We start from the raw sequence: 61,595 nt of genomic DNA, 5'->3' as shown, positions 1-61,595 counted from the left end.
GCCGGTGTAAACTGTCCGTTTACTGCGAATGGCGGCGGGCTGGAACGATCTTCAGTACGCTCCACTAACATTCACTGAACTTATACCTCCTATGTGAAAGCGGAGGAACAATCAGCGCTGGACCAACTGGCAAGTGCTTAAGCGCCTCTTAATAGTCTCATGTAAAAGGACCCTTGGAACTGAGTGGAGATCTTGGAATCAGGAGGGGGCAACAAGAGGCATAATAATAAGCCTGTTTTTCTTAGAGCAAAAAGAATATGAAAACTGTTCTCCATCTTACGTTACGGTGGGAATGTGATTTTTACCAAATCTTGTTTCTTGTCCTTATCATTGAAGGACACAGCTGAAGACCGTGGATATAGCTGCTGCCACTAGGAGCTGGAGAATTCCAATTCAGTTGTGTCCAACTCTTGGATACTCTGTAGGCCGGTCCTCTTCATACTCCTCTATTCTCTTTGACTGCTTTCAGTTGCTTCATGTCCATTCTCGTGTCCTTCTTGATGGTGTCCAGCCAACCTGTCTTTTGTCTTCCCCGTTTCCTTTTACCACTGACCATTGCAAGTAGCATCTCTTTTTCCAGTGCATTCATCCTCATCACGTGTCCAAAGTACGTCAGTCTCTCATGATCCTGCCTTCCAAGGACTCCTCCAGGGTGATACAGTCCATAACAACATTGTTAGTGACCCTTGCTGTCAAGGGGATGCGTAAACGTTTTCTCCAACACCGCAGCTTGAAAGTGTCAATTCTTCTGTCTGCTATCTTCAATGATGTTTATGTGGAGGCAGACACTCAGCAGAAAAGTTAGCTCCTCCTACCAGCTATATCCCTCCTGCAGGCACCATTATAATTAGTTTTAGCTAAGTATCCGTAGGTGGCAGACCTGGTTCTTGCCGGTCTTCAACTACCTCTTGTATTCAGGGAATAACGGGCTGGCATGACTTTCGGTTACCCCATCGAGGACGACGACCAGAATGGAGTTAACTGTGCTGTTATCTGTCATAATCTCATAAGAAAAGGCGGCATGTTCAAGCTTTAACCCAACAGTTATAATTAACCCCCTTTGTACTGGAGCACTCCTGAATTAAAAAGGCAAGCGACACAGGGGTGTACACTGGTGGAGCTAAGGAATCGTGTCCTTCCTTCTCCTAGGAGATAACTATCCTGTATAGAGGTATTTTCTCCCCTTTCCCTTACTTTCCTAGTTCCTGCAACTCACAGCAGTCCGTTACCAGATTCTCGCAGTCAGCAGAGATTTCCTTCGGGGGTTCAATTTTTACCGTGCATCGCCATGGGCCACTTCTTCCGTTGCTGGCACTTCGTGACCAGTTTTAAAAATTTAGATCTAGTCTTCGTGCCGAGGCAGGACACTCCTGGGTGCTGTCGCAGGGTGGAAACCATGGAGGCTTGGCTTCCTCCGTTCTTCACCAATGCCTGCACAGTGGTCCTCCCTTTCTGGGCATACAAGTTCAGCCCTCATAGCCTGTCTCTGGGACCTTCAACTCTGGTCTCTCGCTGCGAACTGTAGGACAGAGGGATTCTCTTTGTATAAGCTACAACTCTCACAGTAAGGATTCCTGGGATCATTATCCCACAATTCTGCTCCGGCCCAGGTAAGCTCCGCCTGGCTGCTAGCTCCCCTGCGCCACTTCCTCTCCTACAGTACATCTTGCAGTAGCCTGTAGTGCCATAATTTGTACAAGTGCTATTTTAGGGGCATGTCTGACTCCGGATCAGAAGACTCCAATCTTAGTAGTTGCTCTGTGCGAACCAAGTGTGGCGAGCAGGCTGATACCAGCAACACATAGTATCTAAGCGCGAGTCGCGCTTTAACTCTTCTTATGAATGAATGCAGAAGCTGGAACGCATGTTGCGTTCCAAGATGCGAATCACGTGACTTACATTCACGTGCAGTAACTGCCCATCCCACAGCATAATGTCACCTCCGCCAGACCGGTGTCGGCAGCAAACAGTGTAAATGCTTTTAATTTGTACACGTCATAATTATATTTGATTATTTTATGCTTGAGAAAGGCGTTGTGCAACGATGAAACATGGCGCATGAATAAAAATAGTTTAATCACCATATAGACCTCAGGCCTATGATATTTTGTCAATCCCGGAGCGTGGGGAAACTTTTTTTCTATCACTGCTGAACGGACTTTCCAGAAGCCCCAAGATATGCAGTGGGCTGTATTCCCCAGGACGCCTCTCAAGACAGTCTGGATTAGGGATCTGAAAGAGGATGCTGGGCAATTCCGGATACTAGGTGGCGGTGGATTCCCTGTCCACCCACGGGAATTCCACGAGTACCGGGTGAGTGTTATCCAGCCCATATTCATTTGTATCTCCTATGCTATGCGAGGCACTGATATATGTCTATTTATTTATCTAGAATTTTAAAGTAGTCTTCAAAAGCTTTTCTTCAGACAATAAGCAACCTGTCCGCTCAAAGTGCCATCGTTCCTGTGCCTCATGCTCAGCATTTTACAGTTTTCTATTCAAGTCTTTTCATGGTACCCACGGATTGCTCTGTCAGACCAGTTCTGGATCCGAAGAAGCTGAATCACTGCATAAAGCGTCTGACATTTTCACGGAGTCACTAAGATCTATAATTACCTCCACGGAACCGCAGGAGTTGGTCATCCATCAACATCAAGGATCCTTGCCTTCATCTACCCAGCGATTTCCCCGCTTTGCCATCCGGTCAAATCACTATCAGTTCAGGGCACGTCTCTGAAGAATCTTTTGGTGCAAGAAACTTGGGCCAAACAGGAGACCAAGCTATTGCTAAATGTGTTCAATCTTATAGCAATTCTCCTGTTCCTTCAATCACTTGGCACTTCAGCTGACAGGGCTACCAGTGTGGGCACAGATGGACAAAACACCATGGCAGTCGTATACATAAATGATCAAGGAGGGGGGATGTGCAGCACCAAGGTCAAGGAGGAAGCAATGAAGAGCTTGACAGGGGCTAAAGATCATCTTTCAGCACTCTCGGCAGTCCATATATTCGGAGTAGACAACTAGATAGTTGACTTCTGCAGAGATTCGAACCGGGAGAATGGGAATTAGATCATGAAGTTTTTCTGGAACTTTATTAATGTAGGGGTTGTCTGGAGGTCAACCCTAATGGTGTCCAGAATCAATCGCAGGCTCCCACACTTTGTGGCCAGGTCTGAGGACCCCAAGCTCTAACAGTGGATGTTATAGTAGTTCCATGCACAGAATTCTACTTCCCATGTCTGTCCCTCATTCCCACAACTTCTCAAGAAGATCAAGATAGAAGGTGATGCCCCAGATTGGTTCTGCAGGGTGTGCCTTCCTCTTCGAGAAGATATTCTCTTACAGGGACCCCTCTTCTACCCGAATTTCTATGCTTCGTTTAACGGCATCATGGTTGAAGCCGCAGTCTTGAGAGCCTGTGAATTTGTGGAACCTGGCATTCAAACCACAATGAAGGCTACAAAACCCTTCTCTTCTCGGGTTCATCATCACCTTTGGAAACCTTCATTTAGCTGGTGTGGACAATGCAGTTTTCATCCGATCTCCTGGACGGTCTCAATAGGAGTTTGAGTCTTCATTCTTCAAAGGGTCAGGTATCCGTACTATCCATACTTTTTCAACATCCAATGACCTCAAAGTTATCTATCGATACTTTTTTTTTTTTTTTTTACAGTGGGTTGCTCATGCTGCTCCTCCATACTATTCACCTGTCCCTCCTTGGGACCTTAATCTCATACTTGATGTGTTGCAGTCTCATCCATTCGAACCGTTAAAAAGACGTTCCGGCTCGTTCACCAAACTGGAAGGTGGCCGCCTTAGTAGCAGCCACATCGATCTGACAGGTCTCAGAGTTCACAGCTTTGTTGGCAAGGCCTCCGTTCACCATCTTTCATTAGTCCTGCATCCTGTGCCTTCCTTCCACAGCATTCCACATCAATGAAGACTTTGTCCTCCACAGTCATCTGGGAGAATGCGCTCTTCACAAACTGGAACTCATGCGAGCTTTACAGATTGACCTTTCACAAATGACATCTTTCAGACGCTCCAACCCTCTAAGTTGAAGAGTTTTACAAATGACTGTAAAACCAACTGCATCAGTTGTCCTATATTTTCCCCACCCCTGAAAGAACTTGAACATCCCGAGGTCTTCTGCTGTTTTTTTTACTAATGTTGTCAAAATGACTGACAATTAACTAGAGATTAGTGAGCACCCAAATGCTCGGGTCCGCGTTATTCGAGTCGAGCTTTTCGGAAAATTCGAGAGCTCTACTCGAGTAACGAACCTCATTGACTACAATGGGAGACTTAAGCATTTTGTATGTGGGACGCCGGGTCCCGAGCTTTTTTTTTTTTTCTTTCTTGGTTTGTGTTCTCTCGCTCTCTCCCCTGCCTGCCAGCCAAAAATTTGCCATTGACGCGTGTGCTGCGTTGCGGCAGGGAGGGGCCAAAACAGGCACATCACAGCAGGGAGGAGCCAAAAACTGGGGCGGGGTTGAACACGGCGTGATGCTCGTTCGAGTAACGAGCACCATCGAGTATGCTAATACTCGAACGAGCATCAAGCTTGGCAGAGTACGTTCGCGCAACTCTACTATTAACCCTTTCCAATCCAGTTTTCCTGCCCCTCACACTCCTATTTATTTTGGGTGGGAAAGCGCATTGTGGATTCCTTGGAATTACTCAACAGACCGAAATGAGCCGTCATGATGATTTTATTAGCAGTTTTTAAAAAATTAAACATGAGTTATGAGCGCTTCACCTCAGGAAGATCATTTATCGTAATCCTCTCTATATATATTGATATAACCTCCATTTATAGAATAAGACTTCATTTCTTTTTGAAATTAGATATTTTTATTGAGTTTTAGCATATATAAACGAACATGAGCCCCCCCAAACTGCCCTCCCCCCATGGTCTCTCTCGCATTAACCATCATAAAGTCCGGGAAGGACAGTGCAATCTGCAAAACCTGAGTTAAATTGTCTTTCGCCTTGAAGATCAAAAAGCCTGTGGAAACGGCCTCACCGATAAATGTTCTTTGCTTTCTGCGTGCACCTTCTTTTTTTTCCCGGCCTCTCACTTTTCGTGATATCTTATAGTGCACAAGGGGACAGAGAAGTAATAACGTCTCATAGGGGAAGGGCTTTCCATTTATTTGGTCTCTCTCCCCTCTCCTTGTGTCAATGTTGATATTATCTCATTATTAAACAGGATGCACATCAATTAAAGGGTTGGTCTCTTTATTACTCTTCTCCTTTTCCTCCCCCGAGTTGATTTCTTAGCATACAGCCTTCCAACCATTCAGTATGTTATAATTTATTCTACATATGCGCCTGTATCCATTTGAGCCACATGACCTAGTATTGTTGGCCCGGTCTTACATTTTGAATATATATTCCTCTCCCACGGGAGGATTTGATTAACTTTGCTTTGGAATTCGCAGTGTAGGAGGAGCCTCGTCCAACCAGTGTTGGGCTATCGTTTTCCTAGCTAGATACAATAGTCTAGCTATTGCAAGTTTTTCGTGCTCGTCCAGTCGTGCACATAGCCCAAGATACACACGAACGGCGTGTGGTCTATAGCTACACCAAACACTGTGCCAACCAAATCACATACCTCTGTCCAGTATCGATGCAATTTTGGACACCTCCACAGCATAAGTCCCCTCTATGAGTCTTACAATGTGCACATATGGGTGAGTTTCTCACGCCGATTCAGTGTAAAAGGCCGGCGTGTGGTACACCCTGTGTATCAGGTATAACTGCGATAATCTATGCGATTCGCACAGGGATAGTCTGGGTGTCATCTGTAGGATCTCCTCCCAGTGCGACTCCCCTATGCGCCCGAGATCTACCACTTTACTTAAGATCAAGTTGCGTGCATTCCCCACGTCTTGGATGTAGGAGTATAGCTGCGAGATTTTTTCTGCAGTGGTGACTGCTGTACCTACCATATCCGCTACTCTGTATATTGACACTGTTACCCCTGATTAGTGCGTTTCTGCTTGGAGAGCATGTCTAAGCTGCATGTTTTTATTAAAGTCACTATTTGGGACATTAAATTCTTGTCTCGGCTGCTCAAAGGTTTTTACTCTTCCCCCTTCCAACAATTGAGAGATTCTCCTGATACTTTTGTTCCTCCACTCTTGAAAACCTTGTAATTTATTGATTTCCAGTAAGCAAGGGTTATACCATATAGGAGTAAACTGTGTACAACGATCTATTCCCGCCATACTCCTGGCTTTCCACTACACTTCATGCATGAGCCGTAATGTTGGAAGGGTCTGGCTATTTTTCTTAAAGGCGTGTCTCTCTAAGGCTTCAAAAAGGTGTGATCCGGCAAAGCGCTCCCTTAGTATCCAAAAACTAGCCTCCCGCGTCTCCTCCGTCTCCCACCCCCTAAAGTGTTGGAGTAGTGAGACAATAAAATATGAGATGGGATTAGGTAGGGCCAAACCACCTTTATCCTTAGGGTTACATAATGTCTAGTTTAATACGGGCTCCTTTTCCACACCATATAAGTTCCCTGAACAGAACACTAACTTTGTGGAAGAATCGTTGCGTTATCCAGTGGGGGGAGTTGTGCATCAGGTAGAGAAGCTGCGGCTTCCGCACCATTTTAATTAGATTTACTCTCTCTCTAACAGATAAGGGAAGCTTGCGCCAGATTTGGAGTTTTTGCTTCCATTTAGCAAGCAGTGGTTCCAGGTTTATTCTCCCATAGTCTGCTACGTTTCTGGTAACATTAACCCCTGCATAGGTATCTCTTCATTAGTTATATGTAGTTCCGGCATATCTAATGACCACACCATTGATTTAGACCAATTTATGACTAGTCCTGAATATAGTCCGAATTCCCTGATAATATGCATGGCTGTCCACAAAGATGCTTCTGCATCTCATAAAAGCAGCAGAATATCATCTGCATATAGGGCAATTTTTTCTTCCACCCCACTATGTTTAAATCCCACTATTCCAGGGTGCGAACGTATTTTACAGGCTAGCGGCTCCACTGCCAGTGCAAAGAGAAGCGGTGACAGTGGGCATCCCTGCCATGTGCCTCTATACAGTGGGAACGCCTCCGAAGATTCCCCATTAATTAACACATCCGCCCGCACATCCGTGTATAGAAGTTTGACCAGCCGAACAAATGTGGGTCCACAGCCCGTTTTCTCCAAAACTTCCCATAAGAATGGCCACTCTACACTATCAAACGCCTTGGTGGCATCTAGTGCGCATATTATTCTGCCGCCTGAATTATCCACTGGTAGCTGTAAATTGAGGAATAACCTACGGATGTTTATCGCTGTGGATCGGGCTGGTATGAACCCACTTTGGTCTGGGTGCACCAATGTAGATATCACCCTGGACAACCGGTTTGCTAGTACTTTTGCTATTATTTTAACGTCTGCGTTGAGTAAGGATATCGGTCTGTATGAGTGTAACAACAGGGGGTCCTTCTCTGGGTTTAATATAATTATCGCTTTTTTCATAGACTGTGGTAATTCTCCGCCTCGGTGATGGTGTCAAGGAGACGCGGTAAAAGAACATACGAAAATTGTTTGTAGTATTCCATGGGAAGCCCGTCCTCTCCCGGTGCTTTATTATTCTGCATATTCACCACTTCCTGCAACTCCTTCAATTCTATCGGCGCATCGAGAAAATCTTGTTGCTCCTCCGACAATGCGGGGGGGGGGGGGGTCTCAATTCCCGCCAATTAATTTTCAATCTGTTTGGCTGATTTGTTTAATTTGGACGAGTACAATGAGGCGTAGAATGCTCGGGCCGTTTCTTTGATGGATGGTCTATCTCTCACGGCCTCCCCCTGCGCATTTTTTAGTTGTATAATATATGTGGGATCGTTCTGTGGGCGGGCTATAACCGCCAGCATGTGTCCCGTGCCCCCCGCGCCTCTTTAGAATAAACTTGCTTACGAAACCCGCTTTTGGTGGCTGCCGTATCTATAGAATAGGTATTAAGCGCTTCCTGAGCCTTCTTCCATGCACTTCGTGCCATCATGGTGCCGCCTTCTACAAATTTGGCCTCCGTATTGATCAGTTGTTCCTGTAGGGTTCGTCCCGTATCTCGGTGTCTGTTTTTGGCCTGACTGATTTGTTGCATGAACATCCCTCTGATATACACTTCCATGGCCTCCCAGCACATAAAGGTATTTGCTGTCCCCCTATTTAGCTCGAAATACTCCATTAATGATTCCTTCATACTATTTTTGTCTAATATAGTTAGCCAATGTGAGTTTAGTTTCCATCTTCTATGGGGGTGACCGCCGTCACTGCAGTGCTGTAAGTATCTGTAGTGGGGAGCGATCAGATATCACTCTTGGTAAACATTCAATTGAGGCTATATTACTGTACAGCTTAGTATTCCCCACCGCCAGGTCAATTCTCGATAGAGATTGGTATGTGGTAGACTGGCAGGAATAGTGTTTGTCCGTAGGATGCCGTAGCCGCCATAAGTCTAGTAATAACACTTCCCGTAATAAGCGGCCCAACGGAGTCAGACCGCTCTCTGCGGGGGTAGCTTCTGCACGCATCCTATCTTGTGAGGGGTCAATAACTGAATTAAAGTCTCCAACAATGAGAACCGGGATGTTTGGTATTCCTGCCGCACACTCCAGCACCTGTCGCACCACCGTACTATTGTATGGGGCTGGTATATACACGGATATGAGGACACAAACCGTTATATATTTTGCAGTGTAGACAAACCGTCCTTCCGTATCGATTTTTTGGGCATAACATTTCAGCGGGTTATTTCTGTGTACGAGTATACTAACCCCTCTGGAGTAGGTAGTGTGCGTGGCATGAAAACAATGTCGCATCCCTCCCACCCTGAAGGTCTTTCTGGATTCCCTGGAAAGATGTGTTTCCTGTACCCACAGAATAACCAGTCCTTGCTCTCTGACTGTTCGGAGCAGCGCTGAACGCTTTATCGGATCACCCAGCCTCCTCACGTTCCATGATAGAATTTTAACCCTTCCACTCATTTTCATTGCTCATTGCAAGGCTCAGGATATATCGGTGTAGCCTAATGTTCCTTGACCACGCCGAGGAGTCACACCAGGAGGTTCCACCCCCCTTTTTAATATCAGGGAGCCCCGCATGCTATAGCCCTATGGACAGCAATCCTCTTTAGTTGTGCATTGTAACTCGCCCCGAGACAGAGGCGACCCCCCTAAAGAGTCGATTAATCACCTCAGTCTTCATCTGTACGGTGGGAGTTGTATATATTATCTGTGCCATAATCAACGGTCTCGGCACACGCAAACAGTTATACAATTTCAGGTTTCGCGTAAAATACAACATCCTGTACATTCCTTTCAGATAGTATTCCCCTATTAACCCTATATTAACTATTACTACTATACATGGGAGAGACCAACCAACCAACACCCCCAACAAATAACTCACAGATCCATCGTATCACGGACAGACCGCTTCTCCATAAACCAGAGTGTGTGGCGCGAACTTTAAGCTCAGACGATCTTCCCTTCCTCTGTTCGCTGATCCTCATAGTGACCTGCGTAATAGAAACTGGATTTCAGCAGATTTCTTCCGCTTCAACTGTTGTCATTTCTGTTTCGGGATCCACATGATCTTTCTCTCCTGATTTGATCTTCGCCTCCTTCCAGCCAGGAGTTAACTTTAGGAGTTTCGAAGAAGTGCGTGGTTCCTAATGCGGCGACTCAACTTCGCAGGGTATATCATCGCATAGGGGACCTGCAGGTTTCGTCGTCTCCTCTTGATTTCAATAAATGTCGCTCGTTTTTTTGCAATTCAGTAGAAAAGTCCGAAAAGAATGAGACTCTGGCTCCATCGAATCGAACTTCGCCTTTTTCAAGGGCTTTTTGCAGAATAGTGTTGCGGTCTTTGAAGTGCAGCATTTTAACCAGTATAGGTCCTGCAGGAGCTCCGGTGGGGGTCTTGTAGGCACATGATGGGCTCTTTCTATAGCAAATAGGGCTGTAAGTGAGTTTTTGCCAAGGATTTCAGGAAGCCACTTTTCAAATAATTCTGACGGGTTATTATTCCCTTCTGCTTTTTCTGGAAAACCTTCTATTCTCACATTATTCCGCCCTGAGCGGTTTTCCAGTTTTATTTTGGAGTGCTCGTACATTGCGCGCGGTGTTTTCATTCTCACGTTGAAGTGGCTGCACCACATCCTCCATATCGCTCACCTGTAACTCCATTTGTCATATATTGACATTTTTTGCATATCATGGCGCAGCAGTCCCATGTTAGTTTGCACAGTTCCCACTTGCGCATTAAGGGTATTTAGGGTTGCACTACATTTTGTAATTTCACCAAAAATGTCTTTCAGGGTGGGTTCAGCTATATCATTGCTGTTCTCTTGCATATTATGTTCCACACCCTGCCCTGCTGGATAGTTTCCTTCACATATTATGTCCTCCCCCCTTGCTGTGTCTGGAGACTGTGGCACGGCAGGAGGCTTGTGCTGCTCCTCTGTTTTATAGGGTCTTGTGGCGTCTCCTCTTTACCCTGCTCTCTGGCATATCTGGCTAACTTTTTTGCTGCCTTACCGCTGCTGCTGTGGGGCTGCGGGATCAGCGTCCCTGTCTTCCGCCGACTGGTGCTGGCGCCATCTTAAATTGTGTGGCTGCCAGCCTCCCCGCTCTTCCCTTTTTCTTTCCCCCTCGTCATGGCCCCGTTGATCGTCAGGACCATTCCCGCTGCTCTCTGCGGTATGTGGGTCTTGTAAGTAGCACTTTCCGGCGCCTCTATTACCCAGTTACAGGGTACCTACAGGATGGTGTGAGGAGCTGTGATGAAGTGTGGCCCCTCACATCCCGGGTCAGGCTCCGCCCCGAGACTTTGCATTTCTAGTTTCTCGTATGATTGATGATAAATAGAATTAGGGAAACTAAGTGAAGAGAGTATGCAGGACAGCTCTCCGATGTCAGAGGTTGTTCTGCATGTGTGTATTACACTATGCAGGGCAGCGCTCATTACCAGCATGTATCCACTGACCGACCTCCAGACGATTGTGTCCAGTACGTGGAGGCGAACTACAACCCCTATAAACCACTAAGACAACACTGGTGAAGTTTGGAGTTTATTTATCGGTATATCACATCCATATGTTGTCACATGTAAAACAATTAAAATCACACCGTCTGCGGCGTCACAATTAAAAAGATCTAGTAGATCCAAATATGAATCTTGCAATCAGCGCTCGTCATCTGTAGTAAAATTGAGCCACAACTTGTTTCCTTATTGAGGGAATCGCTTCCATGTAGTGCGGCTCTCGTTTTAGATTTTCTTTCTATACTCAGGGGTATTCCCATCTTGGGTCCTCACTGCAAACTGTTGCAAATTGGGAAGTAAAGCAGCTATGCCATGTCCGTTGCAAAAATACTGTTTTCTTGAAAAGCATTAAAGCTTAAACCCCAGGCAGGCTTCAGCCTATAATGCCCGCATTATCCACCAAAATAGGACATGCCACGCAGCAAAAGTGCCAGGGCAAGCGAGACTTTACTGCTCATTGCTTGGGGAACGGACTACCTCCACCATGGGGCATAAACAATCAGCACTTCTTTAAAGTTCTTTACTGTTCGCTGCTAGGGACATGGAGTGCAGACGGCCGGCGCTTGCACACTGCTAACTCCGTGTGTGACGATCTGCTGGGTGGTTGGGATCTCTGGAGCGCATGCGCAGTAGCTCCCGGCTATCACTGCTCTCTGCAGGGAAGTTCTTCTGAGCAGACGAGGACTCGTTCACGCTGCTCAGAAGTCCTTCTCTGCAAAGATACAGCAGAGCGCAGTTAGCTTCTGGCCGGGCAGGGAGCTACTGCACTCCAGAGATCCCAAGTGCCCAGCAGATCATCACACAGAGTTAGCAGTGTGCAAGCGCCGGCCGTCTGCACTCCATCATGTCCCTGGCAGCGAACAGTAAAGAACCTTAAAGAAGCTTTTCAAGAGAGCCAGGCATGTTTGCAGCAGACAAGGCATTGGCGAGTGCTTTACTCCATGTGCAGCACATCGGGGGTCCTGGGATCGGTACACGGATTTTTAAAAAGGTACTGGAAATACCTTGACTTTCCCCATTAAAACAGCGTTTGCTAAAATCTTAGGTTTATAAAATACTTTAAGTGTTAAAACAAAGTACCGCCCATCTTCCAGCGCAGGCGAGGGATAAGCATCACTGCCCGCAGCTCTTCACCTCCCCTGCCCACCATGAGCGCACACAGTGCCGGCATTCTCCGAGCGAAAGACTGCGCTTTTCTGTACGTTTCTGTCCCAACAGTCGGCGCGGTCCTACAGATAGGAGGCGGCTCCATCCATCGACTCGCGGAGCGCTCAACACTTCCAGCTGTATTTGTAGTCGTCAAGTTCTACGTGACGCAGCGAGGATTTCCCGAGGGCAGAAGGCTGCGTGAACTGCTGCAGTGTAAGCGGATGAAGGCCGCTGTTGGCCAGTTCTGTAGAGTCCGTCTCCTAGAGAAGAGGGAGATTTTAGGACCACGAAGTGCTAAACGATTTACAGTAACGCAGACTGATGATGTGACGGTCGCACCGACAGTCGGCTCCGCCATTGGATCTTTGCTGCATTTCTGCCACCTGAATGCAGACGGTCCGCTACGGACCAGAAGTGCCAGCAGAGACCTCAGAGCCTCCATTCTCTGGGCGGTGGGGTCAGAGGTCAAACACTTATTTACACCATTACAGTACAAGAGAATAAACCATTGTCAGCGGCGGTTGGTACGTTAACGCTCTCTGTGGAGGGGCTGTATACCAGATCACTGAGCGCAGACTCCGCAGGAGGGTTTGCTTTGGGGGGCCAAGTTGTACTTTACATTAATTCCATTTATCACCCCATATAATGGATTGGAGAACTTTAACAACACTTCTAAATGGAGCAAAAATTGCAAGTTACTGTTCCACCATTTTTGGGTGGCTTTATTGTACAAGGAACGCTGTAAAAACTAAATGTTATATTAATTCTGTTGGTAGAAATAGAGGTGGAGCCGGCAGCGCTGAGCCGTAATACAATGCAGTCAGCAGAATCCCGGGAGCCAATCGTAGAACAATATAGAGAAGACGGCCGATCGGGTGCAAAAAGAGAAAGTCTTCATTCCTCCAAAAGCTGAATGACAGCAACATGTCGACCAAATGGTCTTCATCAGCACACAAACATGTTAAAGTGACATCTATAAATAGTAATGCCAACTAATTATGCAAATGAGCGAAACCCAAGTAAGCCCCTCCTACAGAGCAATGAGCCAATAGACTTAAATCACAATGAAAAACACCTTCTAAAGAGATGGTGTTTTTTCATAGTGATTTAAAGGCCCTTTTACACACAACGATTATCGCTCAAATTTTGTTCAAAAGCCATGCTTTTAGTGATAATTGTTGCGTGTAAATGTGTCCATCTTTCACTTTTCTGCTGAACAATGATTTTATGTTCGGCATAAAATCCATCATTCAGCAGAGGAGCTGATAGCAGGGACTTCACGCTGTGTTCTCCGCAGGGAGCACTGATCACCTTTGTTCTGACAGCTGAGCAAATGTTATGAATTCAGAGAACAGACCACCTGCTGCTCTCTGAATACAGCTCCCAGCAGCTCACAAGCATTAATAAGCTATTGATTGGCATTAGTGCCAATTAGTAGTTTATGTAAATGATCGCTCAAAAGCCATCTTTTGAACAATCATCTTTATGTGTAAATGGGCCCTTACTTGGGTTTCCCTCATTTGCACAATTAGTCAGCACTACTATTTATATGCGACATTTTAACAGGTTTGTGTGCCGATAAAGATTGTTTGGTCCACATGTTGCTGTCATTCAGCTTGTGGAGGAATAAAGACTTTCTATTTTTGCACCAAATATACTGTCACGTCTTCTACATTTATTCTGCTGGTCAATACAATTTTCTCTACAGATCCAGAAGTGTCAGACTATTATTAGGCATAGGAGGTCAGTGTGCAGGGAGGGGAGGAGGCGAGCTGTGACATTACATATTGTGAATGGTGGGTCCTGTATTGATTTATAAAAACACACCACTATCTGTCGCCATCTTTTCATCGCCTTGACTTTATTATTACGGTGGCGCTGTGCGAGTGTTATTTTTGGTGATGTAACCTGTAGTTTTTATTGGTCCCGTTTTGAGTACATTTATTTCTTTTTATCCAATATTTTCTTGGAAATGGGGCGACCAAACAAAACCTAAAAACTGCAATTCTGGCATTTTATGGCGTTTACTGTGCGGGTTTAATAATCTGATCTTTTATGGATGCAGCGGTACAACTTTACATTTTTTTTCCCTTTGGATGAAACAACTGGGAAAAGTTTTTTTGTTTTTTTTTTTAAACCTGTATTTTCTGTTTGGTAACTTAAAACAAAAATCTCTTACCCCTTTTTTTATTTTTGTAGCCCCCCACAGAGGACTTGAACTTGTGATGGTTTATACAGTATACCGCTATACTTTAGTACTGCATTATATTGTATTCTGACCAGCATCCTATTAAGAAATGCCACAGGCATGGCTTAATAGGCAAAAATTCATGGCAGCCCTGCAACCTCCACAAAGCCGCAGGCTGCCACGACACCTGAATGGCGCACAGTGATCTGGACATCCGAATGCTGCTGACAGCAACATTTAAAATGATTAATGGCTGCAATCTCAGACCGCAGCAGTTGCATGTAGGTGGCAGCTGGCAACGACCAAAAACTGTATGAAGCGAGCTTGGCTCCCGAGCCCACGCCATGCAGCCACACCCAACCTGTGCCATACCTGCACTTGTTGTAGACGGCTCACCTTGCTGTTGGGGCACTGGATGGCGGTGTTGAAGACTGTAGTCGGTTCGTGGGTGTACAAGGATGATGAAAAACTTCCCGCCTGAGCAGCTTTAAGCAGCATGGTCAGAGAATGCACCGCATGCGGCATCACCGGGCCGGTGACCTCCAGGCTGCACTGATCCTTATATCCGGAGCGCACCTGAGTTCTCACATTCACAGTCCTCGTCTGCAGAGACACAATGCAGGCGGATGACATTCGCTTCTCAAACCACTAAGAGGATTGGTCACCCCACGTTCATACGGACGCTGAGGGAGCATGCAGCGGCTGCGGCCACACAGGACAGACACCATGGAACGTCCGCAGCGGAAAATCCACATTAACCGCTTAAGGACAACACCCTTCCCCCTCCCCCACCTTTTGGCTTTTCCTCCCCAGTTTAAAAAGATCGGGAATAAAAACACGAAATTCTGCCATCTTTTGGTGCATCTTGTTTCTACAGCGCACAAACTGCAACAAAAACGACCTAACTTTATTCTTTGGGTCGGTACGATTACTACGATACTAAAAACTTAAATCATTTATTTACTTTATTAATCTTGCTTTTACTTTTAGTCCCCAGAGGGGACAACATGCGATGCTTTGATCGCTCCTTCAGTATGATATAATGCTTCAGCATTACAGCATACTCTGAACGGGCAGGTATTCTACCAAGCCACCACTCGGGCATGACTTGATAGGGATTCTACTAGGGCAGCCCTTGGGCATTCTGCCATGACACCTGCATGGCTCCCTGCGATCTCATTGCGGGTCTAGCCGATGTAATAGAAAATGTGCTTTAGAATGCGCCTCACTAGCAATTTCAGGTGCTTTTATAGCTTAAAAAAGAAAAAAAGAGAAAGAGTGGACTTACCCGGTGCCAGAAGGGTTAATCCGATGGAAAGGAAATAACCCCTCTGCACCTGTTGTCCACGTTTGCCTTCAACAGGTTTCTTGCTTCTCCGTCTGTTCTTTTGGAGCGGCGTCCAGGGAAATCCTTTCACCGTGTTTGCAATCACGGTCTGGTTTGGATGATAAAGTTTAAAAAAACGAAAAATATCCCGCGCCTTAAAAGAAACCAATCTTTTTTTATTTTGTTTAAAACAACGCGTTTCAACACATAATTGTGTCTTTATCAAGTTTATACATACATCATGGTGTGTGCTGCCTTATATAATAAGGGCTAACATACGTCTGAGGCTCACTTTCCAATTAACTAGGGGCGTGATTTTTCAATTTAGGTGATTTATTTGTCACCTGTCTGACCACGGAGCTCTCAATGGAATGATATGCATTCCATAGTTTTTTTCTTTTTTTTTTTTTCCTCCTTTGAACTTTTGTTGTTACAGTTTGTTTCTTTTCATACATCAGGTTTAATTCTAAAACTGTCTCATTGAGACTGTTATGTAGGATTATTATCTGTTTATTGTACCTGTAATTTTTATTTTTTGAAATATGTTTTTGTTTGGTTTATTAAAAAATTTTTTTATTTATTTAAAATGAAGGCTTAAACAGATAATAATCCTACATAACAGTCTCAATGAGACAGTTTTAGAATTAAACCTGATGTATGAAAAGAAACAAACTGTAACAACAAAAGTTCAAAGGAGGAAAAAAAAACAAAAAAAACAAAAAAAACCAAACTATGGAATGCATATCATTCCATTGAGAGCTCCGTGGTCAGACAGGTGACAAATAAATCACCTAAATTGAAAAATCACGCCCCTAGTTAATTGGAAAGTGAGCCTCAGACGTATGTTATCCCTTATTATATAAGGCAGCACACATCATGTTGTATGTATAAACTTGATAAAGACACAATTATGTGTTGAAACGCGTTGTTTTAAACAAAATAAAAAAAGATTGGTTTCTTTCAAGGCGCGGGATATTTTTCATCTAGCTGATGTAAAGCGCATTCCCTTGGATGAGCCGGTGAAGGGCAAAACGATGGGAGTGTAATGTCCTCGTTGAGGTGGAAAGAGGACACCACTTTGGGCAGGAGCGAAGGAACCGAACGCAATACCACCTTGTCCTAATGGAAGGCAAGAAAGGGTGGTTCAACCAACAACGCGGCCAGCTTGGAAACACAGCGTTTAGATGTGATTGCCACGAGGAAAGCCACCTTCCAAGACAAGAGTCGTAACGGTACTTTCAGTGGTTCAAATGGATGAGCCTGAAGAGCATCCAGGACAAGATTCAGATCCCAAGTAAGTGTTGGCGAACGGTACGGTGGAGCCGCATGAGAAACCCCCTGAAGAAAGGTGCGGATTGCAGACTTGGCAGCTAGCGGCCTTTGGAAGAGCATAGACAGGGCCGACACTTGACCTTTCAAGGAACTCAAACTCATGTCTAACCCGACTTGTAGGAAGGGCCAGACATGGGCCAGAGAGAATGGCATTGGATGTAAAAGGTGTTCCTCGCACTAGCTGGAAAAACCGTTTCCAGACCCGATGGTAACTTTTAGACAACGAGGGCTTTCTGGCCTTTATCATGGTTTGAATAACCGGATCTATAAGCCCGCGTGACTTTAGAACTGCGGCTTCAACAGCCATGATGTCAAAAGAAGAGACTTTAAATTCAGTGGAAGAGTGGGCCGTGCAAGAGTAAATCCTCTCGTTCCGGTAATCGCCATGGGGCGTTGCCGATCAGATCTACGAGGTTCTGGTACCACGCTCTCCGCGGCCAGTCTGGCGCTATGAGAATGACCGGATGACTCTCCATCCTGATCTTCTTGAGCACTCAGTATGAGCAGGAATGGAGAAAAAAAAATGTACGGCAGGTGGAACTCCAACCATGGGATCACCAGTGCATCCACCGGATCCTGAGACCTGGCCACGAAGTATTGCACCCTGCAGATGAATCTGGACGCCATCATGTCCACGTCTGGTTGTCCCCAACAGTAACATATTGCCCGGAACACCTCGTAATGCGACTGCCATTCTCCCGGGTCAACTGTTTCTTGGCTAAGGAAATCTGCAATCCACTTCTCCACTCCTGGTATATAGACTGCCGAGATTGCTGGAGATACCTCATCCATAGTTTGTACACTTCGAGTTCCCCCTTGGTGGTTGATATAGGCGACTTCCGTTACGTTGTCCGTCTGTACTCGAACCGGTTGACCCCTGATCTGCTGGATAAAGTGATCGCAAGATCGCCAGCAGCTCTAGGACATTGATTGGCAGGCTGGCTTCCTGCTGGGATCAAGTTCCTTGCATTGACAGGTTCCCTAGAGTCCTCCCCAGCCAGAGAGGCTGGCATCCGTGGTCAGCACTAGCCACTAACGGAAGCAACTAACAGCCGCCCTGAGACCTGTTGGGGTCCAGCCTGGAGTTAAATTAAGCAAAGGGAATTGTCTAGAACGATGACACCATGAAGCCCAGGACCCTCATGCAGTGCCGAATGGATACTGGCTTCCGGGATAGCAGCGACCAATTGCCCTTTTCTAGCAACGCCACCTTGGGTCAGGGTAGAAACAGTTAGTGTGTATTCGTGTCGAAGATGAAACTGAGGAACTCCACGCTCTGCGTTGGAGTCAGACATGACTTGCTGCGGTTGATTATCCAACCAAATCTCTCCAAGGTTTGCAGCGTTATCTGGAGGCTTTCCAGGTTGTCTACCTGAAACTGGGCCTTTACGAGTATGTCGTCTAGGTATGGGATGGCGACGATACCTCTGCTAAGGAGTCCATCTTCCTGTCTTGTGGATCGGAAAGCGATGCCACGTCGGACGTGGGAAGGGTGGTGTGTTTGGACAGGTGAGATACTGGTGGATCTACGACAGGGGAGACAGACCACTTCTTAACCAGGTCCTCTGGAAAGCGATACGTAATGTGCCAGACCTTGCCGGGTCCCTTGTAGCGCTTGTCCGAGAATTCCCACTCCTTATCCAGAACCTCCTCAAAGTCTTCATGAGGAGAGAATAGCTGGTGTGGGCGCATATGCTGCCTAAAAGAAACGACAGTGGCCGGAGCCGCCAACGGTTCCTCTGTGACTTCAAGGTCTTGTTAACTGCCACAACCAAGCTAGCCATTAACGCGACTAGCTTAGAAGCTTGCTCTTTACCGATACCCGAGGGGGATGTAGAGCGAGAGCGTTCCACTTCCAAACGGCTGCCATCCCTGGACGCTGGGATAGAGCGCCCCTGAGCCTGTGAAGTAGAGGGATGGGATGCGAACGACTGGTGGGACTGAGAGGATCTAGCTCTCATACGTGGGCCGCTGCGGGCACTGCCTGGACCAAGAGGATCTACGTCTTTTGCGTGATCTAACATGTGACTGCTCCCAAGGGCAATCATCTCTGTCTGAATGTAGCCTGCGTAAAATGGCAGCTGACGTGCTAGCCAAACTGGAGACCGCCGCGACAAGGGAGAACGCCCATTCGGGTTCAACTGCCTGATCACCTGGAGCGGCAGGGGAAGCTGTCGCCATTGGAGCCTGCCGAGATGGAAAGCATTCTGCACAGCAGGGCTCAGACTGACCACAGGGAAATTTTGCGTTACATCGAGCACAAGCGTAAAACTTGGCTCTGCCTGTAGCTCGTCCAGAACCTTCCCTTCTGGGGTCGGACACGGCGTTGGTACAATACTGCGCACAGAATCGCTGGGAGTATTGCTGTGTGTGGTAGCTGCAGAAGAGGGACAGCGCAGGGGAAGATGCCTCAGGCAGAGCTTACCCAATCCAAAACGACTGCTGGATGGATCCCAGCTGGAACTCCTGGGCTACAGAAAACAGCGATCCTCCAATGCAGACGCAGCAGGCTTGTGCACACGTCTGTGCTAGCTGCGACGCAGGCAAGTAAACAGTGGAAGGAGGAGGAGGAGGAGGGGGTGAGGGGCCAGGCACTACCAGTCCGAGAACGTGGGGGAAGTGGATGGCCTTGGCTCCAAAGTTCCCCCGCTCACACGTCATGGGCATGGCCTAAACACCAGGGCCAAAGTCGAGGCCTACATTAATCCTACACCCAGCCTGTCTGCAGTGCAGGGGACCAGCCTAAACGGCCTCTGCATGCGCCGCCAGGACGGTGAAATGGCGGGCATGCCATGAGAAAAGTGTCGGCTGCCAGAGCACCCCGAACGGGGTAGGCTCGAAAAGAAGCCTGGGACTTAATTTACCACACGCCGGCGGGCAGGGCCACCGCGAGGGCGGACAGCACTGCTACTGCCGCTACACTGATGGGAGCCCTGGACAGCGACCGCTAGGGGAGGCATCCGGAGCGCCGGCAGAAAAGGCCCAGGTAGGCCCGAAAAGCCAGCACCTCAAGTAGAGAGGCTGCGGCAACCGCTCACCACTGAGGCCTGCACCGCATCGACTTGCACACCAGCTGAAGCCCCCTGGAGGGGAGATCGGGGCAGCCAGCAGAGGGCCCACAAAGTAAGGAGGTTGTGGCAGTCGTCACCGCTTTCACACCAGCAGGGATCCCCGATTCTTATATGGAGGCTTTCCTGTGGGAACCGCAGTGAGGAGAACGTCCTGTGAGGAGAACTTCCATAAGAGGGAAGGAGAGGAGGAGATAGGAAGTCAGTACCAGAGGGGGAGGATAGGCTATACTTCTCTAATGCATCCTCACCCCTCTAGCATGCAGTACAGACCCTTCCTGGTCATGTCCTATCTGCAGCAGTGTTCCCCACCACATTCGCCGTCACGGAGGACGGAAGTTGCTCCAGGGTGATGAACACTATGGCTGGCGGGCAATGATCTTTTGCACAAAGGCGTGATCAAGCCACCTTTTCGGGTTGGGCGTAACAGCACGGCGGAGACACCATACTGTTCGCCCTTCCCATGGGAGGACAGGGAGTTCAGGGAAAAGCCCTGCCTTCCAGTATTCCCCTAATCTTTGTCTTTTCCTAAATACCTACACTAAACATGTCTGCCTCCTACAGACACTAAGCTAAAAACTGATCAGCGTGGTGCCTGCACGAGGGGTATAGCTAGTAGGAGGAGTTAACACTTTGTGCTTCGTGTCACCTCCTAGTGGCAGCAGCAGTACCCAAGGTCTTTGCTGTGGCCCCCAATGATACGGACGAGAAATTGTTTTTATTGCAGCACCTCTAATGGAAACAAAACTGTGTTGTGAACGCGGCCTCAGAGACGGCCGTTACCTTCAGTGTATGCAGTGTAGCTCCCCTGAAAGCCACCGGCGACAGCAGTGTTGGGGGCAGTCCGGCCTGCGGACCCGCAGCAGCGACGACACTCTTGCAGTTGATCAGGAAGTTGAGTAACGTGAAAGTATTTGCCCCTTTGACCAACACAACAGATTCTGGTCGGTGATCCAACTTCACTTCATTCTTCTCCATACGGCTGTTGTTATGATTAAGGTAGAAACAGTCATCGTGACAATAAGAGGGGAGTCACTACGGCTAACGAGACGGAACGCAAGTCCGGAAACCAGCATGAAGACACAACGCACTTCAAGGGATTGTCCAGTTGTAAACTATTGATGGTCATTCCTTAGGCAAGGTCATCAGTAGTCGATAAGCGGAAGTTTACCCTCCAGGACCCTCTGGCCTAGCAAACAGCCGATTCACAGAGGTCGTTAATAATGGCCTATTGAAGGAATGGGCCATCAATAGTTTACAACCGGACAAATCCTTTTAGGCTCATTTTTTGCACTTGTTTTGGGTGAACTTTTTATCCCAGTAGAGCAACGAAATGCGTTGTGTCTATACATGTGATGCACATCAGATACAAACCGGTTAATATCACAGCCTAGGGTGGGCCTCCTACAATAATGCAGGCAGTGATGGGATTAGTGCATAAGGATACAGCTTGATGGATATGGCATCCGGCTTTTTAATTTGGTCTTCGACTCCCATCTCTTCCAACCAAGAGAAGCTTTCATCCTCATCGCTGTCCAGCGGGGCCCTGAAGAGGCAAAGGTTGTTCTTGTCTCAGTTACATTAGATGAGATTTATGAGGCATTTGCTGGATTTAAAAAAAAAAAAAAAAAAGGTTTTCCAAGACTTAAAAAAAGAAGTAACTTGCTTAAAAGGGTGAGAAACAAAAAATAAATAAGTATATGGATACCGCCCCCCTCCTACGGCTTCCCATCCAGCTCCGCAGCCCCAGCACCCTCCCGGGCGGTCATCGTGCGCGCGAGTACTGAGCCAATCACAGGCTTCGGCAGCAATAAAAAGAATCACCACGGAAGCCTGTTATTGGCTGGTGGTCATGCGCACGACACGTTACGTTACCGCCCGCCTTCTGAGCGGCAGCAGTGGAGGCGGAGCCACGCAGATAAGAGCAGACATTGTTTCTTTATTTCTCACCATTTTAAGCACATATGTTATACTAGCTGATATACCCGGCTTCGCCCGAGTTAATGTTTATGTATATTTATATTTATATATATACACATACATATATACATACATACATACATACACATATATATATATATATATACACATACACACACACACATACACATATACATACATATACACTAGCTGATATACCCGGCTTCGCCCGAGTTAATGTTTATGTATATTTATATTTATATATATACACATACATATATACATACATACATACACATATATATATATATACATACACACACACACACACACATACACATATACATACATATACACTAGCTGATATACCCGGCTTCGCCCGAGTTAATTTGGTACTGGTGTTTATCTGGTGTTCACACGGAAAAGCTTATGAAGTCGTGGTTACTTTAGAGATACTGAGGAAACAAAATATGTTCACCATTTTGCATGGTTCTCTGCGTTACCCAGGAAACACCACGGGGAGGTAACCATGCGACGTTTCCTTTATATAAAATGACATCGGGAAGTGAGAGAATTAGATTCCATACGTAAAATGTGGACACTAATTCTTATGCGCTTAGAATTGAATAATCGAGTTGGGACCCATTAGCTTTTCCTTCTTATGACAATCAATGCTCCTGCCAAATTCCACGTTTCTAGGACACCGGGAAGTGAGAGAATTAGATTATGTATGTTAAATTTCGACGCCAATTCTTTTGCGCTAGAATTGAATAATCGAGTTGGGACCCAATTACTTTTCCTATTTTGGAGATAATCTATGCTTGTGCCAAAATTCATGTTTCTACGACATCGGGAAGTTGGAGAACTTTTGGCGAGTCGGTCAGTCAGTCTTCATATATAGATTTGTCTCTCCGGCACTCGTCAGCCCCGAGCCGGCAGAGGCTTCTGCTATAACGTACGCCAGCCTCTGACATACATCATAGTAAATTTAGAAACAGCGGCAGGCCCCATGTGTAAAAAATAAATAAATCTAAAAATATCAATTTTTGGCACAAGAATCAAAATTGTGGCTTTTGTGAGACTTCGGCCTTAGAAGGGCTGCATGAGATCTGATAAACAGGACCGCCATCTTCCAGAGAAGGCGCCACTTCTGTCCTCGGCCGCTTCGCTCCATTTACTTTATGTGGCTTTATGCTCCAACAGCAGTCAGTGCGGCCGGGAGGAAGGTGTTCATGAAGATCTCATACAACCTCTAGTCTGACCGGATGCTTATCACAAGGGGCGACCGCTCACGTACTCTTCTCCTTCGCTTGTGTCACCGACTTCTGGGGTCTTGTCACCTGACTTGGGTGTGGGTTCTGAGACTTTTGTCTTTTTACTTGCGTCATTAGTGAGCAGCGGCAGCGAGAACTCAATCCCTACAGGGTCAAAAAAGGAAAAAAAAAAAATTAACCACCAAGAGGTGAAATTAAGACAGAATCTGCAGTAATTGCTTGTTAGAGACGGTAACGAGACTCTGCGGGTGGGGGAGGGGATCCACTAAGAGCCTCACTACGATTCCTGCAAGCACAAGACGCACCAATGTCTTAAGAGGCATTCGCTTCTTTATACGCTGCATGCATCTTAGGTTGTCCGTGCGCCTTAACAGAAATCTGTGGCGTACGGACAAGACCGATGGCATAAGGGTGGGGGTGGGACGCCAGACTGATGCCAGCCCCCGCTGCAGCTAAACTCTGCTGACTTGCCTTCATTCTTCATGGCTTCCCTTATGCCTCTTGTGGTTGGAGACATGACCGCTGTGATGACATCACTCCCCGCTACACCGGCCGCTCGGAACAACACGGTGAACTGGAACGTGCAGACGTAGAAGTACGGACACAGCTTGGCTCTCAGCAGGTTATACAAAGACGTGAAACTCAGAGCCCTGCAGAGCGACAAAGGTCAGAGGTTGTGTGGATTTTAGTTCTTGGGACAGATGGGAGTGAAATATGAACATGGAACCGCTCGGCCGTAGGATTTTAGGGGAAAAAAAAAAAAGAAGAATGGAAGAAATTTCTCTTGCAGTCGCATCACATAATTAAAGTGAACCCGTCCCGTTTACAGCTGCCGAAGCCAACAGCCGCAGGGCAACAATGAAGTAGAAAGCATCTCATGTGCGTCTCCAGCTGCACGTTATTTCCTCAAATTCTGAAAATGACTGAAAGGGGTTTTCCCACTTCTAGCGGTTTTGCTGTAGGAGGCAGACAGCTCTGTACATTGCACGGTGGCCAGGGTCGGTACTGCAGGCCGAGTCCCTTTCACTTCAGTAAGTACCAGCCCAGGTCACCATGCAGTGTACGGAGCTGTCTGCTACCTGCAGCAAAACTGCTAGAAGTGGGACAACCCCTTAAACTTCTGCATCATATTCAAATACAGTCAAACCGCTCCAGCTGGTGGACCAAGACTGTTCCTGCTACCCACAGGGTTCTCTGTAACCCTGCCTCTCCGTGAAGGAGGTCCCCGTCATCCAGTCCTATCCAGCTCTCACAAATCAGGCTGCTCGGCCCTATCGGGCATGAGCCGAACCTGCGAGGTTTAGGTGGGACTGTGGATGACGTAGGGGACATCATCCACAGAAGGGGTCAGGGTTATGGCGCACACATAGCGAAGTGGCGGACAGTTCCGGTGGCGCCTGCAAACTGCGTGGGAATTATAATTAATTTTTATAAGTGGTTGAGGAAAGAACGCACATCAGTTCATGCCCCTAAAACAGATGACAACATCCCTTTAAAGACCCCCCTTCCCCTCCCAACAACTGGCGGGCGGCTGACTGTTTGGCTGACAGTAGTTTCTCCCGGCTCCCCCAAACTTTACTATTTTTAGGGAGTTCAGCCGCAGTCGGACAGCGCTGGGGCAGCTTATCTCCCGTGAGCAGTAGGATTGGACGTAGGGATTCAGTGTCCCCGACATCATCCATCAGGAGTAAGCCGAGTGCCCCCTCCCCCCCCCCCAATGCACATCACAGGGTTGTCCGGTCCGCTGTTATCTGCAGGTTCAGACGACCAAACTCTAATGTGCATGGGGGTGATAAGCCTGCTCACCTCTGTGTCGGCGCCTCCCCTTCATACGCTGTAGTTTTTGATGGTAAAATTAGTGCAGCACTACTCTTTCAGTAAAGATGGCCGACACGTAGGCGGCAGCTGACAGACCGCGCTGACGTTCAATGGGGCCCTTCAGTCCACGTGGCGTCAGGCGAGACCCTCCGCTGCATCGCAGAAGCCGGATGAACGGGACGGGCACTCACCAGTCGCTCAGTAACACTTGCTGCAGAGCTTCGTCCTGCGCCCAGGGGCTATTTTTCCCCATCATTTTACGTTCTGCGCCAATCCTGGGGAAGAGCTGCAGCCATGGAAAGCTGGGATGAAGCCAGTAGACCAGAGCTTGCTGGAACGCGCAGCGAAGGTCAACGGACGACTTCGGCTCCTAGAAGATCACATTAAAGTATAAAAGAAGAAAAAGAGAAAAAATTATCTGGGGGAATCGGTAAAAACCTTCAGTACAAACCGCTTAAACGCATCTAGTCCAGCCGACCGCCATGTTGTAGGCCACAGTGACCCCCAACAGCGGTCATTGCCAACGCTGTCCCTGCAGCCGCCATTATAGGTCACCCACTTAGAGGTATTCGCTTTTCACGGCCGAGATGGGAAAACTTGGCGATGCGTTTCGACCGCCGTTTCCATTGTGCGCAATGAAGTGAATGACACCAACGGAAACCGCGCAGCACAGATACACAGCGGCTATTCACTTCAATGAGCGCGACGGACGCGGCGCTCGGCTCTCCCCAGGGGCCCGGTACCCTTGAAGCGGTTTCCCATCTCTGCTATGAAAAACCGAGAATGGGAATAACCCATTAAATAATCCCTATATATCAGCGTCCGACCGAATGTATCCTACGGCACGCTACAAGGCCCAAGTTGAACTGAAGCCTTCTCCAGAAGAGACCATCTCCTCATTTGCATACCAGGTTTCCCAGAGAGCATTGCACAGCCTCTAGTCTCTACAAGCCTACTTGGGGCTCTCTACAAGGAAGAGCTGCGCCCCTCCCGACCGTACGTAAACTGGCCTCATCTGCTATAGTAGAAGCTACACCTTCAGCGGGTCTGCAAGGATAAGAGCCGCACTAACGGCCCTCCTGTACAGACCTGCGAGAATCAGTCATGTGGGAGGAGTTATACGTTACCGCTATACTGTGGGGTAAGGCGACCGCAGACGCTCGGCAATGGAGAACTAAGCCCTGAGCCTCTTCTTGGGCCTTTAAGTGATCCGTCCAGGAAAACGGCTGCGAAGAGGTGAACAACAGGCGAGTCTTTAGACTCCAGTCCGCTGGATAGGTGGCGGATGATTGGCGCGGTGCGGCTGCGGGCTTCTCTGGAGACTACAAGAATAAAGAGAGACTGCGGTCGGTCTTTGGCGCAACATCAGCAAACCCCCGGACATTCACGCATCATCGTCCAAAGGTGAAAACTAATACTAATAAAATGGAGGAAGCCGGAGCTGCGGGTGAAGACGCCGTCACAGCGGGCGAACGCTGAAATCCGCAGCATAAACTGACCGGATGTAGAATCCGTGGAGCGGACCGCAACGCGCGGCGGACGCCTTCCATCTAATCCACGACGCTTCTTCTGCAAATTCCGCTGATTTCCCGCAGTATTTCCACCCCGTGAGAAGCGCTATCAGGGCTCATTCACGCCGATTTCAGTTCGGCAATGGAGGTTTTACTGAGTATTATATATACATTTATGCAGATTTGCGCAAACAGTCACCGCGGTTTTTTCATGCTCGCAAAAAAAATAAATAAATTAAAAAAATTATATCGAATTGATGTGATTTTTCTTTTTAAACCGCCGTCTCCCGCCAACCCGCATAACGCGGCAGTGAATACGCAATGATCGGCGCACTTGCTGTGTTTTCCGCGATCCCTTAGACTTTAATAACCAATTTTGTCCGTAAATGAGGGCAACAACAGAAGACGAGCGCGGCGCTCACGGTTTTTTACTTGCAACTGAAAGGTTTAGGCCACTGGTACGAAGTATATAAAGAGTGCAGGTACGCCCGTGCGAATGAGTCCTTACGGCGCGCCGTCCCGCTGACACGCCCTCCGAGGCTCCAGAGCAGCTTAGACACGTAATGATCGCAGACGCGCGCCGCCAGGAGACGTTCTATTGGATCTCATACAACAATCACAGAAGGGAAAGGGGGGCCGCGAATCCGGGGCCCCCAAACTGTTAACCCTGCAGATTATGGTGGACTTGTGATTCCGTACATCCGCGCCGCGGACTCCGTTATGGGAGCAGAAACACGCGGGACCGACGGTGAATGGATCTCATAACAGAAGTAAACGCTACTGGACGGATCCGCCGACCACAACGGGGGCCATTAGTTTCCGACATTCTTACCACGCACGGCATATCCTGCAGGTCTCCGCCGGACGCCGCGAACGAAGCCTCCAACGCGGGGGGAGGGGGTGTGTGTACAGCGGCCCCAGCCGGATGGCTTATACTCATCCGTTATGTGGGGCTCCATCCCCGGCTAGTAGCCAATCACTGGCCTGAACGTGGATACCTCGGAGGCCTGTGATTGGCCACAGCGCTCTTATGGCACACCGCACAACCCAAAGGAAAGAGGGTGTCGTTCAGCAGTGGATGAGGAGCGCCGTCCCAGACCCCCCCCCCCCAACCAGGATTAGCGTTAACGCGTTCCTCTGTACACCTTACTGCAGTTGGAACCGGCCCCGCAGCTGCGCCCCAACCAGACAGGACGCCGGCAGCGCACCCCAATATAGTTAGACATGAACCACATGTACCTCGGGTGTTGCGGCGGCGCGGTCAGCGTGGAGGATTTCTCCCCAAATCACATCTTCCACCGAATGATGCTGAAAAAGATGAAGAAAGTCATGTGTGAGCGCAAAACACGAGAGACGGAGGAGCGCGGCCGCCGGACAGCGAGGGGCGCCGCCCGCTAGTAAAGTCCCCGTTACATGACATGCGCCCATTCAGTGCTTGTGCCCCATTTACTGCGGCCCCAGGGATGACCAGGAGGTGGCGCTGCATGTCCCCTACACTGTTACATGCAGGAGGGTCACCAAGGCCGCCCGCATACAGCGCAGTCTCAGACCGTGTGCGGCGCCGCGATAACACGGACACAACCTCACTACTGCTGTAAGGCGGTACATACGAACCAGTCATCGCATGGAGCCCCGACAACCTCCTGCCACGGCCTGATCCACAGATGACAGTAGGACATGACTGGGTGACCGCAGGATCGAGTCCCCCCACCGGCACAATAAAATTAAGGAAATATATATATATATAAAACCTTAAATGCTTTTTTGCTGCAACGAAAGGGATAAAAAAAAAAAAAAAACTACAACCCGTCCGGCAGAAATGGAAGTTCTGGGTCTTCAAATGCAGAAACACCAAAATAATAATAAAAAACAAACAAAAACGAACACAACAAAAAGAGAGAAAACTAATAATATTTATAACTCTGGTATTTTCATAATGGAGCATCAGGTCATCTATAAAGAGCGGCGAGCGCCATAAAAGGGTTATATACCGTATATAGAATTTATATCTTCATCCCCTCTCAAAAAAATGAAGTTATCCGATACATTGTCCCAATATCAGCTGCAGAACAATGAATAGTCATGGTTAATGAAAAGTGGAGATGAAGATCCCCCCCCCCAAAAAAACCCGCCATTAAGGGGTTAAATACTGGCCAGCCACTAGAGTGTTAAAAGCCCCGCGGACCTGAAAGAGAACTTCTGTTGTCTTCGCCAACAGGCAGCGTCACGTGACATCACCTATATGCAAATTCTAGTGACACAGCTGCTTCTGATTGGCTCCTCTAAGAGCGCTTGTTTTGAGTAGACTGTCCTTAAGTGTACGCGCGCCCGGCCGCTAGATGGCGCTCCGAGGCTCTCACCTGCCCGGGGGTCTCCCGCTGTTCCGCCGCCCAGCTCTCCGGGGGCCCGCACTCCGCCGTCACACTCTCCGCTCTCTTCTTCACAGCCGCCGTGTTATCCAGGCTGGCGAACGGGTTCCTGCGCTTCACGGCGCCGCTCCCCTGCCTCTGTGGCCCCGGCAAGAACGGCCGGACCCCGGATACCCGCTTGGTCGCTTCTCCCGGGGAGAACAGCGCCGTCCTGGCTCCCGCCTCACTGCGGCTCCTCCGCCGGCTCAGCCGCAGGATTTCCGAAGGTTTCTTGAAGCTCGGCGAGTAGCCCGGCAGCATCTCGGCGGACATGGCGGCTGCACGGACGGCCGGCGGCTCAGTCCAAATCTGGCGCGCTTCCCCGCAACGTCACACAACGCTCCGCCCACTACAAAGGTTACCGCCTTCTTCGGTACTCCCCAACAACCACTAGAGGCCGCTGCCGCTACGCCAAACATCGGGCGCTCGGAGGATACAAAGGCCGTGTGTGGGTGCAGTACACAGTACCACCAGCAGATGTCGCTGTAAGCTCGGTATCGGCAAAGTGGGAGAAGTTTGTAGATCGGGTGCCGTTATAGGGGCTCATTCACACGGGGGGATCTGTGGGTCGTATTGGGCATCTATTTTTACACACATAATACGAACAGCTAAAACCCCATTGATTTTCATTGGGGGGTTCAGACCGAGCATAAAAAATCGCAGCCTGCCCTACTTTGGTCCGTATTATTGAACAAAACTGCCCATAAAGCCAATGGGATTGCGTGAATATGTGCGATACGTGTAAATCCACTGCGTGTTTAGGCACGTAGGCGGGACAAATCTACAGGCGCTTCTTTTTTTATGCAGGTGAAAAACAGTGAATATGGGTGTAAAAAACAATACAAGATGGTGAATACGGCGCCATAAAACGATATATTTCACTGCCCGAGAAGGCATCCGCCTGCAGGAATGAGCCCCGTGGCAGGGATGAAGGAGCGCCGGGCTCATCGTCGTCTGAGATGCTCAGATCCGTGTCTGACCACCAATCCGCGGGTCGTCCTCGCTGTTCTGTAAGGGCGCCCGCACACTTGCTTTGTAATGTTAAACGCGTCGCACAAAAATCGCAGAAGCGAAACTTGTGATGCGATTTTAACATTAGAAAGTCCCATTGACATTCGCTTTAGAAAAAAACCGCACGTGCGCGGCGCCCCGAGACCTGTGGTCCGTTTTTTAGCGCCTCGACTGGATTAATGTGTAAAAACAGTATCCATCACCTGTAAATCAGGAAGTCTCGTATATTCGGCCGCTCGCCCCCGCGATCACTTCGGACGATCCAGGGGTTTAGACGCAGGATAGGTAACATCCAGCGTGGCGAGGAGACGCCCCCCGGCGTCACAGATGGGGGGTTTCCATAACACCAACAACTTACTCCAAGGGATTGAATTATGTTCAACTGGTAGGAGACAAACTATTGCGCAATGAAACATGGTGGATTCCCCGTCTGGACGCTCGTCACCCTGCGGGGCTCGATGAGATCTGATCATCTGCTTCATTATATAACAGTATCTTTCGGATGTCGCTATTAATCACTTTACTAGTAATTATTAGGAAATTATAGTACCAGCTCTGCTACATGCACGTCACACACACAGCTCTGGCACATGGGTGTGTGACAGACACATACAGTTGTGCTGTATGCCATGTGCCTGACAGACACAGCTCTGCTACATGACATGCGCATCACAGACACAGCTCTGCTACCTGATGTGCGTGTCACTCACACAGCTCTGCTAACTAACATGTGCGTCACTGACACAGCTCTGCTACCTGACATGCGCGGCACAGATAGCTCTGCTACTTGACATGCGCATCACAGACACAGCTCTGTTACATGACATGCGCATCACAGACACAGCTCTGTTACATGACATGCGCATCACAGACACAGCTCTGTTACATGACATGCGCATCACAGACACAGCTCTGTTACATGACATGCGCGTCACAGACACAGCTCTGTTACATGACATGCGCATCACAGACACAGCTCTGTTACATGACATTCGCATCACAGACACAGCTCTGCTACATTATGTAAGGGTTGTGCTGGCTGGGATCTGTTGTACCACATGGGTTTCTAGCAGCACAGCCCCACAGGTGTGGAATGATTGAGCTAGCTGGGTGTGGTTTCTCCTGCTAGGCAATCACCACCGGTCTGTGCAGATAAATATCTGCCCTCTGCAAGAGGAAGCGGGTGTCCCTTCACTCTAGGGTTTGTTGGTCTTGCATGCCTGTACATGTGTTTGAACAGTGGCTTGTCTAGTGTCTGTGCAGGTGGCCAGAAATCAGGTGTGTATAGCCCTATTCTGTGTATATGGTGTGAACAGCGTCATGTTCTGTATGTCTGTGCTGGTGGCCAGACAGGAGTGAACTGTTCTGTTCTGTCTTGCATGCTAGCCCTAGTGTGTTGGTGGGTGATTTGTGTCCTGTGTGCCAGTCTGTCTGGTTCCGTGTATTAACCTTTCAGGGATAGTCAGGACCGAGGTTCCAGCGTGGGGCCGCCTTTATCGAGGTGATCGCCTTGCTTATTAGGTAGGGTTCTGCCATTCTCCCTGCAGCTTCGGATCAGTTGTCTTGCTAGTGTAGGTACCGCGAGACACGAGGACCCTTGCTCGTTGGGCTCACGGCTTAAGTGACTTGGCCAATTCACCAACTAATCCCTCGTATTTATTACAGCAGTTGCATCTGTTATGTGTGCTGGTATGCGAGGTGAGTGTTTGGCTCCTGTTGGCAGTCCTTATCATTGGTCACGTTCGTGTGGGTCCGATGCTTATTTGCCCGCACGAATGTAACTCATTACATACATCCATGCTGACTATACACATTACACACACAGCTCTACTACATCCATCCTGATTCCCACACAGCTCCTGGATACAATGATCAGACCCAGGTCATGTGATCCCTGACTCCACCTACACAGGTGACATCATCACAGGTCCTGGTAGTTTCCGTCAGCTTATCCAATACTTTCTGCTAAACTCCAGCATGGCTCCTCCCACAGCAGTGACATCACAGAGGTGAGAGGGAAAACAAAAGCATTATGCACTAGAAAACATCCAACAATGCAGTACCTGATAGGGTGCAGAGCCGGAACAATCAGCTTATGCATCTTGGCCAAAATGCAGAACCAACACCCACATCTTACTAGTGTGTATCAGTATTTCCTTTATGCAGTTTGCTATGTCAGTGTGAGCTGTAATCCTGTATGGTGGGACGCACTCATCTATTGGCTGGCTTCTTCGGTATCGTTCACACTGCAGACTAGGTTCGTCTACAGTCGCTCCTCCCCAATCTGGGCTGGTTTAGTGGGCGGCTACATATAAGTCTGCACTGAATAATTAGCTCCTCCTGTCTATAGTCTGGTTTATTGCATTTTATTGGGGTCTAGGGTTCCGATACAATGCAGATTGTGCCGGCTCTGCACCTTATCAGGTACTGCATTGTTGGCTCTTTACCAGTGAATAATCCCACAACAGTGAAATCAGCACAGGTCCTTCAGCCCACCAGATCTCTGTGGTGGTGGTAGGTCGGTGTCTTCTGTCTGGGCCGCTGAGTTGTGTCTGATAATAACGGTTTAGTTATATTCTCATTTTGTTATTTCTGTCCTCTCCTTCCAAGAGTCCTAATTGTGTTATTCTTCTGTTAGTCAGGCTCTGTGTTTTATATATACTGTAGGACCTGCGATGACGTTACCAGGGGGCGGAGCATGAGAAGCACTCACACACAAACATACATACTCACGGCCAAGTGGTCATTAGTAGTCTGATTTCCACTCCGCTGACTAGTTTTTCTCTCTGATGCTAGTATTGGGTAGATGAACATCTATTGGTTCGGTATTACTAATCTTGTACTCGCCAGGGAGGCACTTTGGCTGTTTATACTTCACCTTTGGTAGGAGCCCCCTGGAGCCGTGTTTCGGGTAGTGCGCATGTGCGTGTGTTCTCTCCCATGATGCTCGCTCCAGTCTCTTGGCTTCTTTCCACCAGCCCTTCCGCACATGCGCCAGGGTTTTCTGACGAGGTGATGATGCTTCTTCACCCATCCGCCTTCCTTGGTGTTCTGTTAGTGTCGATTGGCCTTTCCAGCCAAGCTCCCTGCTGAGGGCGTTGACTAAAGGGCTATTTAAATCAAGGGACACACGTCTCTACCTGAGGCTCACACCAGCTGTCGGCAGTCCACCATCAGGGCTGACGGCTTATACTGTGTTTTATCTATCCTGCCTCTCTGACCTAACTGAGCACTCTTGTCTGTGCAGGAGGCCGGCGCTGCAGACGGTTCATCGGCTGTACTGCTCTACCGGATATCAGGGCTGCCGGCTGTAGTAGGATTGTAGAGCGAGTTGGACAGCCGTTACTAGAAGCAACATTGTAGTCACTACCAGCTATTCGTCAGGCGGTTTACGCTGTTGTATCGGTTTGGTGTTATTTCTCAGACCTTTAGCCTTTTGTTTGTGGCTATTTTGGTCTCTAATTACAGCGGTCTGTCTATTCACAACCGCTGTATACATATATATATATATATATATATATATATATATATATATTTCCCTTGGGTATTGATTTCCAGAGTTAATCCTCTTACTCCTGAAGTTAGGTGTGCTGCTGAGACCTGTAGTACTATTGTTTCTAGCAGCACAGCTCCACAGGTGGTTGAGGGTTAACTGAGCTAGCTGGTTATGGCGATCTGCTAGCCAATCCCGTGGGTCTGTGCTCACATATAAACCCTGCTTCTGTCCGTATCTGGGTTCCAGAGTGAGCAGTCATGTATCCTGGTCTGTTGCAGCTTGTGGTGTGATCTGTGTCTTGCTGGTTCATGTCTGTTTACTTTCTGTCAGCTTTGTGTCTGCTTGCTGTATGACCTGTTATCTGTGTCCTGTCCTGTTGCAGCTTGCTGTGTGAACTGTGTTTGGTTCTGCTGTACTCCTGGTTAGTGTAGGGACTAGCAGTATAACCAGGTGCCGTGAAGTTGGCCCGCTAGCTTCCATGTTTTGTGCAAAATATCAACTAATACCTGGTATTTATATTCAGCTTATCATCTGTTACTAGTGTTTGTATTTCGGCTGCATTCTCTGTTCTGCTTATCCTTTTGTTCTGTCCCTGTTATGTGGCATAAGTTTGTCTTCTGTGGCGTGGTTCCTAGGATCAGCTAGGGCCCAGTTCCAAAGACCGCTGGGCTGCCCTTTTATTGGGGCGATGTCCTTGCCCTGGTAGCACAGGGCTAGTTTGTCTGAAGCAGTTCTGCATCTCTCTCATTTGGTCACAATCGTGTGGGCTCCGTTCTTGTTTTTGCCCACACAATCGTAACACCTGATGACCCGGCCCTTACTGGCTAGAGAAACGCATCAAGTAACATTTTTGGAGTAAACCCCCCCTTTATTTTGGACTAACTATAAAGGCTCAAAATGATTTTTTTTCTAAGATTAGTCAGAATTCCTGCAGGGATGGATGTTGGATTGCAGATCGCCTGTATATGTCGGAGTCTCCAGCTCAACTAATTACATCTGGAGTCATGAACGATACTATTTGTTTCACCGCCTCCCATCAGGGCCTGCCTTCCGCATTGTTTGTCCTAGATCTCTTGGCCTCCTTCGGCCGGCTGCACACAAACTGATTTGCATTGCAGGATCCACAGCGAATTCCGTTCGTTATAGGCTATTGAAAAGCACTTCTTCCTGCAGAATCGAATTGCGATTTCTGCTGGCGAAGGAAAAAAAATTCAGAATGTTTTATCTTAGTGGAGATTCTGTAATGGAAGCCGTCCGACCTGCAGCCTTTACCCAATTGACATTGCGGAAAGGTCGAGGATTCCACGTCAGGGTCTAGCGATGGCGTGGGAAAAATAAACCTAAAAAAAAATCTATACTGCGCGTGTCCGACAGCGGCTCGCCGCAGCCATCCGCAGTGCAGAGAAAGAAGAAACATGACAGGTTCTCGCGGACGCTGGCTGCTGGCAGGGCCAGATTCTTCTGCAGACTCCCACATGCGGAATCCAACCCGCTCGTCTGCAGCCGGCCTCAGGCTTATTTTACCAGAAAGTAATCATTATATTTGTAATCAGTGAATACGCGGTTTCGGTCCGGCACATTTCACTGACTGACGCTGCATCCGCCCGTGTGAATGAGCCCCAAACTGTTTCCATGTCTATGGCGCTCTCTGCACTATGATGGCGGGTCTCCCTAGAGATGGGAAGGTCTGGAAGAATTGGGCAAAAAATAAATAACTAAATGAGCTCCAGAAATCCATTTACTAGTGGAGAATGAAGAGCGGTGCGGTCATACCGGGGGTTATTTTATTACATGGTCTCTTTATCACAACATGTCACGATATTATCCACTGGGATCGGCTTATGTCCCCTCCAACCTCGGAGATCTTCAGCTTCCTCACAGCTGAACAACCAGCCGCTTCTTTACTTCTGTCTTCTGGACCATTTCCATGAAGACTTTAGCCTCGTACATCGGCACCGGCTCATCCAGATAGGGCCTAAATAAGAGAGAGCAAATAGTCGTACTGCAATACAGACAGCACATACCCTGTCGGGCCGCACAAACAGCCCCAATAGTAGTTGGTGCAACAGCAAAACTGGGTGAGCCTCACTTCCTAGAGTGGTCGGCCAAACTTACCATCCGTGAAAGTGAATATCCACCATTCTGTTTGTAGGTCTAAAGTTCTGTGTTCATCGGGGTGCATTCACACAGGCGAGCGCAAGATCGATCCAAAAACACCCGGGCAGATATTGTACTCATAAAATTGCGATTTGTGACAGCATTCCATCACTGAACATTGAATTTTCATGCGTGTGAACATCACATGTATTTTCAATATGAGAAATCAAAAATCCCATCACAATTCTATGAAAGTCACATGTACGTGAAAGTGCAATACCAGCTGCCGAGATTTCTGGGGACTTGCTGTGATTTCGCTTTTTCACAGCATCTCCGCGAGAGAAAAATCGCACATGTGAATAAACTCATTGAAAACAGGCTGAGTTTTGCGCATCTTGCAACGGACAAACCTGTCTTGCGTGAATGCACCCGCAGGCTGCATAACATCGAGCCATGAAACGTGACTAGATATCGCGCTCATGCGATTTCCCCGTGGATGCAAGGCGTTTGTGTCAAAAACGCTTCCCATCACTTCATTGCAGTTGCGATCCTCCGCTGCAGCTGATTGGCAGATGTTTCCCATAGTTTTCAATGGGGAATCTTGCTGCGCCCATCACACACTGTTACTCATTTTCTGGCTCCATTAAAAACAATGGGTAATATATTCCAAAGGAACGGCCAAAGATAAGATATTCGTGCGTCTTGCAACACACAAGTCTTGTGTCATTTGCACGGCCTTAGATTCATGATATAGTTATATAGGGGATAGTTTTTCTGACTTGATAAATTTGGGCTGAATGTAGCTACCACTAGGGGGAGCTAACGGCACATGGATTTTTGAAGCTAGTATTTAAAGCGACCCTCTGGCTTTGGGGCAAACTTCATGATCCGTACTGGCCAATCAGTCAGCGGTGCACATTAGGTAGTGAGAAAATTGTTGCAGCCACCTTTGACAGCTGAAAATAGGAAATGGACAGATTGGAGGGGGAGCAGAGCAGTACTGCAGGAACTACACCTCCTGCCCCCTCTGGTCCTGGGACCAAATTTTGTTCCGATACTAGAGGGTTGCTTTAATTAATAGGAAAATGTATAAATCTGTATGCACTGTGCGCCACCATGTGGAGACTGCAGGTAGCTGCAAGCAGTTCGGGGCTGGCCCCATAGCAGCTGCATGTCCAGCTCTGTGGTAGGCATGCTACTAGTGGCGCTCTAAGGCTTCTTTCACGTTGCGTTTTGTCTACAGCACTGGCTCCATCTTGGCTTTCGCTCTTTGCAGAACCCTGCACGTTCCCGAGAGGAAGCCAGAGGGTTCAGTAGGCCGGTCGGAGAGCTCTTCGGTCTCCATCCTCAACAGTGGTGTTAGTAGACAGAACGTGGCGCTTATCTCCAGCTACAAAAACGCTGATAGGGATGGAAACCTTGTGGAATGTTGGCCAAGGACGTCTCTGCCTCACGTATTAAACCTCATGTTCACATCCAAGTTAACATCCCCATGCAGCTTTCTGAATGAAAGAAGGAAAGCAGAGGCAATACTGACACTGGACACCAAAACATAAAGGGGTTGTTCAGTTGTAAACCTATCCCTAGGATAAGCCATCAATAGTAGATCAGCTGGGTTCTGTCACCTAGGATCCCCACTGATCAGCTATTCATTGGGCTGATGCATTTCTGCAGAAAGTGCCTGTAATACCAAACCTGGCCACCATAGTGGGAATGGAGCTGTTCGCTTTCTGCATGAGCACACTGACCCTGAGAATAACTGATCAGTGGGGATCCTAGGCATCAGACCCCCCACTGATACACCATTGCTGGCCTATGCTAGTTTGCTAGTTGTAACTCCTCTCGCTGTCAACTTGCCTTTTCCTTGGCAGTATCAGACGCATTGCTGTGCTACTGCTGAGAGTTCCAGCATGGCTACTAACAGCTATTGTCACCGTATAGCCCAGGCCGATCTCTTCTGCTGGAAGTCATTATAGAGTTACCAAAAAACCCTCAAACATGGCACCCGTCGCGTTCTGCAGAGAACTCCACACAGACGGACAACAGGCAGTGGATCCAATGTAACTGACCAGTATTGCACTCGATCTTAGTGTTTGCTGCACTTGGGTCCACATGGTAAGCAGACATTATCCTGCATGGTCTCACCTGAATATTCCGCCGCCCAGTTTGTCCATGACGTCCTTCAGGATATGTGAGAATATAGATAAGGACGTATTCAGTTGTGTCCAGAGATAACGGAGCTCGTCGGTCGTACCTCCATGCAGGGTCCAACTACACGGACTTCATTCTATACAAGTATCTATAGTTACTGGAAAAGGACTGGATGGTCAAGTGGGTATAAACACATCGGCTGATGGCACCCATTGCAGCGCAGACAGGAGTCATCGGCCAACCTTACCAGCTTTCTGAATGCCTCTACACCGCAGTACCCCCTCTATCACCATGTACTGCAGCCTCTGCACCGCAGTACCCCCCTCCACCCCCATGTACTGCAGCCTAGGCGCCACAGTACCCCCTCCACCCCCATGTACTGCAGCCTCTGCGCCGCAGTACCCCCTCCACCCCCATGTACTGCAGCCTCTGCGCCGCAGTACCCCCCTCCACCCCCATGTACTGCAGCCTCTGCACAGCAGTACCCCCCTCCACCCCCATGTACTGCAGCCTAGGCGCCACAGTACCCCCCTCCACCCCCATGTACTGCAGCCTAGGCGCCACAGTACCCCCTCCACCCCCATGTACTGCAGCCTCTGCGCCGCAGTACCCTCCTCCACCCCCATGTACTGCAGCCTCTGCGCCGCAGTACCCCCTCCACCCCCATGTACTGCAGCCTCTGCGCCGCAGTACCCCCCTCCACCCCCATGTACTGCAGCCTCTGCGTCGCAGTACCCCCCTCCACCCCCCATGTACTGCAGCCTCTGCGCCGCAGTACCCCCTCCACCCCCATGTACTGCAGCCTCTGCGCCGCAGTACCCCCCTCCACCCCCATGTACTGCAGCCTCTGCGCCGCAGTACCCCCCTCCACCCCCATGTACTGCAGCCTCTGCGCCGCAGTACCCCCTCCACCCCCATGTACTGCAGCCTCTGCGTCGCAGTACCCCCCTCCACCCCCATGTACTGCAGCCTCTGCGTCACAGTACCCCCCTCCACCCCCATGTATTGCAGCCTAGACGCCACAGTACCCCCTCCACCCCCATGTACTGCAGCCTCTGCGCCGCAGTACCCCCCTCCACCCCCCATGTACTGCAGCCTCTGCACCGCAGTACCCCCCTCCACCCCCATGTACTGCAGCCTAGGCGCCACAGTACCCCCTCCACCCCCATGTACTGCAGCCTCTGCGCCGCAGTACCCCCCTCCACCCCCATGTACTGCAGCCTCTGCGCCGCAGTACCCCCTCCACCCCCATGTACTGCAGCCTCTGCGCCGCAGTACCCCCCTCCACCCCCATGTACTGCAGCCTCTGCGTCGCAGTACCCCCTCCACCCCCATGTATTGCAGCCTCTGCGCCGCAGTACCCCCCTCCACCTCCACGTACTGCAGCCCCTGCGCAGCAGTACCCCCCTCCACCCCCACGTACTGCAGCCCCTGCGCCGCAGTACCCCCCTCCACCCCCACGTACTGCAGCCCCTACGCCGCAGTACCCCCCTCCACCCCCACGTACTGCAGCCCCTGCGCCGCAGTACCCCCCTCCAACCCCACGTACTGCAGCCCCTACGCCGCAGTACCCCCCTCCACCCCCATGTACTGCAGCCCCTGCGCCGCAGTACCCCCTCCACCCCCATGTACTGCAGCCTCTGCGCCGCAGTACCCCCCTCCACCCCCCATGTACTGCAGCCTCTGCGCCGCAGTACCCCCCTCCACCCCCATGTACTGCAGCCTCTGCGCCGCAGTACCCCCCTCCACCCCCATGTACTGCAGCCCCTGCGCCGCAGTACCCCCCTCCACCCCCATGTACTGCAGCCTCTGCGCCGCAGTACCCCCCTCCACCCCCATGTACTGCAGCCTCTGCGCCGCAGTACCCCCTCCACCTCCATGTACTGCAGCCTAGGCGCCGCAGTACCCCTTCCACCCCCATGCATTGCAGCCTCTGCACCGCAGTACCCCCCTCCACCCCCATGTACTGCAGCCTCTGCGTCGCAGTACCCCCCTCCACCCCCATGTACTGCAGCCTCTGCGCCGCAGTACCCCCCTCCACCCCCATGTACTGCAGCCTCTGCGCCGCAGTACCCCCCTCCACCTCCATGTACTGCAGCCTAGGCGCCGCAGTACCCCTTCCACCCCCATGCATTGCAGCCTCTGCACCGCAGTACCCCCCTCCACCCCCATGTACTGCAGCCTCTGCGTCGCAGTACCCCCTCCACCCCCATGTACTGCAGCCTCTGCGTCGCAGTACCCCCCTCCACCCCCATGTACTGCAGCCTCTGCGTCACAGTACCCCCTCCACCCCCATGTATTGCAGCCTAGACGCCACAGTACCCCCTCCACCCCCATGTACTGCAGCCTCTGCGCCGCAGTACCCCCTCCACCCCCATGTACTGCAGCCTCTGCACCGCAGTACCCCCCTCCACCCCCATGTACTGCAGCCTAGGCGCCACAGTACCCCCTCCACCCCCATGTACTGCAGCCTCTGCGCCGCAGTACCCCCCTCCACCCCCATGTACTGCAGCCTCTGCGCCGCAGTACCCCCCTCCACCCCCATGTACTGCAGCCTCTGCGCCGCAGTACCCCCCTCCACCCCCATGTACTGCAGCCTCTGCGCCGCAGTACCCCCCTCCACCCCCATGTACTGCAGCCTCTGCGTCGCAGTACCCCCCTCCACCCCCATGTATTGCAGCCTCTGCGCCGCAGTACCCCCCTCCACCTCCACGTACTGCAGCCCCTGCGCAGCAGTACCCCCCTCCACCCCCACGTACTGCAGCCCCTGCGCCGCAGTACCCCCCTCCACCCCCACGTACTGCAGCCCCTACGCCGCAGTACCCCCCTCCACCCCCACGTACTGCAGCCCCTGCGCCGCAGTACCCCCTCCAACCCCATGTACTGCAGCCCCTACGCCGCAGTACCCCCCTCCACCCCCATGTACTGCAGCCCCTGCGCCGCAGTACCCCCCTCCACCCCCATGTACTGCAGCCTCTGCGCCGCAGTACCTCCCCTCCACCCCCATGTACTGCAGCCTCTGCGCCGCAGTACCCCCCTCCACCCCCATGTACTGCAGCCTCTGCGCCGCAGTACCCCCCTCCACCCCCATGTACTGCAGCCCCTGCGCCGCAGTACCCCCCTCCACCCCCATGTACTGCAGCCTCTGCGCCGCAGTACCCCCCTCCACCCCCCATGTACTGCAGCCTCTGCGCCGCAGTACCCCCCTCCACCTCCATGTACTGCAGCCTAGGCGCCGCAGTACCCCTTCCACCCCCATGCATTGCAGCCTCTGCACCGCAGTACCCCCTCCACCCCCATGTACTGCAGCCTCTGCGTCGCAGTACCCCCCTCCACCCCCATGTACTGCAGCCTCTGCGCCGCAGTACCCCCTCCACCCCCCATGTACTGCAGCCTAGGCGCCACAGTACCCCCCTCCACCCCCCATGTACTGCAGCCTCTGCGCCGCAGTACCCCCCTCCACCCCCATGTACTGCAGCCTCTGCGCCGCAGTACCCCCCTCCACCCCCATGTACTGCAGCCTCTGCGTCGCAGTACCCCCCTCCACCCCCATGTATTGTAGCCTCTGCGCCGCAGTACCCCCTCCACCCCCATGTACTGCAGCCTAGGCGCCGCAGTACCCCCCTCCACCCCCATGTACTGCAGCCTAGGCGCCGCAGTACCCCCCTTCCACCTCCATGTACTGCAGCCTAGGCGCCGCAGTACCCCCTCCACCTCCATGTACTGCAGCCGTGGCGCCGCAGTACCCCCTCCACCTCCATGTACTGCAGCCGTGGCGCCGCAGTACCCCCTCCACCTCCATGTACTGCAGCCTAGGCGCCGCAGTACCCCCCTCCACCCCCATGTACTGCAGCCTAGGCGCCGCAGTACCCCCTCCACCCCCATGTACTGCAGCCTCTGCGCCGCAGTACCCCCTCCACCTCCATGTACTGCAGCCTAGGCGCCGCAGTACCCCCCTCCACCCCCATGTACTGCAGCCTAGGCGCCGCAGTACCCCCTTCCACCTCCATGTACTGCAGCCTAGGCGCCGCAGTACCCCCCTCCACCTCCATGTACTGCAGCCGTGGCGCCGCAGTACCCCCCTCCACCCTCCATGTACTGCAGCCGTGGCGCCGCAGTACCCCCCTCCACCTCCATGTACTGCAGCCGTGGCGCCGCAGTACCCCCCTCCACCTCCATGTACTGCAGCCGTGGCGCCGCAGTACCCCCTCCACCCCCATGTACTGCAGCCTAGGCGCCGCAGTACCCCCCTCCACCCCCATGTACTGCAGCCTCTGCGCCGCAGTACCCCCCTCCACCTCCATGTACTGCAGCCTAGGCGCCGCAGTACCCCCCTCCACCCCCATGTACTGCAGCCTAGGCGCCGCAGTACCCCCCTCCACCCCCATGTACTGCAGCCGTGGCGCCGCAGTACCCCCTCCACCTCCATGTACTGCAGCCGTGGCGCCGCAGTACCCCCCTTCCACCTCCATGTACTGCAGCCGTGGCGCCGCAGTACCCCCCTCCACCTCCATGTACTGCAGCCTAGGCGCCGCAGTACCCCCTCCACCCCCATGTACTGCAGCCTAGGCGCCGCAGTACCCCCTCCACCTCCATGTACTGCAGGTATGTCACAGGACAGACATCTCAAAGCCACAATAGGCACAGAGTGTGTCTGGTATTACAGCCTAGCCCAAATTAGAGGGCCATAATGTGGCGGCTGGACTGGTTGACCATCTAATGTGCATGAAGGTGTCCTGAATCCTGCAACTCCCGACGGCAGATAACAAGGTGGAGAAGGCTTGGGCCATTAGACTTCCACATGCACGATGCAGGGGAGTTAAGGAGCAGAGATGCTGCAGCTCCACTCCTCTACCTGGCTACTGCATCTGAAATAAGTCTATACTCCCCTCTTAATAGTGTCCCCCAGCCCAGTGCTGGAGCCCCGTCCAACACCGCACCAAACCCCAAAGCAGCTGGTGGCGGGTCATGTGCGCATTGAGTTCAGCTTAGCGGTGAGCAGGATTCCAGCTCTGGATGGGGGCACTAAGGCTAGCTTCACAGGAGCGAGGGTGGTATCAGGCTGTAAACCCCTGCCCGATATCGCGCTCGCCAACATGCAAATTGTTTTTATCTCAGAACTGCCTTGCATCACTTTGGGATAACTTTTCATAGAACTTCTGCTCCTCTACCCGCTTGTGTCGCATCATTTCTGTAATATACTTGCACCTAAAATGTTGTTCCTTTGCTGCTGTAAATTACATATGAAGTGGCTGCCACTAGGGGGCTCCCTTTCAGCTTCTTGTTAGGTACACAACCTCTGTAGTAACAAGGACAAAAGGGACATTTCCTCAGCAATGTGGGAGGAACTATTTTCACCGCCCCCCTCTCCCTATACTCAGAGGCTGCAGACTGACAGATCTGCAGACACTGTGATAACGATCACCATGGTCTAGGCTTCTCCTGAGGTATGCGGGTTTGTGTGTGTGTACACACACATTATATTGGGTTTCCTCAGCACTTGGCCAGAATGCCTGAATCATCCTGCAAAAGCAGAGAGACGAGCATTCAGATACTGTCCCCTTGCTGATTACACCACAGGTACAATGTAACATAGGATGTAAGGGCAAGGAAGTCAGGGCAGTGAACTACTGGCAAAATGCTAGACTTGTTACACGCCCCTTCCCTGAAAGTGGCTTGCAAACAGCAGGGCAACATAAAAATAAGGAAGACCATGTGTAACTTAGACACAAAAGAGGGTGCAAACAGCAGTAAATGAGTGGCTGAGCATTTTAGAAAACTTAAAGGTAAAGTTCCCTGGTGCAAGCACCAAGTCATGACTGACTCCTTGGGTAATGTCACATTGCGACATTTTCTAGGCAAATTGTTTTTTTTTGTGGGGTGGTTTGCCATTGCCTTTCCCATTCATCTTTTTACCCCCAGCAAGCTGGGTGCTCATTTTACCGACCTCAGAAGGATGGAAGGCTGAGTGAACCTTGAGCCGACTACCTGAACCACACAGGGATTAACCTGCAACCTTCAGGTCGCGAGCGAGAGCATTTCTGCTGCCCTAAAACTTTTCGCCACACGAGGCTGTTAGGTTCTCTTTAAACTACGCTCACCCTCGCCTGCTGCCTCTCACGTCTCGCTGCCTCTCCCTCTGTGCCGTCTGTCACTTATTACACTTGTTTCAGAAGAATCCTCATCCGGATGTGGAAGTAAAAGGATATGAAGATACTTTCCTTGCTGAGAGCTTGACAGGTTCCAGGTTTCCTCATTGAGATAAGAGAGTGACGCCCCCTTAAGGAAGAGAATATTGCTGTCCGGCGGGTCCAGCTGCAACCGAATGGAAACAAAAACCAAATATTTAATAGTCACAGTTCTGATGATGTAATAGAATTCCCGGATGTCCAACGTGTATCAGTGGGGCGCGCCCCGTGTGATACCGCTTCCCTCTCGTGGCGGAGGGGCTTGTAAGGTAGGCGCAGATTGTGTTGCTTCTATACAACCATGTCAGAACATACTGGGGTACGTTTACTTAGGGCCCTCCCACATGAGCGGATGCTACCGCATAGAACGCACACGGGGTTTGGGGGTGTAATACGCGGTACCAATCTACATTGACTTTCAATTGTGCCTCACCACCTTCATAAACCAATCAGCACAGCCAGAGTCCCCAATTGGTGGCATCTTGGTACTCCTCTGTCGACAAGTACTAGAAGTGGTTTGTATGGCGGTCTAAGTAAATGTATGAAAGGGGTTGCACGAAAATGGACTTAGATCGCCTATCCACAGTGGGGTGGGGTCTCACCGATCCAAGGAACAGGCGTGCCATGTGTTCCTCCCATCGCTGTGGGCTCACCACACTACCTGCAATGACGGGCAGACTCACACAATGCAGAGCGCCACTCAATTCATTTCAATTGGGCTGACGGAAATATCCAAGTACAAACCCTGCGCCATCTCCGGAGGTCCCGCTGAAGATGAATGGAGCGGCGCATGTGTGACTGCCGCTCAAATCAATCTCTTCAATGCAGGGGACACAGTGAGGAGGAAGGGGGGACACGGGACCCCTGTTCTCAGGATTGGTGAGGGTTTCAGCAGTGATAAGTCTTTAATGGCCCATCCCCTTTAAGAGTTGCACACCTCTACATGTATTTGTCACGTGTCACCGGCTCCGTGCGCCCGACACAATTCTATAAGTTTGCTGTAGGTTTCAGCTATAATTTACGCCAGGTTTTGTCAGAAATGATTGTAAATCTGATGGGGGGTATGCAGCCACGCCCCCTGGCACTAGGCCCCACCCACTTTTTTTAAGGGCCCGGTGTAAATCTTCACAAAATCCCTATTTTGGTGTATATGCTAAAACTGACTTTTGCATGCGACAACACTGGCATATAAACATAATACTCATCACTGCTGTTCAGAATCTCATGTCTATCGATTCACATCCATCAATCCTTCCATCCATCCAGGGGCGTAACTTGAATCTCCTGGGCTCTAATGCAAAATCAGTAACGGGGCCCCCAACTATAATGCTTTATTCATACTTCTAGGCTTACTATATGGAGAAAGAGAGGTCTTATGGGGCCCCTAGGGGTCCTGGGCCGGGAACAACCGCATCCCCTATAGTTACGCCCATGCATCCATCCAAGGTGTAGCTATAGGGAATGTAGAGGTAGCAGGTACATCCAGACCCTCCTGCCCGTGGGACACAAGGTCACAGTATTATAAATGGCACATGGTAGGTGGGGGGTCCTGTACAGATTAGTATGGGGGCCCAGAAGCTGCACATTCCGACTATGATCTATTCATTCATCGCTGTCTATATAGCGGCCCTTACATAAACTATGTGATCTCTCTGAGTAGTGAAGGTTACTGGCTGATCCTACTGAATCAGGACCCAACGTAGCGGAATATCTGCGCCAAAAACTGCCCCGTTAGTCCGGATCTGCAGCAGAAGTCACACCTTCATTCGAAAGGGTAAAGTTTGCTATGGATCCACATCAGAATCTGCAGCTTGTGAGCGAACCCATAACAGGAAACCTTCTGGCTCTGCGCCTTCCCTCTTGATAAAGTGAAAGAATTGTCACCTGAAGATGTTGCTCTCTGGTCACCCAGCGGCCGCCCACAGAGAGGAGCGAGATGATTTCATGTTTGTGCGGCAGAAGCGTCGGCTTGGTGACGGAGTCCTCCGTGTTATACAGGATCACTGGGAGAAGAAGACGAAGGTTCACCAAGCAGCTTCTATTCCACAAGTACACTTGCCATGATATTAAGCAGATGCTGCTGAGATCTCCTGACCCATGATTAGTTATCACTATGCGAATGAGGCAATGAGTTTTCATTGCATTGGCGGAGCAGGATAAAATATTACCAGTGAAATCTGGATACCTCAAACTCCCCACTATGGTTGGGGCCCCTTGGCCCTTTAGTTGCGATACTGGTACTCTATTATTTTCATTAAAGGGACTTTGGCAAGTCACTAATGGTGCCCGGGCTGCAGCGAGTAAAGTACAGTGACAGACATTGCTTTCAGCCGTTTCAGAAAATTTACATTTCAAAGTTTGCAGCGGGAGCAGAGAGGAGTCCGATGCGACTCATTGATATTAATGTATGCACTGCTCCCCCGGCCTAAGACTATCGGTGTAATGTAAACTGTATTCATAAATCTGCCACAATATTTATTTGCTAAAACCAGAAGAAAACAAGGGAAAAAAACTAAATCAATTTTAGGGATTACTAATGAAGTTTTAAGTTGTCCATCACTGACCTCCAGCATCAACAATGATGTCGAACCCGAGGCCGCCGGTCTCTTCGATGCCTTTCTCTGTGAGATTCACGTTGCCTTTAGACACATCAATAACACGAGCTGCAAACAAGACGCCACATTCACGTATTGCGGCCGCTACTCATCGTGCAGTATTACACATGCAGCAAGATCAGAGGGTGCGAACGGACCAGCAGGGTTGTCACACATAAATACCTATCAAGGCCCACCGAGGCAACATAAAAGATCACTACACGATGCAATACTGAAGTATTACAGTACAAGCAGTCAAATCATCAGAAGTTTAACTCCCCTTTGGGAACTTAACAAAAGTGTAAAGTAAAAAAGAAGATTTAATAAAAAAGTTAATGAAGGGGGGGGGGGGGGGGGAGAGGGGTGTATAAAAAACCACACATCTGCCGGATCCCCGTCACAAAAAAATAAAGAACGGCAGAAATGCACTTTTTTGGTCACCCTGTCTCCGAGAAAGAACGTAATAAAAAGCGATCAAAAAGTCAATTGTATGGAACAATGGTACCAACGGAAACGACAGGACATCCCGCAAAAAATGAGCCCACACTCAATTATGTTGACAGAAAAATGAAAAAAAGTTATTGTGCGCAGAAAATGGACACAGAAAATAATTTAAAAAATTAAATATCTTAAAAAAAAATACAAGTCGTAGAGCAAAAAAACCCCAAAAAACTATATAAGTTTGGTATCGCAGTAATTGTACCGACCCATAGAATAACGTTATCGGATCATTTTAGTTGCAGTTTGTGCGTGGTAGAAACAGGACGCACCGAAAGATGGCGGAATGTTGTTTTTTTTTCTATTTCTCTCCACTTAGAATTTTTAAAAGGTTTTTCAGTCCATTATATGGTACATTAAATGGCACCATTAAAAAATACAACTCATCCCACAAACACCAAGCCCTCATACAGCGACGGCGATGGATAAATAAAGGAGCTAGGATTTTTTAAAAGGGAGGAGGAAAAAAGCAAAAGTGCTCCGTCACTGAGGGGTTAATACACGCTGCTGTGGTAAAATGAAAGCTGCGCTCTGATTGGTTGCTATGGGCGACAACCAATTTGTCTTTTAGACAGTTTTGATAAATGAGACCTAAATCTGTACGAAGAAACGTTTCCATGTTGATGACAGATTTGTAAATAACTGTATAAAAATTCTAAGAGCCCCCCATGAGAGCGGCGCAGGAGCACGCAGGAGGGGCCGCCGCTCGTGTTCGGGGAGGATCATCATCCGGCAGACATTGCCACAAGAATCCCCACCAGCATTTATGTGAACGCGCGACGCTCGCCGCACGACGGGCTCTCCTGCTCCTTAGTAATAAGAGAGCAAAGACAAGCAAGACATGAGCTGCCGGCCGACCTCACCTACGGGGGGCCGCAGCTTCTCCAGGTACTGCTTGTCCTCCTCGCTGTGCGCCGTGGCGATGACGGCGGCTCCTCTGTGGTGGGACAGCTGAATAGCCAGAACGCCGAGCGGCTGGAGAGAAAACGAAGAATGACACTAATGCAGATATGCAGATTTACAAAACTGTGATGCGCTTAGAACTGGAGCCGGACGTGCGCAGCGCCATTTACACGAGGCGATTAGGAAAGTCGTTCAAACGAAAGAAAATGCGATCTAATCGTCACGTCTAAATGCAAAATATCACTTACGGTTTGTTTCCTATTCTCTCAACCAGCATACAAATCATGGCTGACATCTCGCTGCGTGTAAACGCTTCCAGCGCTACATAGAAGGCGGAGCGCTGAGCGAGGAGCCAGCGGGGATCTACCTGCGTAAACTCTCTAATGCTACATTTACACGGGACGACTGCGCGAGTGGGTGACGTCACCGCTGTTAGAGAACGGTTGGCCCGTGTAAATGTAGCATTAGAAAGCTTTTACCACTACCAAAAAAAAAAGGTCTAGAAAGTGGGCGTGGCTAGGAGTTGTAATAAATGGTCAGCGGAGTGCGATCACCAGCAAAACATGCAAATCACTATTTATCAAATATGACATTTCTGTGCTGAAAAAAACCCTCTAAGGTGCCACCACTAGGGGGCTCCCTTCCTATTACATATTCTGTCTGCCTATTGTCCTGTGGAGCCCATTCCTAGTAAAAGCAATAGTATGAAGGAGAACAGGAAATGAAGGAAGATGACGACTCAAGCTGCCCAAAGCCGTCTATGGAAACACAGAGGCTCACACAGATGTGCTGTTCGAACGAAGGCGAGTCATTTATTCACAGCTACACTGCTCAGGATTCTTCTATTGTTTCAGTATTTCAAAGAGAACTGAAAATCAGAGCTGAAGCCTGCAGAGGGAAACAAACGGAATCCTTGTCAAAGGGACAACAAAGTGAGCCCAAATGACGGTGAATGCTTCCGTTTGCGGGTTTTATCTCCTGCGAAGGGAAGGAAGCCTCATTTATAACAGCTTCTGAAAAGATGGTGAAAGCAATCCATCCCTGCTGCCACAGAGGTAGTCACAGCTCTGCTACGGCTCCGAGGGTCAATCTGCCCAGCTATGCTATGATAGATGCCTCGAGGCTGCCCCCCTGTGGAGCCTCCTAGTTGTCACACTCTGTAAGTTATCCTGAACGTTCCCAGAATTCCATAAAACTAAGAAGCGGTCCGTCTTTGTATCCAGCATACAGTAATGTAGAGCAGCATACACAACACCCACATGACTCGTATACATGATGTCCCTTTCCTCAGTAGCAGAGTAACACTTACACTCGCCCCATCCGGCACCAGCACAAACTTCCCGGGGGCCAGGTCCGCCAGACTGTGCAGTGCCGTGTAGACGCATAATCCATCCCGGATTGTTCCCGCCGCCTCGACCCAGCTCACCTTATCTGGTTTATGAACTGGGAAAGAACAGACGGCATAGGTGTGAGATAGTGAGGCATGGAAACCAATCCGGCGGGCATGAACCTGGATGGAAAGGTGCCCACAGTCACTAATGTGGGGTGAACCAATGTTTGGCCATCGGCTGCCGATCCTGCCAAATGGTGGAACTTATAGACACTTCTGGAATAACTTCAATCAATGGGATAAGAAACTGCCAGTAAATAACGAGGTCCATGCTCTGTGTGGCACCTCCAGCATGAAATCCTGCTTCCGTCTGGCATCCCATAACCTGGACCAACCTTTTTTGGGCGTTCCCAGTGCAGTGAAATGACAAGTTATCTTTATTCTGTGAATCAGTGCAATTATAATTAGGGCTTATTCCAATGCGCGTATATCGGATGGGTTTTCACACCCAGCTGATATACGCTGTCCTTCTCTGCAGGGGGAGGAGGCGGGCCAGGCTGGGAGCAGTGCACTGAGCTCCCGCCGCCTTTCTGCCCCTCACCACTGTTTGCAATGGGAGGGGCGAGATGGAGGCGGAGCTAAGTTCAGCGCTATCCCGCCCCCTCCTATTACAACTAGTGGCAAGAGGGCAGAGAAGGGGCGGGAGCTCAGTACCTGCTCCCAGCCTGGCCCGCCTCCTCCCCCTGCAGAGAGGGACAGCATATATCGGCGGGGCGTGAAAACCCGGCCGATATACGGAAGTCGGAATAAGCCCTTACAGTGATAGCAAATATATATATATATATATATATATATAAATTAGCTTGTTACTCCCCAAAAAACAAAACAAACAAAAAAAAAAAGGAAAAAAAAAGTCAGTGAAGAAACATATAATAAATTACAAATTACTGATTGTTTGTTTCTATGCTTGTATTCCTTTCCAAGGCACTGCAGACTGGAGGACTGAAATCCTAACAAATTCTATCAGTCAGAGTAAACTGACAGCTCCGCCTCTAGGCTGCTCCCCTGCATTCACTGAGCTATTACAGAGGACTGTATGACAATGGTAGGCAGTTGTGGAGGAGAGCAGAGAAAGCTACTATTACAAAGGGCTGTAATTCGCTCAAGCTATTCTTATCAGCAGTGAGGAGGAACGGGACAAGCAGCTACCCAGAGAGAGGATGAGAGTTAGCTGTGTAGTATTAAGTGGGTGTGGTAATGCTACACAGCCTCACATAGCGAAGATGGGAGGGAGAGCTGAGCTTGTGCACCTTCATGAAAGAGACCAACTGATCAATGCTGGGAATGCTCCCCCAGCTAAAAAAATTGAATGTAGGAGAGCCTGCAAAGCAAGTATGATGCTTTCTAAATGCATGAGAAGGAAAACACAATGAAAGAAACACAAGTGTCTTGCCAGAGGAGATGCCTGTTAGTGGCCAGTAAAAGATCAGTGGGGTCTGGGTGTTGACACCCTCACTTATTGCTGAAATGAAGAAGCACAAGCGCCCACTGGAGTGCTGTGCTCCTTCAGCTGTCACTGTTTATTATCAACTCTGAAGATGGGTTCATGGAAGTCTATGTCTCTGTCTTCTGCTGCAGAGAAGAGCCAACAAGGAAAGATGACCCCGAAGTGGCACAGCACTTGGGTGGGCGCTTCTGCCCCTTCATTTCATTGGTCAGTGGGGGTCTCAGCACCTGGACCCCCATTGATCAAACCTTTTGACATGTCACTATAGTTATTGTTTAAGGCCATACTTACACGGACGACAGAGAGTTATATCCGAGATATGACTCACAGCGCACAGAATACGGACACCTTGTCCATGCGATGTGTAAGACACCACGCATTACAAGTCCGAGTCTCGTGAAAGACTAGCACAAAAATAGTAAATGCTGCTGATTGGCCAGGGTCCTGAGCGGTAGATCTCAGCCGATCCACTACTGATCACCTATCCTGAGGACACGGCATGAATAGCATTTTCCTGGAAAACCCCTCTAACACCTTCAGTGCGAAGTGCAAAATCATATTATGTGTTTGGAGAACTCACCTAAGTGATGCTCATGCACCCAGATGACGTCACAGAGGCCGGACTCTTCACAATCAAGGGGCAGGATTCCTTCAAGACAAAATAGTAGCGCACTTCATTTGTATCTATAGAGGCCCCCCCAACACAATGCAGCCGGACCAACTTATGCCTCATCCCTTACCCAAGAGTTCTACTCTGCGCCATTTCTAACTAAACTCCCAGGATGAAAGGAAATCTACCTAAGACTGTTCTCCAACATCTCACATCGTTAACAGAACATCCCCTGACGTATAAATGACCTCATGTGGCAAATGAGTTGTGTCTCTTTAGTGATGTTAAAGAGTTGCACATTTCGGTGTACGCTTTTTTTTTTTTTTACGGAAAATGTATGACTTTTTCCTATTTTACGTTTGACACCTTTCAATAGTGAGACGGGTGGCGGGAGGGCAGGACGGCGGGACCTCCCACGGACCGACTGATTTACTATCATTTGGGTCAGAGAGCGGCACATAGAGAGTGGTGCAAATATATTGTCAATTTCTGGTGTGCAGACAGGCCAAGATGCGCCAAACTTATTAAGGGAAGCACTGTTTAAGCAGTTTGGAGCATTTTGCTTCAATGTATCGGGCAGATTTACCAATTCTATCTAATAGTTAAACAATGCAAATTTAAACCAGAATTCAGATGCCTTCTCCTGCTTCAGAGGCGTCGCAGGGACCCTGCAGGAGGTTACATCTGATGGATGGTTAGATCATCTAGTCTGATTGTATATTTGGTTTAGTTTATCCCAAAAATGGCACATTTAGTCCACGCCCCTTTTCACAAAGCCACGCCCCTTCGTTAGAAGACTCGTTAAAAGAGAGTCTAAAAACACACAACAAATGGGATGCGAACCGTGTAAGCCATTCAATTATAAACCTGCCCCGCTGTGATTGAGGCTGAGGTCTGGGATGCCGGTCCTCGTGTATTATAGGTGATTTTATAGGTATAGTAGGATTTTAGGTGGGTTTTCCCCTTTAAGGTACATTCACACTTTGGTGTCTATCTGCTGTATATTTTGCACTGCGGACTCGCACTAACATTTGCACCATGCAATTGAAAAGGAGAAGTTTGCGGTGGATCCGCGTCAGCATCTGCTCCAATGGTGTATTTTGTAATGTGGATTTTGGTGCAGAATTCCGCTATGTGTGACCGTACCTTTAATGGGGCGGTCTGCTGAGAAAAAACTGAATTGAAATGTGCTCAGTATCTGTCACACTCCCCTCACTGATCCCGGCAGCTGCCATTCGGACGGTGCCCAGTCCCCCGCTGCACTCTTCTTCCGCCTCCAGCGATAACCTCCGGTTACGGGAACATGTGATGGCTGCGGCCAATCACCGGCTGATCCCGAGTTTCTAATAGCCGGTAACTGGTCTGCGAGACAGGGCATCATCACTGGAGCCGGAAGAAGAGTGCAGCGGGGGACCGGGCATCGTCTGAAGGGCAGCAGCGGGGATTAAGTATGGCAAGTGTGACGTTATATTTTCACTACAGCCCGACGACATGTCAATTTAATTTTGTCTTGCTAGACCGTCCCTTTAAATGCTACACAGATAGAAAGAAAAGGGAAGAGAGAACTCCAGGATCCAATCATGTAGGGCTTGTTTGAAGTTGGTAACTATGGAGACACATGGGTCCGCACAGGAGATTTTTACATAGGAGATGTATGAAAGGCTTGATCACTAGAAGTCACCTACTTACCTACAACTTCATCATCGGGCTTAAAAAATGACACTTTGGGTCCCACTAGAATAAGAAAAGAAATAAAAGCAAATTTTCAAGATTTTGTCTTATTACAGTAGGATAAAAAAAAAAAACGTATTGAAAGAAAACTTCTAAAACTCTTGCTGTATTGTGTAATTCTCGTGCGCCGCGTACAACCCAATAAATAGTTTGTTGCAATTTTCCCATAATTTACAAAGATGGAGAAAGATGCGCCGGTCTCCCCTCCTCCACAGCCGAAGTCACAGTGGTGCACATAGGACCCCAGTCCCTCCAATATTTGGGGGTCCCATTGGAAAACAAGTACAAATGAGAAACACTTAGTTGGTAACTGCTACATACTTACATATATTCTTCTCTATGAACAGTGCCGGCCTCATGCCCACGGCCCTGACGGACTACGCCAGCTGAATATCGCAGCGGAGTCCGCCACGGCGCCCTCCAAAACCTCCATACTCACCACTCCGGATCCGCTGTACACGTCCTGCCTGACGGGCCGGCACGCATGCGCAGTTCAGCTCATGGCGCCAGCAGTGCTGGATGATGCAGCCGGCGGTGGGCGGGGACGCATATTCATGCAATACTTCCGCTGTGCTACAGAAGTATAGCGTGACAGACGGCTTCTATTGACTCCAATGGAAGCTGGCCGTGCGTATTCCCGTGGCAAATAGAGCATGACACGTTTTCTTTCACGCTGAGGAATTCCACAGTGTGAACATTGAGCTATTAGGTTCAAAAGACAGCAGAAATCCGGCCGTGGGAATTAGCCCTTAGGTTAGATGGCCCCCTGCAGGGATTTGTTTGTGCCCCCCTCATAAGAAAATAAACAAAAAAAATAATAATATATACAGCAATGGTAGGCAGACTGCTTGCATAAATCCTGTGCCACGACCAATTTATAACATAAATACAGCCCCAAACCCAAGCTGAGTACATCAATACAGTGCCAGAACCAAGCTCATAATGTAAATACAGCCCCAAACCGAAGCTGAGTACATCAATACAGTGCCAGAACCAAGCTCATAATGTAAATACAGTCCCAGGCCCAAACTCAGTATATAAATATAGCACAAACCAACCTTATAACATAAATACAGCAGCAGGCCCAAGCTAATAAATATATCACCAAAACTAAGCTGAGTACATAAATACAGCTCCAGAACCAAGCTCATAACCTTATGGCCGCCTGCAGACGGACGGAAATTCCACGGTTGGGATTTCCCGCGGAATTTCTGCCCTTGGAAGCTGCCATAGGATTGCGCTAGCAAACGCAATCCTAGGCAGACGGCCGCAGTTTGTCCACGCGAAATCTCGAGCGGCAAACAAACCGCGGCATGTTCTATTTCTCTGCAGGGCTCGCAGAGCCCAGCACAGAAACGTCAGTGCCCGGCCGCCGGCTCTGGTCTGCGCATGCGCCGGCTGCCCGGCAAGCCGGCACATCAAACAGCCGGAGCCGCGGGTGAGTACGTGCTGCTCTCTGCAGGCGCTCGGGTCGGGTCCCACGGCGAGAATCCTCGCAGCCGGATCCGACCTGCCCGTCTGCAGGCGGCCAAATTCAGCACAAACTAACCTCATAACAAATACAGTGCCAGAGCCAAGCTCAGTACATAAATACAGTAGCAGAACTAAGTGATTGTTGTGGGGCGCTGATGGGCTGACGGCAAAGCCTTAGAACGTCATAGGGGAGCATACAGAGCCAGGATGATAAATGTAGCTCCATAAGATGCTGCTGCACAGAGAAAGATCATTTGGCCGGGCAGACCTAAGAGAGGTGATTGCCCCCCAGCTCACCCGGTGTGCCCCTACATGCTGGTGGGCAGCGCCCTGTGTGGTCACACGGGTCGTACGCAGCTAAGGCCCGCCATGTGTATGACATATCATACCTACTGATCTCTTATCAGTGACAGGTTTACAGACAGGACCAGAAAATGACCTCTCTGAGGCCGACATAAAAGGGGCGAGCAGCAAAAACTGCAGCAACCAACCCAGATACGGGCTGACCGGTCAGAGACGGGACGGTTTTAGGCCAAAGATCCACTTTTCTTATTCACTAGTTTCTATACATAAAGCCCGCGATGCCAAGAGATGTGACAAGTCCTAGAAGTTATTCCCTATCCACAGGGCGGGGAACAACTAACTGGTTACTGGGGGTCCAATCACTGGGACCTCCACGGATCAGGAGAATGGGGTCTGTGAACGCGCACCACCGATCCAGTCATTTAAATGGGACATTCCCCTCAGTCCTACTGAAATGAATGGAGCGGTGGTCAACTATCACTCCATTCATTGGGAAACACTCTGGACCCCTGTTCTTGTGATCAGTGGGGGTCCAGCAGTCAGACCCCAACAATCAGCTAGGTATCCCCTATCCTATGAATAAGGAATCATTAATTCATTTTGTGAGTCTGCCCCTTTAAGGGTGTTTTCACACATCGCTGATTTGCTGCAGTTTGTTGCGGATCTGCAGCAGATTTCACCCTTTCAGTTAGCATTCAATTGAAAGATCTGCAGATCCACCCCAACGTGTGTGAGCGCCCCCCGACAGCTGGGTTGTACGGGTCGCTGCTCACCTCCGCTGACCACACGACTCCATGCATTTACTTCTTCTACCCAGAACCATCATTTTTATTTCCCCATGAAATCGTTTCTAACAACGGATGAATAGCGCAACCCGAGGCGCCATTATGTGTGATGTCATCACGCTCACCTTCCAGGACGACTCCCGCCACATCTCTCCCCACAGGTACATGCTCCTTGCTCGGATATAATGCAGAAATGAGCTAAATAACAGTAAAAATAGTACATTATACAGGTTAGATGGATTTTGCACCGTTTACCGTCTCCCATATCCACCGATATAGCCATAAATAAGCTTTCGATTATTTTGCACCATAAAACAAATCTAACTTTGGAGACACTTCAGATTATATTAAAATGTCCATCCGGTTTTCCGATCTGACGGTTCGTTTTCAGTCGTCCAAGATGGCCGACTCAATCTTCGGACTACCTTATCCCCACAGTACATCGGTAGTGTTAGACTACCAATGCGCTACACCTGCTCATGTGATCAGTACTGGCCAATCACACAACAGAGCACAGAATGCATCAGGTAGTTAGAATATTGCGGCAGCCATCTTGGATAGTCAAAAACAGGGCCGGAAACTGGCAGATCGAAGGACATCAGAGAACAGCTGAAGGTCGTCCCATGACAGAGTTTTGTCTACAAACCCCCCCCATTAAAAAAAAAAAAAAATCCCTGCTCTTCTATCTTTCCCCACGCGGCGGTCCGGGGGCTCCTTGTTTTTTTGCAGGATGAGTTGTATTTTTCTATGATATTATTTATTGTACCATGAAAACATTTTTTTTAAAGTTTTTCAGTACTTTATAAGTGAAGTGAAATGGAAAAAAAAAAAGATAACGGAGCCATCTTCAGGCGGGTCTTGTTTTACGGTGCGCACACTGCGGCCAGAGCGACACGATACGATTATTCTCCGGGTCGGTACAATCACCACGATAAATGTATTCGGCTTTTTTTTACTGAACTGATTTTAAAAATTAAAATCTCTTTGAAAAAGGTAAAAATTGTTTTCTCCTGCCGCCTTCTGACCGCCATAACGCTTTCCTCCAATCTAGCTGTATGAGGGCTTCTTGCCGGACGTCCTGTAGTTTCTAAGGATACTACTCTGTAGTTCATATGACTTTAATGGTTTTCTTGGAGGCGCATCGCCATAATGCGGCTTATTCTGCTGTTATGTATTTTATCCGCCGACGTTCACAATGAAGGATGACTGACGTGTTACTTTGATAGATCAGATTTTTACGGATGCGGCGATAGTAGTCTGCCTGTTGTCATTTTATAATGGGAGGATTACTTCGCAGCACTGCTCAATGCACCGAGCGGCGGCCTCCAGCGCTGGCAGTGGGAGAACAACGGGGGAGGTAAGTATAACACTTACATCTCTGGACTCGGCGCGTTACCTACTTGTTGCCCATAAGCTTAGCTGATAAAAGTCCATGACTGTCTCTAAATTTTTACTTTTTAGTCCCTATAGGGGACTTGAACTTGTGATCATTTGATCGCTTACACAGTATAATGCAATACCGTAGTATTGTATTATACCGCATTTTTACAGGCAGTCCTCAGAAGGCCCTCGTCTGCCAGGGCAGCCGAACGGCACCTCGTGAGCCCATCGTAGGGGAGCCATTTGGGACCTCTGAAGACTGACCAGGGCATTTAAAGAGTTATCAGCCATGACCAGCGCTTATGCTCTCGTCGGCGGGTGTCAGCTGTAAAAGAGTGCCGGCACCTGCTGTGTAAGGAGCGGATTTGGCTCCTGGTCCCACTGCATACAAACCCCAGGTGCCCAGGAAGTAAATGTATACCCTTGGGCGTGAAGGGGTTAAAAAGGTTTTCCAGTCCAAAGCTATTGAAGTGAATAGGGGAGAGCTGCACTACCATACCGGGCCACTGCAGAGCAAACAGCGATTTGACACTTCTGTCCGGCTACAAGCTCCTTCACATCAGCTAATGAGAGGGCTTCCGGGGTGGTGGACCCCAGCCGATCTGCTATTGGATAGGTTATGATTAGCTTTGCACCAGAAAACCCCTTTAATTGTTATCTATGAAGTTTACAATCTATTATAGGAGTAGCTCTTTGAGCGCCATCCCCATCACAACCTGCAGGGCGGCGCTACATTTCACATCCCTGATATTTACCCAGCAGAGCTGCTATTTTGGCGGACTATCGTAAAGCAATGCACTGCAGGCACCACAGCTTGCGGAACCAATCCGGGCCCTACGATGTACGGAGCTGTGCAAACAGCTGAATGTTGGGAGTTTAGGGTGTCATCAATATCAGATTGGGGAAGCCATCCTGAGGAAGGGTCATGAATATTATACCGATACCTTTGTATTGATGGGGGTCAGCGCACAGGCTTTCACTTGCAGCTTCACGTGGTAGTCGCTGGGCGAGGAGACGGGTTCCTGAGACAGATGAAGAAATCTTGTAAATTATAGTGAAAGTACATAAATCATCATATCTGTCATATTAAGAGGTACTTCCCAACCGTATGGGCGGGGCCTTAAAGGGAATGTCCATCTCAGAACTAAAATGGGTTTGAAATTTTGTGCTGACCAACATGTCATGCCAATCACAGATGGGCCCCATGTAGACTGTGGCACCATTTTCAACTTTATCCATACCCACAGGACGCGGTGCATCACGCAGGCTGCATTCAGAGGAGGGTGTATCCTGAGCACTTGTGCAGCGTTCCTGTTTCCCAAACCAGACAGCCTACACTGCGCCGCGGGTCATCGAAAGCTTAAGGCTGGGTTCACACTTGACGTATTCCCGTCGGAAATCTTGCGGTTTGGCCGCAGCAAAAAACGCGAGATTTCCGCCGGGAGAACCGTCGCGGTTTAAGCCACGGCGGCTTTGAAGCGGCCCGGCCGCTTGCTTTTCCGTTGCGGCCGGCTCTCCCATGGAGGAGAGCGCGGCCGCGACATAAACAAACAAAAAAACGAAAGTAAATAGACATGCTGCTTCTTTTGAAGCTGCGGCTGCGGCGGCCGCAGCCGCGGTTTCAACCGGACTTACCGCAGCGGATTAGCCATCCCGTGTGGACGAGGTTTCTGAGAAATCTCGTCCACATGGCTGGCTAATCCTGAGATTAGCGGCCGCGGGCGGTTTTGCTGCGGGCGAATCTGCTGCGGCAGAACCGCGGCAAATCCGCCCTGTGTGAACCTAGGCTAAGGCTGGGTTCACACAGCGCGGATTTGCCACGGTTTTTCAGCAGAAGAACTGCTTCTGCGGCAAAACCGCTTCAAAGGTTAATTTTGGCTTGCGGATTTTCAAAGGGGTCTTTGAAAAAGGTTTTTTTCCGCGGCGCTTTTTTACTTTTGCAGCGTATTTTGGTGCGGATTTTGCTGCGTCCGTAGAGGTCTATGGACAAAAAGCACTGTGGAAAAGACAGAAGAATGGACATGCTGCTTCTTTTAAAACCGCGCCGCAGTTGCATTTCCGCACTGCGGTTGTGCGGAAAAAATCCGTCCTGTGAGAACAGCTTTTTTCCAAAACTTATTTGTGCTGCATTGCACTGCAAACGCAGCGGTTTTGCCGCAGTGCGGATATGCAACGGCAATCCGTGGCAAAACCGCAGCAAATCCACCCTGTGTGAACCCAGGCTAAAGGTGGGTAGTGAAGCTGTACCATGACAGGGGTGCAGTGTGGCGCCTCAGCGGGCATTTCTCTTGCCAGTAATGAGGTAGTTCACACGTCGCAAATTTGCCGCTGAGTTGCCGCAGATTCTGTGCCGATTCCGCATGAAGTCTGAGCCCAAACCGCGTTCCATACTTCCCATGGGAATCCGCACTACAGCCCATACAGCATGGATGTCATCAGTACATGGATTATCACATACGTTTTTGCCCATTGAAAAGGGCTAATTCCACAAGTGGATTGGCAGCTTTATATTGGCACAGCCTGGCAGACGTCCGCAACTGAGCTGCAGATTTCCGAGGCAGAATCTACTGTGTGAACATTCCTTAGGGAGGCCGGGAAACAGAATGAGCAGGTTTAGGAGGCACCATTACTTTGGGGGACTATGAGAACACATACGGGCACTACTGTCTCCCATTGACAGAATGATTTGGGGGGACTCTATGTGAGCTCTATGCTTGGCACAGTTATTTTGAGGGACATGGTTGGCACTACTACTATTGGTGGCCATTCTGGCTAGGAATGCTATGTGGGCACTTACCACTGCGAGCACACTACTCATACATATGCTATCACCCGTGGCCGAGCATGGTTGCCTTCCAAGTATAGGGGCGTAGCGGTGGGTCCGTAGATGGACATTGATTGGTACAATTATTTTGTGGGCACTTACTGATTGAGAGCCATATCTGCTGAGCACAATGATTTTTGGTTGGCGCTGTGGGGCACTATCTGCCAAGTAGGCTTATTTTGGGGGCACTAGTACTGTTGGTGCACTATCTGCTTGGCACGTTTACTGGGGGCACAGTGTGCGGCACCAATTACAGTTAGGGACATTATCTGCCCGCTATTTTTTGGCCTGCGGTTTGTGCAGTACTGCGCATGGCGGCATGGTGCCGCGCAGTATTGTGGGTGGCAGCGGGATGACATTGCCGTGTTCACACAGAGAAATCTGCACTGCAAAAATTCAACGTAGACTTCAAGGGATTGGCATATTGGCGGCAGCGGATCCGCACACAGATTGGCCTCATGCGCTGCGTCTAATCTGCGAGTGGAAGGCGCATTAGCGTCGCATAGACTGCCAAGTGGATGGCATGCTTGACTGGCATGGATGTAATGTGGAATCCGCATCAAACCCATGGCGACATCTGTCTGAACGTGGCCTAAATGAACACGTACTTACGCTTTCCTGAAATACGAATGTCTCCTCCTCCTGCGAGGCAGCGAGTCTGTAGTACAGCCCCTTCATGGCGACCTGCAATGGAGGCACAAAGAACACCATTGGGCTGTGTTCACACGGGGCGGATTCGCCATACGGAAAACACGCGGCATTTACAGAAGCAGCGAAGTAGATGCGATTTGGAAGATCTCGTCCACAAAACTGAAAATCACTGACTCCCACGTATTTTGCCCAAACACGCTGCACATTTGCGTATGCAAAAAAAACCCGCAGTGAATAAAGCGTTTTTTGCGTGTTTTCTCCGAGCCCATTCACTTTAATGGCCTATTGAGGCACGTAATTAGCACCAAAATTAGGCTGCGTATTTTTTCACGTATTCGAACATCGCGTGAAAAGGTGAACAGAGCCACTAAGATCAACGGGTTCGATTCAATTGTGTGCGTAATACAAAATCCGTCCGTGTGAATGAGCCCTTAGGGGGGGGCTTTACTTGGGACCAGTGTTGGGTGCAGAGGCGCCCCAAAATTCATGCAAAGCCTCATCGCTCCGGTGCTTTCATACAGGGGCGATCGTCGTTCAGTGAATGGAAGCAGAGTGCGCCAGAGGCCTCTTCTAGCCACCACCTCCATTCACTGCGAACAGGCAGTCGCTCAAAGATGGAGGACTGCCTGTTTACACGGAGCGAGAGCTTGCTCACTGGTCCCTTCCAGATGGGTTCTTCTTACGCATCTCCTTGTGCGTGCAGTTGCGCACCCCCGCACAATACATGCGAAAATCAGCCGTGAATTACAGTGACGGCGTGCGAATGAGACCAGAACGAGTATCGTCCGCCATGCGGAAACAAGGGTGATTCACACGAGCAACATGCTTGTGTTTGCATCTGTAGCGCTGCATTAGAGCGCGGTCCTCACATCCGAGTCGCAAGCTCCACTGCAGATTCCATCATGGTGCACAGGAAAATCCTTCTGCGCACAGCGCTATTTTTCCTGTCAAAACAGAAAATGCCTCAGTGGACCCGCCGGACCCCGTAGGGACCTTTCACGG

The 61,595-nt window shown here is 49.5% G+C and overlaps 2 protein-coding genes across 4 annotated transcripts in view; both read right to left on the bottom strand.

The window, feature by feature from the left end:
- Nucleotides 1–11,081: 11,081 nt before the first annotated feature.
- On the bottom strand, nucleotides 11,082–29,393 carry DONSON (DNA replication fork stabilization factor DONSON). Its single transcript, XM_066599013.1, has 10 exons — nucleotides 29,014–29,393; nucleotides 27,893–27,961; nucleotides 26,270–26,464; nucleotides 25,334–25,512; nucleotides 23,796–23,974; nucleotides 23,348–23,468; nucleotides 21,578–21,676; nucleotides 20,914–21,112; nucleotides 14,800–15,006; nucleotides 11,082–12,475 (listed from the first exon to the last, which is right to left on the bottom strand). Exons 1-10 carry the CDS (start codon nucleotides 29,332–29,334, stop codon nucleotides 12,338–12,340), a joined length of 1,707 nt encoding a protein of 568 aa, XP_066455110.1. The 5' UTR covers nucleotides 29,335–29,393; the 3' UTR covers nucleotides 11,082–12,337.
- Nucleotides 29,394–35,334: 5,941 nt separating this feature from the next.
- CRYZL1 (crystallin zeta like 1) overlaps nucleotides 35,335–61,595 on the bottom strand; it is a 26,801-nt gene continuing 540 nt past the window's right edge. For all 3 annotated transcript variants that reach the window (XM_066599010.1, XM_066599011.1, XM_066599012.1), the window contains exons 2-13: nucleotides 60,555–60,626; nucleotides 58,063–58,140; nucleotides 55,864–55,936; nucleotides 53,136–53,180; nucleotides 51,417–51,485; nucleotides 49,309–49,442; nucleotides 47,960–48,071; nucleotides 46,569–46,667; nucleotides 45,889–46,007; nucleotides 44,027–44,131; nucleotides 37,811–37,857; nucleotides 35,335–35,543 (exon numbers count right to left, since the gene is read on the bottom strand). In XM_066599010.1, the coding sequence (XP_066455107.1) occupies nucleotides 35,444–35,543; nucleotides 37,811–37,857; nucleotides 44,027–44,131; nucleotides 45,889–46,007; nucleotides 46,569–46,667; nucleotides 47,960–48,071; nucleotides 49,309–49,442; nucleotides 51,417–51,485; nucleotides 53,136–53,180; nucleotides 55,864–55,936; nucleotides 58,063–58,140; nucleotides 60,555–60,620 (1,047 nt within the window). In that variant the 5' untranslated portion in view covers nucleotides 60,621–60,626 and the 3' untranslated portion in view covers nucleotides 35,335–35,443. The remainder of the gene's footprint in view (nucleotides 35,544–37,810; nucleotides 37,858–44,026; nucleotides 44,132–45,888; nucleotides 46,008–46,568; nucleotides 46,668–47,959; nucleotides 48,072–49,308; nucleotides 49,443–51,416; nucleotides 51,486–53,135; nucleotides 53,181–55,863; nucleotides 55,937–58,062; nucleotides 58,141–60,554; nucleotides 60,627–61,595) is intronic.

The sequence above is a fragment of the Eleutherodactylus coqui genome, chromosome 4, assembly GCF_035609145.1.
Source record: "Eleutherodactylus coqui strain aEleCoq1 chromosome 4, aEleCoq1.hap1, whole genome shotgun sequence".
NCBI lineage: Eukaryota > Metazoa > Chordata > Amphibia > Anura > Eleutherodactylidae > Eleutherodactylus > Eleutherodactylus coqui.
The sequence above is the reverse complement of the archived record's forward strand: the minus strand, read 5'-3'. Positions and strand labels throughout refer to the sequence as shown.

What these genes read in the sequence shown, in the direction of transcription:
- DONSON (XM_066599013.1), bottom strand. Translation starts at nt 29,334, where the DNA reads ATGTCCGCCGAGATGCTGCCGGGCTACTCGCCGAGCTTCAAGAAACCT. An exon ending in CCTTACCCCACAGTATAGCG is followed by an intron (nt 25,513 to 26,269) that starts GTAACGTATAAC and finishes GTGATCTTCTAG; the next exon opens with GAGCCGAAGTCGTCCGTTGA. An exon ending in GATGCCATATCCATCAAGCT is followed by an intron (nt 21,113 to 21,577) that starts GTATCCTTATGC and finishes TCATAACAACAG; the next exon opens with CCGTATGGAGAAGAATGAAG.